This window comes from Bos taurus, chromosome X (genome assembly GCF_002263795.3).
Source record: "Bos taurus isolate L1 Dominette 01449 registration number 42190680 breed Hereford chromosome X, ARS-UCD2.0, whole genome shotgun sequence".
Classification (NCBI taxonomy): domain Eukaryota; kingdom Metazoa; phylum Chordata; class Mammalia; order Artiodactyla; family Bovidae; genus Bos; species Bos taurus.
Window position 1 is genome coordinate 123,892,486 of NC_037357.1, and position 72,089 is coordinate 123,964,574.

At 41.5% G+C, this 72,089-nt stretch overlaps 1 protein-coding gene and 1 non-coding gene across 3 annotated transcripts; one reads left to right on the forward strand and one right to left on the reverse strand.

Moving 5' to 3' along the window:
- Positions 1 to 1,697: 1,697 nt before the first annotated feature.
- Positions 1,698 to 19,836, forward strand: LOC784741 (uncharacterized). Of its 2 annotated transcripts, XM_059883575.1 has the most exons (3): positions 1,698 to 4,464; positions 12,870 to 12,938; positions 17,932 to 19,836. In XM_059883575.1, the coding sequence occupies exon 3, from the start codon at positions 17,942 to 17,944 to the stop codon at positions 18,395 to 18,397; it is 456 nt and encodes a 151-aa protein (XP_059739558.1). In that variant the 5' UTR covers positions 1,698 to 4,464; positions 12,870 to 12,938; positions 17,932 to 17,941; the 3' UTR covers positions 18,398 to 19,836.
- On the reverse strand, positions 13,960 to 14,031 carry TRNAW-CCA (transfer RNA tryptophan (anticodon CCA)). Its single transcript has one exon. It is a non-coding gene; the product is annotated as a tRNA-Trp (tRNA).
- Positions 19,837 to 72,089: the final 52,253 nt, after the last annotated feature.

Below are 72,089 nucleotides of genomic sequence, written 5' to 3' on the forward strand. Positions count from 1 at the left end.
AATCCCCTCCCACCTCCTTCCCCATACCATCCCTCTGGGTCATCCCAGTGCACCAGCCCCGAGCATCCTGTATCATGCATCGAACCTGGACTGGCGATTCATTTCACATATGATATTATACATGTTTCAATGCCATTCTCCCAAATCATCCCACCCTCGCCCTCTCCCGCAGAGTCCAAAAGACTGTTCTATATCTGTGTCTCTTTTGCTGTCTTGCATACAGGGTTATCATTACCATCTTTCTAAATTCCATATATATGTGTTAGTAGACTGTATCCTAACCAGTCAATCTTAAGGGAGATTAAGCCTGAATATTCACTGGGCATTACCATCTTTCTAAATTCCATATATATGTGTTAGTACACTGTATCCTAACCAGTCAATCTTAAGGGAGATTAAGCCTGAATATTCACTGGAAGGATTGATGCTGAAGCTGAAGCTCCAGTATTTTGGTCATCTGATGCAAACAGAAAACTTATTGGAAAAGCCCTGATGCCGGGAAGGATCGAGGGCAGGAGAAGAGGGTGTCAGAGGATGGGACGGCTGAACGGCATCACTGATGCAATGAACGTGAACTTGGGCAAACTCCAGAAGATGATGAGGGACAGGGAGGCCTGGCGTGCTGCAGTCCATGGGGTCACAAAGAGTGGGATACTACTAGGCAACTGAACAACAAACATGGTAAAGCCATGCCTGTGATCCTTAATGGCTGTAAGACCCTGGGCAGGTTCTCAACCCCAACAAATGGTAGTTTCCTGAGCTTTAAAATGGGGATAATAATATTTTGCTCCTAAGACTGTTATGAAGAAAGAAGAGCATACTGAAAGCATTGAATGCGATTCCTGGATCATCATAAGCACTAAGTAGGAGCTCTTATGGTTAGAATTATAGGTACTAAACAAGGGCTACAAACATCCAGATACCACCCAAACTAGGGTTTATACTCATTTCACAACATTACGGCGTGCCTTATAAATAGTTAAAATACTAAACAAACTGTAGACATAACTATAGCAACCCACTTAAGATGGTTCATCACTTGCCAATCTATAAGGTACTCAAAAGCTAGTCAATTCTCTTCCAGACAAACAGATGGCCTTTCCTCATCTTAATATAGGTAGAATGATTTTGTGAACCCAAGCTGATCTGGCTTAAAAATCCAAGCATTCTTTCATCTCTACATAAATTAATAATTCAAAACAACGTATTTAAAGAACCAACTTCCATTTTGCTAAAAACGAGAGTCCATTAATGGATTGTCTCTAAGCTTAGCAAGCTCTTCAGCCGTCTTTTCAGTGGGTTTTTGTTGTCTCCCTCAAATGCACACTGATGGCCAGGCCTCAGCAGCATCAGATGGAATGAGATGCAACTAGCCGACAGTCCAGGACCACCTTCTTCCTGGGCTAGACTTTAACACTGCTACAGTGGACTTTTAATCCATTAATTAACGATGAAAAAGGAAGGGATAAGAGTGCTATATTCTGACATCAATAGTTTCAAACAGCCTAATGAGACTGTTTGGAAGGCATACTAGGATGTCTTCCAAAATTGATGAGCTCAACCATTGATGGGAGTTAACTGAAGAAAACATTCAGTGCAGTTTGCTTCAACAGTTCTTTTCTGAACTGGCTATGAATACTGTAACTGAAGTTCATTTGGAGTTTTTTTATACCATGTTTACAGAGATCCTGAACCATGAAAAAGAACAGCTCCTTATCATCAACTGCTCCATCTGTTCATCTATTCATCCATCACTCTATCCATCCATTCATCCATCACCCATCCATCCATCCAGCTGCCCCATAAATACTTACTGAATGTTTTTCCTCTCATGGAGCTTACCAAAAATGATGAGATATAATATGGAGCTATTATTCTAGAAATAACAATAAATAAAATAAATGGGGGGTGAAGGAATACAGTGCAGTATATGTGTGCAAATTTAAATAGGGGAGCACGGATGGTCTCAGTAAGTAGGCAATATTTGGGCAATGCCCTGAAGGAGGTGAGGGAATAAACCATGCATATGTCTGAAAGAAGAATGTTCCATATAGAGAAACAGCATGTGCAAAGCTGAGTGCGTACTCTGTGAGATGGAGAAATACCAAGGAGGCCTAACATAGCACAATTCCACTGGTCTATGAGACCAGAAAGCCCTGGTATTTTCTCACACTGTGTTATCCTGGGTTCCCTGGAAAACAGAGCCTGAAGAAAGGTTTAAATGCTAAAGCTTTCATGGGAGGTATAATCCATGGTAGCTAAAGTGAGGAGAAAAGAGGGAGATTCAAATACAAGGTGAGGGGCTTCCCTGGTGGTCCAGTGGCTAAGACTCCACACTCCCAAAGCAGGGGGCCTGGGTTCAGTCCCTGGTCTGGGAACTAGATCCTACATGCCACAAAGAAGAGTTCACACGCCACAACTAAACATCCCACGTGCCACAACAAAGACTCCGAGCAGCCAAATAAATGAATCAATATTCAATATAAGATGATGTCCTGTGATACTGGTCACTGCTTTCCAACAAACTTTCCATCAAACTCTATGAGAGAAACAGCTGCTTCTCTCAGGTGTGTCCACCTGGTACCAAGATGAAAAGAAAGAACTGTGCCCCATTACAGCCCATCAGAGAGGGAACGCATAGGGAACTTAGCTGCTGACTCTCTGCTGTCTCCTGTCTACACTGATCAGAGTTTGTCCCACGGGCATTGACTTCCTTGCACTTCTACATATAAAATCATTAGACCTGTGCACTTTATTCTGTGTAAAGATAAATTTCTCTTGAATACTAACAAATGACAAATAGTCTGTTGCTTCAGCCTAGGTCCCAAAGAGAAGATGATGTGTGGCAGGACTAGTGAAATAAACCTTTGTTGATATACGCCACTGAAATTTTAGAGTCAATTTTTGTTGCAGCATAACCTAGCATATCCTGATTGACACAAGGATTCACTGCCCCATTAGCACATTAATGACATGAGGTTTTCAGTAAAGACACCTACTTAATGTTATTTAATCCAGTATTCTCAAACTGTTTTGATTATTGACTATTCTTTCCACAGAGCACCTTTATATAATGGAAGTAGTTTGACAAAACACCGTCTGTATAATCTTCTCCAAGGAGATTGGGCAACACACCCTACTGTGTAATAATTAAAATATTCCCAGATCTTAGCAGTTTGGGAATGAATGATGTCACATTTTTATGCCCAAACTGGACTTCCCCGGTTAGGTAGTGGAAAAGAATCCATCTGCCAGTGCTGGTACACTGGTTCAGTCCCTCCCTGTCGGTATGCCCTGGAGCAACTAAGCCGGTGCACCACAACTACTCAGCCCACGTGCCCTAGAGCCAGTGCTCCGCAAGAGAAGCCACTGCAGTGAGAAGCCCCAGTTCTCCCCAACTAGAGAAAGCCCCTGAGCAGCAACAAAAATCCAGCACAACCAAAAACTAAATAAAATTTTAAAAACACACACATTTATGCCCAAATTAGGGATTCCTAGACCAAGACCTGGAGAAGGCAATGGCAACCCAGTCCAGTACTCTTACCTGGAAAATCCCATGGACAGAGGAGCCTGGTAGGCTGCAGTCCATGGGGTCGCGAAGAGTCAGACACGACTGAGTGACTTCACTTTCACCTTTCACTTTGATGCATTGGAGAAGGAAATGGCAACCCACTTCAGTGTTCTTGCCTGGAGAATCCTAGGGATGGGGGAGCCTGATGGGCTGCTGTCTATGGGGTCTCACCGAGTCAGACACGACTGAAGCGACTTAGCAGCTGTTCTGCTGCATCCCACAGGCCAGCAAGGCCTCACTTGCCCAGTTTAACGACCAATGAAAAGGCCCTAATTCACCGACAGAGAAGAAGACATCATGCTTTACCCGATGGAGGACCCTGTCTGTCTCAAGCAAGGTCCTGGAACAACATCCCATCATGTGCAACGCAGGAGCAAGCAGGCAAGACCGACACGTTGGCAGGTTTCACTGCTGGGGGCTGAGGGAAGCCAGGATTACCAATTGTATGGGAATTGACCTCAGGTGATTCCTGTCAGGCAGATGCCCTGGAGAAGGAAATGGCTATGCTCAGCTGGAGAATGCCTGGCAGGCTTCAGTCAAAGACTGGGATATGGCTGAACATGCACGCGTGCAGTAACGCAAGCACCCACGCACACAGGCACCCACGCAGGGACGGACTCAGGCACCCGCTTACGCACGCTGGCGGCCAAGCACGCAGCCACGCACCCACACACACGCAAGCACATATGTACCCACGCACCCATGCAGGCGCTCAGGCACCCGCACATGCTCTCAGATGCCCACGCAAGCACGCACGCACACAACACACACGCACACAAGCACGCACGCATGCGCACATAAGAACCCATATTCGTGGCACCCAAGTCTACCGTTGCGTGGCAACGGCTGATCGAGGAAAGCCGTTGAGGGGCAGACTCCTCATCAGCCGTTTGGTAAGCTATAGTTAGCTGGGCCGTGAGGCAAGGATGTGGGAAGGTTTGTCCTGTGAGTAGGGTGTAGGTGGAGTAGGCCCTAGTCAGACCGGGGAGAGACAGAGAGCAAGAACACAGCCATTTTGAGTGGCTTGCTCTTCCAACTGCCACTAGAAATTCCTCGATGCCCCTGGGACGTCACAGGGCAAGTATCTTACAGGTAGTTAGAAAAACGCTTGCCCATGTTCTTCTGAGTGCTGTTTGTTGTCACATACCTATTGGTATTTTGTGGTTGCCAGGTAGGCACCTATTTCTATTTGTCTTCTATGACTTGCCATTCTCCAGCACTCACTTTAAGGTCCTGTAGCCCCAGTGCTATGTGATGGTCTCAGGAAGAGTAGGTCTGGGGAGCATAACCCTTCTCGCCCTTTTTTACTTTATCTTGAGTAATTTTCTTTTCATGTTTTATCTCCTCTGCCCAATAATCATGTAACCCCTTCTTTGGCCCAACATGTCAGAACCTCTGATGAACAGAGCACCTTCAGCCATTAGGCACTGACCCCTCCCTCTAGGGGGCCCCAGAATTCTCATCAGATCAGGCACAGGGCAGACACCAGGTTAAGAATTTGTCTTCCATCACCCCTCTATCCAGAGATCTTTCCTCTTTTGCCTCCCAGATGAAAGGGACCTTAAATCAACTCAGGTAAGGCGAGGACGGGCTTCCCTTGTGGCTCAGTGGTAAAGAATCTGCCTGCCAATGCAGGAGATGCAAGAGACACAGGTTCGATTCCTGGCTTGGAAGGTCTCCTGGAAAAGGAAATGGTAACCCACTCCAGTATTCTTGCCTGGGAAATTCCATAGGCAGAGGAGCCTGGCCGGCTACAGTCCATGGGGTCGCAGAGTCGCACACTTCTCCTCCTCCCTTCCTCCCTCATCACTTCTCACTGGATGTCTTTCTTTCCCACAAGGGCTTAGTGGGACTAAGGGTAAATCCAGCATGGCTTCTGTGGTGGTAGAGGTGATGAGGAGAGAGAGGGGAGAATAAATCTGATCCTGAAAATAGATTGAAATTTAAAATGCAACTGGAAATAAGACCTGGAGCAAAGTCACTAAATGATTGATGAATAAACTTAGTAATTAAGTCAACCTAGTTTCTTTGCATATGACTTTCCCCCTGAGAATAATCAACAGAATTCTAAGAAAAGTATTTGCCAAAGTTATGTTATATTTAGTTATCCATAATTCTGTGCAGTGCACAGAGGAAGAAAAAGAAAACCTGGTAAGATGGCCAGGTTCAAGTCTTGCCTGATAATAGAGGTGAATTTTGTGGCTGTTTTGATTATAATTTTTGAGCTAGAATCCAATGTTCTTCCCTGTAGAACTTACCAGAAAGAACTTGGCTGACAGCATGTATAGTGATGAAAGTTTTTTGTAGGCATACTTTTTAGGCAAAAAGAAAGTAGAGCTTTCACTGGTAAAGCATTGCCTTTGTGACAGTTAATGAAGTCTTTCTCTCCAAGGCAGAAGCGGGATAAACAGGCCATGGTGGATTGGGCTCTACCCCTCAAATATAAAGGGGTGGCTGATGAGTTGCTTACACAGGTGAGCAGGAATAGTGAGAATTCCTACTGTGAGCTGGTCCACCTGCTTCCAGTGAGGACTCTGTCCTCAGAGGGGATTGCCCTTAGGCAGAGTGTCATGTGGAGTCAGTGACTTCTTAGGGCAGACCTCAGTTTCCTCATTCTTGAAGATTTCTACAAAAGAAAGCTATTTCCACACCCTTGGGAGTGCTCCAGGAGATGCAAAGGGAGTGAGCCAGGGACCCTTTGTTTTGATACCTCCTACCAACTGAAGTCGCTCAGTCGCGTCCAACTCTTTGTGACCCATGGACTGTAGCCTATCAGGCTCCTCCGTCCATGGGATTTTCCAGGCAAGAGTGCTGGAGTGGATTGCCATTTCCTTCTCCAGGGGATCTTCCTGACCCAGGAATCAAACCCGGGTCTCCCGCATTGCAGGCAGATGCTTTACAGTCTTAGCCACCAGGGAAGCCCCCCTACCAACCATACCTTCATACAACTCTCATTAGTTACCCTGCCTTTGAACTCCTGTCTGGAGGCAAGCACACTGAACCCGTTCCATATACCTGACCCAGTTGAACATTTTCTCTTGTTATTATTAACTCATCAGGTTGGCATTTGTGATAAAAAGCAGGAAAGTGGGGGAAGAACTAGAGATAGCAGAAACTTACTCTTTGATTGCCTGGAATGACTACATTCCTTATATATGCATTGTTTATTTGAAAATATTTAATGAAATCTCCTAGGTAATATTTGATAACAGGTAGTACCCTTGCAAATTTTTTATTGATAGATAGTGTACATACAGAAAAGTGCATGTAACCTAAATGTAAAGCTCACTGAACTTTCAGAACTTTAAACATGCTGTAGCCAATAAATTGAAGTCGCTCAGTTGTGTCCGACTCTTTGCGACCCCATGAACTGTAGCCTACCAGGCTTCTCTGTCCATGGGATTTTCCAGGCACCAGTACTGGAGTGGGTTGCCATCCAGATCAATGAAGAGGACTTGGGATTTCCCTAGCAGTCCAGTGGTTAGGACTCTGTGTTTCTACTGCAGGGGGCATGGTTTCAATCCCTGGTCTGGGAACTAGATCCCACAAGCCACTTAGCACAAATAAGTAAATAAATCTTTACCCACAACCCCAGAAGCCCCCTCCCCCAAATACTCATTCCAGACACAGCTTCTCCCCCTTGGGGTAACCAATAGCCTGACCCCTAATAGCAGAGATTCCTTTTGCCTGCCTCTGTACTCTATATAAATTGAAACTTATAGCCTGTGCTCTTTTTTCCTGACTTCTCTCAGTCTGCATTCTGTTTGTGAGAGCCTTCCTTATTACTCTGTGTAGTGATACATTGTTTCTTCTCATTGCTGCACAGCGGTATAAATACACTAGAATGTGTTTATCCGCTTTCCTGTTGATGGACCTTTGGGTAGTTTCCAGTTCAGTGCTGTTACAAACACCCAAATTCATGTCCTTTCATCAACACACGTATGCACTGTTTTGGGATATGTACCCAGGAATTACTGGGTCATAGGGTAAGCAGGTGTTCAGCTTTAGTAGGTATTAACTGTTAGCAAACAGTTTCTTTGTGGTTGTACCAGTTTGCACTTCCACTAGCATTGAGGAGACTACTGGTTGCTCTACAGTCTCTCCTAAAATGTACTCAGATCAGTCCCCTACCTACTAAAGTTGAAAGAAAGTTACCTACTGCCTACTAAGGGATGTGGTATTTCTAGTGGCTCAAAATCCAGATTCTGGAACTAGACTTTCTGGCTTCATATTCCAGCTTTATCCTTTAATAGGTGTGTGACCTTAGACACCTTACTTAATTTTTCTGTGCCTCAGTTTTTTTCTTCTGTAAAATGAGGACAATAACTAGATCATCTACCTCATAGAGTTAAGGATTAAATGAGTTAATGCATGTAGAACACTGAGGATAGTGCCTGGCACATAGACAATACTCCATAAGTCTTAGATATTATTTTCATTCAAATGCATCAAAAAAAAAAATCAGTTGCCACCAGTGCAGTAAGAGAGTTGTGTATCTTACTGTAAAAGAAAGAGAAAGTTTCCCACATACCCAGGGAGGCAGTCAGATAAGTGCCACAAGGGGTCTCTGTATGCAGGAGCAAGATAGCATGCATGTCTCAATCTCGGGCTATGCCAGTCACAGGTAATTCTTGGGAACTTGTATGTGAAAATTAAACTAGAATGTCAGTGCTCCAAAATATTCATAGGAGAGTATGAACCATGTACGGAGAAGGCAATGGCACCCCACTCCAGTACTCTTGTTGGAGAATCCCATGGATGGAGGAGCCGGGAAGGCTGGAGTCCATGGGGTCGCTGAGGGTCGGACATGACTGAGTGACTTCCCTTTCACTTTTCACTTTCATGCATTGGAGAAGGAAATGGCAACCCTCTCCAGTGTCCCTGGAGAATCCCAGGGACGGGGGAGCCTGGTGGGCTGCCGTCTATGGGGTCACACAGAGTCGGACACGACTGAAGCGACTGCAGCAGCAGCAGCATGAACCATGTATACAATCACTATAAATGGCAGTCTGGGCTTTATTTATTTGGCCAATGAAGCCACTGACATCTCTCCTCTTTAACGTAGCAGATAACAGTTTTAGTGAATTGTTTACAAACTCTATAAACTTTTACAGTCTAGCCCTTGGCAAACTCCACTTTAGGAATTAACATAAATATGGATTTCAGTAAATAACTATAGATTCAGTAAATATTCCACGGAGGAAAGAGAAATAGTACAGAATGATGATAGGAGAGTAGGTAGGAAGTTTAAAGACACGCAAAGCTGACACTCCAGTCTCCATGAGTGAGTCATTGGCTAGAATTGGCTTTTAATGTTAAATATCAGCAAATCAGCAAATACATTTTTTGTGTCCATCTTCTAGCTTTTGTTGTTGTTGACATGAGTCGATCCATCATGTCTCTTTGTAACCCCATGGACTGTAGCCCACCAGGCTCCTCTGTCCATGGGATTCTCCAGGCAAGAATACTGGAGTGGGTTGCCATGCCCTCCTCCAGGGGATCTTCCCCACCCAGGGATGGAACCCACATATCCTACTTTAGCAGGTGGAATCTTTACCACTGAGCCACCAGGGAAGCCCATCTTCTATTACAGCTTGCACTGTGTTTAGCTGCTCAGTTGTGTCCAGCTCTTTGCGACCCCGTGGACTGTAGCCCGCCAGGCTCCTCTGTCCATGGAATTCTCCAGGCAAGAATACTGGAGTGGGTTACCACACTCTCCTCCAGGGGATCTTCTCAGCCCAGGGATTGAACCCAGGTCTCTAGCATCACATGCAGATTCTTTATCATCTGAGCCACCAGTGTAGCTTGCTGCTGGTGCTGCTAAGTCACTTCAGTTGTGTCCAACTCTGTGAGACCCCATAGACAGCAGCCCACCAGGCTCAGCCATCCGTGGGATTCCCCAGGCAGGAACACCGGAGTGGGTTGTCATTTCCTTCTCCAATGCATGAAAGTGAAATGTGAAAGTGAAGTCGCTCAGTCATGTGCGACTCTTTGCAACCCCATGGACTGCAGCCTACTAGGCTCCTCTGTCCATGGGATTTTATAGGCAAGAGTACTGGAGTGGGTTGCCAATGCCTTCTCCACCAGTGTAGCTTAGTGGGTCGCAACTCTGGCTGCCTATTAGACTCACCTGGGGGACTTCCCTAGTGGTCCAATGGTTGGGACTCTATGCTTCCACTGTAGATGGGGGTGGGGGAGTGACTAGGGTCTGTTCCCTGATCTGGGAACTAGTTTCCCACACACTACTCAGTGTGGTCAAAGAAAATAGAATTACCTGGGGAACTTTAAAAAATTCACATTCCCCCCAACAACAACAACAAAAAATGCTCAGCTTCTCACCCAGAAATGTCAATTAAGTTTGTTTGTCAGCAGGGCCCAGAATTTTTTTTTTTTTTTTCTCAAGGTCTCCAAGTGATTCTATTGGGCAGCCAGAGATGGGAAATATTTGCTCCTGAGTGTCACTGCAACAATCCTGGTGGTGCTTTCTGAATGGTTGTCTCTTGCAGTGGGGTCACAAGGGAGGATCTTGAGTAGTTTCTGTGGAATCTGTCTGGTTTAGTCAAGAAAAGCTCAAAACACTGGCTCAACGGGTTTTTATCTGGTACATTTTCTCTCCTACCTATCACCTCAGAATATTCCAATCTATGTTAAGCCTTCCTGTGGTTTCTAAAGCACAATTCTTTCTGAACTAAAGACTTCCCATTTCAAATCTCATGGGCTACGATTCAATCTAGAGCAGAACTAAACAGAATTTAAGTACCCCAATTAGTAATTGGATTGAAAAGACTCGGGAAAGTGCCCTTCATAAAAGAGTGAACTTGTGCTTTATGTGATGGTTGTTGCTATCACCTGTGGTTTCAACTGCAGAAAAAATAGGAAAAAGTCATGGAATAATCATTGTATTGGGTTGGCAAAAATGTTCATTCTGGTTTTTCCATGAAATGTCACAAGAACCCAAATGAACTTTTTGGCCAATGCAATATTTGAACGTGAATTTGAGTTTCTGGCTCAGCCACTTGTTAGCTATGAGTCGTTGCCTTCTCTGAGCAGATGTTTCATGAAAGATGGAAGTATTAGCAGATCTCAGAAGGAAATTTTATAGGTTAAGGGAGCTAATGTTAGTGGTGCTTGGCAAGGAGTGAGTCTCAAGTAAATGGCAGTTACCCTAGTGTGTTATTCGGCTAATGCTATAATGCTGCTCCATAGCAAACACCCCACCCCTAAATCTTAGTGGTTGACTAAGATACCATTGATGTTCTTACTCATGTGTCTGTGGGTCACTTATGGCAGCTCTGCTTAAGGCTGTGAATCAGACTGAGGTCTGTTCATATGTGTCTCATTTTGCAGTCAGCAGCTTCCTGGGGTATGCACTTCTCATGGCAGATGACAGAAATACACGAAGAACTTGGCAGAAATTTGCAATGCCCTTTAATATCTCAGCGCAGAACTCATTAATGATAACTTGTGCCCATTTTCCCTTAGCCCGAGGAGTCATATGGCTAATTTCAAGGTCAATGGGATGGAGAAGTATAATCTACCTCGTGAAACTATGGCACAATACAGAGAATAGAAGGAGAAATTTCAAACAAATAATACATTCTTCCACACTTCCCTTCTGCATGGTGTCAACAGAGGACAAACGAAGGGTGGGTAAGGAGGGAAGAAATAAGTAGTTGGATCCCGTAGGAACTCTACCTTGTGCCTCATTTGTAAGCGCTTGTCTGGCCTCCTTTGTAGAACTGCTCCAGCACTCGTTGCAGGCACAGAAATGCAGTTCTGTGGGCGTGGCAGCTTTCTGGATCCTCCCCCACTCCAGGTATTTGTGATGAGAGACACACTACTCAGAGACAGTCTAGAATTCACCAGAAGCCTTCTTACATTCTGCTTGCAGGAACACATCTAATTTTATTTAGGAAGATACACAGAAGCAAGAGCTGGTGAAATTCAGCAAAACAGACTATACTATATACCAGGTGTCAAAATAACCAGATCTTTGTCTAAATTCAACCCCTTCTCTTTACCCTTTCCAACAACTTTTTAATGTATGGGCGCTGCCTCTTATGATTTGCTCCAAATGACATCATCTCTTCTCCAGTATATAATAAAGTGAATTGGTCAGTTGCATCCGACTCTTTGCGACTCCAGGGAGCCTACCAGGCTCCTCCGTCCATGGGATTCTCCAGGCAAGAGTACTGGAGTGGGTTTCAATTTCCTTCTCCAGGGGATCTTCCCAGACCAGGGACTGAACCCAGGTCTCCCACATTGCAGACAGACACTAACCTCTGAGCCACCAGGGAAGACCCTAGTATATAATGGTGGTAGGCTAAGAGTCCTTCATTTCAATTCTAATATTTCATTTGTATTTCAAATCTTGGTGAATAGGCAGCCCCACCTCTATTTAACCAGAGGGTTCTGGCCAAATATGTAGTGTGGTTGTAGACAGTTACCAGATACACCCTCATAATTCACTAATTTCAGGAGGAGTATAGTGAATTAATCAAAGGTGCTTAACTGTAATAAATGAGGATCACTCAGAAAGTATCTCAAGATATCAAACTGTATGAAAGTCATCTCCCTAAAGATTTTTGTTGAAGGATATTTAGCAACAGCTGTGTGATCAGAGGATGGCAGGCAGAGCTGGGCTCTGTTACAATCTCAGAAGGGTTACACAACCACCCTTCTCCGGGTGTGGTCCCTGGACCTCCAACATCAAAATCACCAGGACTGTTTGTTAAAAATGCAGAGTCACAGGCAACCCCCAGACTTAATGAATTGGAATTTCTGGGTGCAGGACCTAAGAATTTCCACTTCTGTATACATCAAGGCTTTTGTATAACCTCAAATATAGACAAAGTTCTCATAATCTTTGATTCCCAGTATCAGTTATGGAAAATGTGAAGTTTTTCTAATGCCAACTTAATCATTCTTGCTGTTAAACGAAAAGGATCTCTTTCATTATTACTATTACTGAAGGTTTTTTTAAAAGACTAAATTTGTTGAAACTTTCAGCCAGGGTACTACTGTAATAAGATTTCTTTTGCCCCCTTTGCTTTTTTTTTTTAACATAATTTGAACATTTGTAACTATTTTTCATTAAAACTATTTCAGTAATAACCATTTTCCTCCCATTTTCTCAAATACCAATGGCCTACAAAACTTGTATAAACATTTTTAGATGAAAGATGCAAGTTAAGAGACACAATTATTGGGAAGGACAGGAGATTTTATTTGTGTGTTACATTTAACACATTTCCCCCCTAATGAATAGATGATAAACTGCCTTTTTATGGTGTTTTAGGTAAAAGGACTGTCTTCGGTGAAAGTGGTGTAACCACCTAAATAAGGATTATCTTTCATCTTCCACTTCGTAAGTATATTTTAATATTTTTAATCTGTGTGCATGGGATAATAAAAAACATCAACTGCTTCAATAAGTGAATTAAACAAAAAGACAGTTTTGAGAGCTGAGAGAAGTATAAAAAACATCAACCAAGAACAAGTCTAATGGACTCCTCCCTCCCTTTTCTACCTTCTTTCACCTCCTATTATTACATGTAAGTGTAAAGGGGTTCATCTTAACGGATTCCTGCTTCCAACTATGTGGAAAGTGAATTGGAATCATTTGGAATATTCTGAAACCTTACTGTAATCATGAACACAAAGATGTAAAAAGATGTTGAAACATCTGTTTTCCAGATCAAGAGTATCACCCAGATAGTTGGGGGGAAAAAGTCTTCCATTAGCTTGCCTTTAATCTAATTAGCAAATACATGTCATTCTAAAAGATTCTGGTAACCATTGCTCAGAGGGAGAACAATCCAGAAAAGAAACACAAAAAGGATATTTTCAGCACCATGAAATTTAAGGACTAACAGAACTATGGTAAGAAAGATAATGATAAAGCTCATGCATTTAAGACTTTTATGTGGTTGGGCTCAGAGTTTTTTTTACTTCATTTTATGACAAGTAAATAGTTGAGTAACAAGAAGAAAATAATATTACCTTCAAAGATTTTCCACAGAAAAAATATTTCCCTGTGAAAATACCAAGATCTTTCCTGACCAAGAGGATTGGAATGTCAAGGGTTCAAATGCACTCACTGAGCATTTATTTCTATTTTGAATTTCCCTAAACTGTTTGCCTCAACATATCCTCCCAACATTTTTGAGAGAGGTCAAGGGTTTAAGAGGCCCTGGGGTTTAAGCTAACAATTCTGGTTCACAAACATATCTCATGTCAAAAGTTGAGTGTGCTATAGAAAGTGAAGTTGCTCAGTCATATCCGACTCTTTGCGATCCCGTGGACTGAAGCCCACCAGGCTCCTCCGTCCATGGGATTCTCCAGGCAAGAATACTGGAGTGGGTTGCCGTTCCCTTCTCCAGGAGATCTTCCCGACCCAGGGATTGAACCCGGGTCTCCTGCATTGGAGGCAGACGCTTTACCGTCTGAGCCACCAGGGAAGTCTTGAGTGTGCCATAGCTGAACATAAAATGGCCACATCTGTTAGGCTGCCTGGTGATTTTACTTGCAGTATCCAGCACATTGGGCTATTACAGTGCTCCAGCAGTAAAAGGTATCAATGTAACCTGATTCTATTTTCTTTTATTGAGAATCAGTTTTGTGTTTGGTTCACAGCTATTCATAACTAAACTTTGAGTTTTTCCACCAGAGTCTTGATGCCTGTTTCCAAAACAAATACTGTGCCTTAAAATTGGCCTACACAGATATTTTCCTTAATTGAAGAGTGAAAGATTTTTACCCCAATTTATTCATTTTTGTTTCTGTATTGTTTTAATGTACCTGACATGTGTGATCTTATGCATATATACACCATATCTCTCCCCACAATCCTCAGGCATGTCACATCTTCAGACTTCTACTAATGTGCTTGGCATATTTTCAGGCCAAGGTGAAATCTGAATTTGCATACTCAAGACTTCCCAGAAACTCTCAGCTGCTCTGATGTCCTCACTTCTTTACCCCCACCTCTGTATCGCTCTGGGTATCATTGGGTCCATGAAGTTATCTGCATTTGATTAACTGAGTGGAAGAGGAGATAGGCCTCTGAAGGAGGATCTCAAATACATGAAGTTCATCTCTATTCTTTGTATTTCAGATGCATGATATTTGTAAATCACTTATTTCTAGTTGCACATCTGATAGAAGCTTTGCTTCCTCCGTATACACAAACCCGTTGTCACATATTATATCATGATGATAGAAATAATTGCAAAGGTAAAGTAAATGATGGCTGTGGTTACATTGTAAACAACTTAGTTAGAACAGGTGTTTGTTACGAGAGAATATGTAAGGAAAGGGTTTATTGACGTATGAGAGAGAGTTGTATCGAAATCAGGGCTATCATTCCATGTAAGAAGACCAGGTATGTATGCCCAAAGGCATAAGTGGTTTCAATCTATTCATACTGAGGATAATTTGGGGGCGTAGGAATGAAAAAGCAGGATAGATGGTGAATCATACAAGTATCTTGGTAGAAAATGTCTCAGATCATCCTTTCATTTGGTAAAATTAATAAAAATCATTACACACATAAAGATGGAATTTGTCATGTGATATGGATGAGTAAAGTGCTTAAAATGATCACAGAATGTTCTTTTCACCAGGCCATCAAGCTCTTTCCCTTGTTTTTTCACATTTTCTTTTGTGTCCTTTAGTAACTTGGTTTTGGACTGTACTTGATTTATATCCTGTTAGTATCATGTATGGAGAAGGCAATGGCACCCCAGTCCAGTACTCTTGCCTGGAGAATCCCATGGACAGAGGAGCCTGGTAGGCTTCAGTCCATGGGGTCTCGAAGGGTCAGACACGACTGAGCGACTTCACTTTCACTTTTCACTTTCATGCATTAGAGAAGGAAATGGCAACCCACTCCAGTGTTTTATCCTGGAGAATCCCAGGGATGGCGAGGCCTGGTGGGCTGCCTCTATGGGATCGCACTGAGTCAGACACAACTGAAGCGACTCAGCAGCAGTAGCATTCATTTTTGTAAAGGCCACTGCTTGAAGGACTCTGGACTTGTGTGTGCAATTGTGACTGCAATAAGTAGGGCACAATTCCTAGCATATATGATAGACTCCAGATCAAAATTTGTTGAATGAATGAAAAAAAAATAGTGGCTTTAGACTGAATTATGATGGCAAATTTGCACATGCACACACACACACTTTTTTTTTTTTTTTTTTTACAATTACGGGGATGAACCGGAATTCTTTAAGATGTAAAGCTTAGTTCTGGAAAAGGGAATGGCAACCCACTCCAATATTCTTGCCTGGAAAATGGACAATATTCTTGCCTGGAGGTTATAGTCCATGAGGTTGCAAAGAGTTGGACACAACTGAGTGAGCACCTCACTAAACTGGCGGGGGCGGTGCAGAAAAAAGATTTAAAGCTTAGTTCTAAATAGGGATGCCTCTATTGATATTTGACTATTATGCACCCCACCCCCCATAGGGTTCTCTGAATCTGAACTGGAGTACCTTTCCCTGTCCTTGCAGTGAGCTGCAGACACTTGATCTCTCCAGTGGAGATTGCCAAACTTTGCGGGCAGAAACCTGGTCTTATATCATCTTTGAAGTTCTCACTGCACCTAATTTAGGGCATACCCATAGAGAAGGTACTATTAGTACCCCCATTTTCAGATGAGGAAACTGAGGTTAAGCAACTGAAGTCATCTTAAGTTAAAGTCAGATAGTGGTGAAGACAGTGCTGGCGTCTGATCCCTGGCAGTGTGATGCCTGAGGCTCCTCTGTCTAGGGTAATGTATCAGAAAGGTAGCTGCTACCCTTTTTTTCCCCCAAAAAAGTAAGGTAAGTAGTCAACTATGAAATTAAAACTCAAAGAATAAGAGTAACAAAATAACTAAGTGTTCTAGACCTGCCAAGACATTGGAGTAACTTAGATAGAAATTATGAAACCGTATTATTTCTGTCCTGGGTATTTACTCAACAAGATCCAAGCACATAAATCCAGTTCAGGAGAGAGATTCAGGGGAATCATTTCCTTTTCCCTCTCTGTAGACACTACATCATTCAAGTGACAAGGAAGACCTAAAAGGGAACCTGTTGTGTGAAATTAGTAGTATGGATCAAACAGAGTGTGGCCAGTCCTCTGGAATTGCCTGAAACTCTCCAGTGAGAAGCAAAGGGAATTTTTCTCTAGTATGGTGATCCTCTCACAGCTGATGCCCCATCCTCTGTCTCTCTTCCTTCTGGCCAGTTTGCTTCTTGAAGCTAGGCAGAACGTCCTTAAAGAAATGGGCATCCTCTGCCTCTCTACTTTCAATTATCAGTAGTTTGGGAAGCTTTGTGGAGTCTGCAGGACATAGGCCAGTTAGGAGAGAAAGAGAGGGATGGGGGCAGTGGTGAGGGAAGAGACATACACATGGAGACAGTGAGACATGGAGAGACACAAAATGACACTGAAAGTCCTTGAGAATGTACTGACTTTAGAAAGCCTTTTAAAAACCAATCACTAATTCAATATGATGAATTACCTTAAAGTAGTTTGTAGAGTATTTCCTGAGAAGAACTGGAGGTCACTTCAAAATAAATAAATAAACCACAGCTCACGTGCTGATGTTTTAAAGAGAAAAGGCAATTGCTAAAAATGACTGTCCAATTTCCATTACTTACTACAGTCATTAGAAACAAGGAATATGTATATTGATCTGAAGTGGTTCAAACAGTATTTTCTTTGTTCAAACCAATTTAGCTGGAGGAAAAGTCAAGAGTTTGCCTTATGTGGGGGCAGTGGGGGGGGCATTGTGGAGAGAAAGAGATTCTTTACAGAAAGAACTGTTGTTTTTCTATCCTAGGGCCACTGACCTAAGAAAAATAACTGGGTTTCTATTAAAGCAAAGCAATTTTTGCCCCTGACCAAGCAATTTTTGCCCCTGATCACTATTGGTTTAACTCTAGGCCCTCGAGACTCAAAGTAGGTTTGGAATTAGCAATATCAGTACAATCTGGGCATACATTAGAAAGGTAGACTCTCTGGCCCCACCCCAGTCCTAACTGAATCATAATCTAGTTAATCATAATCATAATCATGAAACAATTCATATGCACATTGTTTGAGAAGTACTAGTCTAGACAAACATGAATGGTTATTTAAACATTTGATAGACAAAAGAGATGGTTAAATAAAGGAGGAAATACTATCTGATAAAAGCACTTTTGTCCAAAGATTTGTTGGTGTTGATAAACTTGCTCCTATCCACTTAAGCCAGGTTTGAAGTAAAAACTTAATAGGCCCATTCTGAAATGACTTTTACCAGCTCCAGCGTCCTCATGGTTGACTGAGCTCCCACAAATGGTTGTTGACTTTGTTTGTGTCCCCAGGTGAGCAGAAATGAGTGAACAAGCAGAAAAGAGCAGTTCCGTGCGAGAGAGACCTGCACGTCAAAGTTCTCCTGAGAAACCGAGCGAGAAGGAACTGAAGCAAATGAAATGGTTGGATCGGCAGTTAAAACAGTTGTCATTTCAAAATCCCGGGCCTCAGGTAGCCAACTTTAATCCTGAAGTAAGGCAGCAGATAAAGAAAGGGCAAATGGCAAAGAAGAATGAGCTTGTTCCTGAAAAACGTGAAGTCAACAAGTATGACGAAAAGGGCAGGCTCACCTTCAATAAGGCTGACCTGTGTGACTGCCTTGATGAAGACTGCCTGGGTTGCTTCTACCCGTGCCCCAAGTGTAACTCCACCAAGTGCGGGCCCACTTGCCGCTGCAACCGCCGCTGGGCCTACGACACCATAGTTGATGAGAATGGGGAGGTCATCAGCAAGATGCCATTCGACCTCTCTGAATAGGACCAGCCCTCCAGGCTGATCAATTTTCTCTGCTTTGCAGTTAAACCAGCCGCTTTCTCCTGGATGAATTTTAGGACTGGGGGAAGAAAGTTTTAAAAATAGAGTTTAGACTAGTTAGTGTTCTCTGAAGCCGGTAAAGCGTCTGCCTGTAATGCAGGAGACCTGGGTTCGATTCCTGGGTTGGGAAGATCCCCTGGAGAAGGAAATGGCAATCCACTCCAGCACTCTTGCCTGGAAAGTCCCATAGACAGAGGAGCCTGACAGGCTACAGTCCATGGGGTCGCAAAGAGTCGGACACAACTGAGCCACTTCACTTTCACTTTCTCTAACCTTCCTGCTGTGATGACTCAAATTCCTCCTCTGGTAACCAGCAACTCCATTGCTACTCTCCTCTCAGATTAAAAATCCCTCTCCTCTTTGCTGGTACCTTAGGAGATAGAGTTTTAGGATTTTTAGAATTCTGTAGCTGAGAGCTTGTCTTGACATAGAACTTATGTTTATAATAGCTAGTTACCGTTAGGATCTTACACTTTATCAATTCTAAATCAGAATTGCCATTTGGATTGACTTGGCACTACATACTCATAGTCTCATCTTTTAGTGTTACTGTTTTAACAATATTAAAATGAAATTAAAAAAAAAAAAACTTTAATAGGCCCCATGGCCCCGTGGCCCAACATATGAGCACAAAAGCAGAGATTCAATTTAAGTGATATCCAAAATGCCAACTGGAAGCAGACTTCAAAGGACAAATTTTTATCTAAATGTTTCATACAAATCATTTTAAAGCATTTTTTTGGTGGCTAAGGTTACCAGCCACACAGAACTGACCAAGGTGGTACAAAATTCCTAAGACCTAAGTTGCATTTGGTTTTGTAGGTACAGGATTTGAGACAATTCAGCTAGAGTTTCTGCTGACCTCAGTGAAGATCCCATCTCAGAAGACTGCTGTGAAACATCTGGGCCGGGTTTGGCAGCTATTGCACAAAACTGTTTTTAGGGGAAAATCTCTATGAAAATGTTCACACCCACAGCGTCATTGGGAAAGTTTCTCTTCAGTCATCTTTGATATCAAGTTTTATTCAAATGATCTGTAAGGAGAAAATTGCTTTTTCCACATTTCCATGTTTACTTCTCATGAACATTTAATTGCTTCTTCTGAAGCTTTGGATTGGGCACAAAGAGACTTTCCACTGAACACAGTTGTGCAGGCACTGGCTGAGGCTGCAGACGTAATGGGCTAAAAATAGACTGAAGGCCCCTATCTCCATCCCACCAAATGGCTATGTATGTTTACCCACTAGAAAATATTCACCTGAGACCTCAATATTTTGCCTCTGATTAACTCACCCGAAATCTCTGTGTGGCAAATTCATTAATAAAAATTATTAATTATTCATTAATAATTAATTTTAATTAATAAAAATTAATTAATTTTCCTTACTTTGATTTTTTTGTGTGTGTGAGAAAGTGTGTGTGTTTTAGACCCAAGAGAAAAAAATAAAACTTTTTCCCCCTTCCCTAAAGCAAATCCATATTTTGTTCTTTGGCCAATACCAATCACTTTCCATCAGAAATTCCTGATAGTGATATTAGGTTGGTGCAAAAGTTTTGCCTCATCCGCCATATTCCTGACCTTTTGCCAACCGCCCACCACTTCTTCAAGCATCTTGACAACGTTTTGTGGGGGGAAGGCTTCCACAACCAGCAGGAGGCAGAAAATGCTTTCCAAGAATTTAACCAAATCCTGAAGCACAGATTTTTTTAAAATTATTCATTAATTTTTTAAATTAATTTTTTAATTGAAGGATAATTGTTTTACATAATTTGTTGTTTTCTGTCAAACCTCAACATGAATCAGCCATAAGTATATGTATGTCCCCTCCCTCTTGAACCTCCCTCTCATCTCCCTCCCCATCCCACCCCTCTACGTTGGTACAGAGACCCTGTTTGAGATCCTGGAGATATACAGCAAAGTCCCTTTGGCTATCTATTTCACATATGGTAAAGTAAGTTTCCATGTTACTCTCGCCATACATCTCACCCTCTCCTGCCTTCTCCCCGTGTCCACGAGTCTGTTCTCTCTGTCTGTTTCTCCACTGCTGCCCTGCAAATAAATTCTTTGGTACCATCTTTCTAGATTCCATATATATGTGTTAGTATATGGTATTTATGTTTCTCTTTCTGACTGACTTCACTCTGTATAATAGGCTCTAGGTTCATCCACCTCATTGGAACTGACTCAGATGTGTTCCTTTTTATGGCTGAGTAATATTTCATTGTGTATATGTACCACGACTTCTTTATCCATTCATCTGTCGAAGGACATCTAGGTTGCTTCCATGTCCTAGCTGTTTTAAATAGTGCTGCAGTGAACATTAGGGTACATGTGTCTTTTTCAATTTTGGTTTCCTCAGGGTATATGCCTAGCAGTGGGATTACAGGGTTATATGGTGGTTTTATTCCTAGTTTTTTAAGGAATCTCCATACTGTCTTCCATAGTGACTGTATTAATTTACATTCCCACCAACAGTGCAAGTGTTTATCCACACCCTCTCCTGTGTGTAGACATTTTGATGATGGCCATTCTGACCGGTGTGAGGTGATACTTCATTGTAGTTTGGATTTGCATTTCTCTCATAATGAGCAATATTGAGCATCTATTCATGTCTTTCTTAGCCATCTGTGTGTCTCCTTTGGAGAAATGTCTGTTTTGATCTTTTCCCACTTTTTAATTGGGTTGTTTTCTGCTATTGAGTTGTATGAATGAGCTGCTTGTATATTTTGGAAATTAATCCTTTGTCAGTTGTTTGATTTGCTATTATTTTCTCCCGTTCTGAGGGTTGTCTTTTCACCCTTCTTATAGTTTTGTTTGCTGTGCAAAAGCTTTTAAATTAATCAGGTCCCACTTGTTTACATTCATTTTTATTTCCATTCCTCTAGGAGGTGGGTCATAGAGGATCTTGCTTTATGATATTGAGTGTTCTGCCTGTGTTTTCCTCTAAGAGTTTTATATTTCCTGGTCTTATATTTAGATCTTTAATCCATTTTGAGTTTCTCTTTGTGTATGGTGTTAAGAACTGTTCTAATTTCATTCTTTTACATGTAGCTATCCAGTTTTCCCATCACTGCTTATTGAAGAGGTTGGCTTTGCCCCATTGTATATTCTTGCCTCCTGTCTTGTTCCATTGGTCTATATTTCTGTTTGTGAAGCACAGATTTTTATGCTACAGGAATAAACAAGCTTACTTCTTGTTGGAAAAAATCTGTTGATTATAATGGTTCCTATTTTGATTCATAAAGATGTGTTTGAGGTTAGTTATAATGATTTAAAATTCGTGGTCTGAAACCGCAATTACATTTGCAGCAACCTCATACTTTGCTTGTTTTTACAGGTCATCTTAGACCAAGAGTTTAAATAAAATGGGCTATCAAAATTAGTAGTTTTTCTTTTTAATGCTCAAACTGGTCTATCTAGCTTTGCTGAATTGGTGAAGATGGGCTTCAGAAGTACAAACTGAACTTTTCATTCTAGTCAAAGAACAATCTTATGCTTCAAAGACAGGAACCCAGGGACTTCCCTGGCAGTCCAGTGGTTAAGACTCTGTGTTTCCAGCACAGGGGATGTGGGTTCAATCCCTGGTTGCAGAACTAAGGTTCTACATGCTGTGCAGCCAAAAAAAATTTTTTTTTTAGTTTAAAAAAAGATGGGAACCAAAACTTTCTCAAAGCAATTCGTCTGAACCTACCTGGAATCTTTGCAGTGCAATAGTTGTTATCACTGTCCATTTACCTGCTGAAGTGCCCTTTGCATTTGAAAAGCAAAGAGGTAACCGTGTTACCATGTTCACAAAACTACGAGAGAAAGGTTGATAAACAATTTATAACCACTTTCACAGCAAAGAACACATTTGTCTGAGCATTTGGAGGCTGCTATTTGCAGTCAGTTAACAATTCCCAAGGTGTGGTAGGTAACCCTCCAGGATGGTCCCCAGTGATCCTCTGATATTTTGTAATGCTTTTCCCTGAACTGGTGGCTGAACTTAGTGACTTGGTTCTAATGAACAGAATAAGGCCCAAGTGATGGTGACTGGAGACTTGGTCATAAAGGGCAATGTGGCCTTTCTCTTGCATCATCATGATCATCTGCTCTAGAGCAGGCCGGCTGCCCTATGTGAGCAGCCCTATGAGGAAGCCAACATGAGAAAGAATTGGCAACTCTGGCCAACAACCTCATGAGTATTTTTGGAAAGGGGTCTTCTTGCCTCATCAAGCTTTGAATGACTGTAGTCCTAGCTGACACCTCGACTGCAACCTTGTGAGAGACCTTGAGCCAGAACCACCCAGCCATGCTGCTTCCTGACTTTTCCTTCACAGAAACTGTGAGATAAGAAATGATCACTGTTTTAAGATGCTAACATCTGGGGTAATTTGCTATGCAGCAATGGCTAGCTAGCACAGAAGGGTTTTATGCTTCTTCTAGATTTATGCCTTTATTTATTCAGCAGGTATTTATTGAGAAACTACCACATGCCAGGCATTGTGTTTATGGGATTCTCCAGACAAGAGTCTTGGAGTGAGTTGCCATTCCCTTCTCAAATGCCATGTGTATGTAGAGGTTAATCATCTACTGAACATAAAAAACATATTTAAGGGGCCCCTGGTTTCTGGGCACTATATACATAGCATACAGAAAAAAATTTTACCCTTGGAAAACTGTGGTGGTTATCTTTGGAAATACCATCTACCACCTAGGGTTACTACTATACATTTGCTATTTATATATTAATGGCCCAACAAATATTTATAGACTGAATACTTTTCTGTGAATTGTGCTCACCTGTTGAAACTAGAGATGACACTACAAACCTCTGTCCCTACTGCTGCTAAGTCACTTCAGTCATGTCTGACTCTGTGCGACCTCAAAGACAGCAGCCCACCAGGCTCCCCCGTCCCCGGGATTCTCTAGGCAAGAACACTGGAGTGGGTTGCCATTTCCTTCTCCAATGCATGAAAGTGAAAAGTGAAAGTGAATTCGCTGAGTTGTGTCTGACTCTTTGCGACCCCATGGACTGCAGCCTACCAGGCTTCTCCATCCATGGGATTTTCCAGGCAAGAGTACTGGAGTGGGGTGCCATTGTCCCTACTATGTCCCCTCAAAATTTGTGTATTGAAACCTAATTCCCAAGGTGATGGTAGTAGAAGGTAGGACCTTTGAGAGGTGGTTAGGTCATTAGGTTAAAGCCCTAAGGAATGAGTCTCTTATAGAAGAGACCCAAGAGAGCTCCCTTACTTCTGTGAGGACCGTTAGGCCAGTATAATCTTTCTAGCATGCCATATAAGTGTATACATATCAAATACCAGTCTTTTCAGCAATGAAAAAGTATCTCTAACATCTTTATTAACATCCTCTGGCTATAGATTTAGATAATGACATTTGTAGTGCTTAAACTTCTCTGGAATGTGAGTTCAAATGCTAACTAACCACCTCTAAGGATTAATCTAAGGATTAATTAATCTAAGGATTAGCTTTAAGGATAAAGTTCATTCATACATGTTTACACATTTACACCACACTGTTTACACCATACAGACAATATGTGGGCATGTATTGTCTAAACCCTAAGGTTCTGAGTACAAGCTGCCCCAGTCCTTGTCTTCCAGTGCTCCAGGGGCAGGCTCTGTCCCTGGATGCTGGGTGGGTGGATCAGTTTAATTCTGATTGGGAAGCTCCCTTGTTGGCATATGAAAGTGAAAAGAAATGAAATTCGCACAGTTGTGTCCCGACTCCTTGCAATTCCATGGACCGCAGCCTGTCCTCGTCTATCCATGAAATTCTTCAGGCAAGAGTACTGGAGTGGGTTGCCATTTCTTTCTCCCAGGGATCTTCCCAAGCTGGGGATCGAACCCAGGTCTCCTGCATTGCAGGCAGATTCTTTACCACCTGAGCCACTACGTTCTCCAGTATCAGGTCTCAAGGGTGAAGTTAACATTTTTCTCTCTACCTGCCAACTTCTTTGTTTTATCTTTGTAAGTTATTCACATTTCAGGTTGGCCAGAGTTATCTATTGGGTACTTTCAAACACCCCAGCTGCAAACTGGCATGCTCCTGGCTCTTCTGAGAGGTCTTCCAAGAATCCTCTTGACAGACCTTGGAACTCTTGCCTGTTGACCTTCTCCCACTTACACCATGCTTCAAAGCAGCCTTTGACTCCACATATCCGTATCCCCAGCATCTAACACACAACCTGGTACACGGTAGGTCCTCAGTGAATGTTTGTTTAATGATGAGTCATTGATAGCACGACATGCTTTTTGAGGGGCTTTTTAGGAGTGTTGGTCAATAGCTCATTAAAAACCTGCTTGAAATGACTGAGATAAGCAACCTTAGATGACTCGCACAAACACAAAGAATTTCCTAGAAACAATGTTTCTTTTTTCTTTTACCATATGTTCCTGTTTTTGTCTTTTCCATTACTCATTGAAAATAGCAACTACACTTTGCTGTCCACCTGAAACTATCACAACATTGTTAACTGGCTATACTCCAATACAAAATAAAGTGTAATTTTAAAAAAAAAGTGGAAAAAATAGAACTAAAAAAAAGAAAGAAGCAACTATAGAATTCCATGGTGGTCCATTGGTTAAGATTCAAGAACATGTGTTCATATATAGGTGTATATATATATGTATATATGTATGTGTATATATATGGGCTTCCCTGATGGCCCAGACAGTAGACTGTGCCTTGAAAACATATTCATTTCATTTAATGCTAGTTTATCCAGAGGCTAATCTAACAAATTAATTGATTGCCTATGTTTTGAGGTCATCTTATGGCCTACTGCGAGTTCTATTAAATAAAAAAGAAACAACAAAGTCCTACTGTATAGCACAGGGAACTATATTCAATATTTACCCTGTGTTAAACCATAATGGAAAAGAATATAGAAAAGAATGTCTATATGTATATAACTGAGTCACTTTGTTGTAAAGCAGAGATTGGCACAACATTGTAGATCAACTGCACTTCAACAAAAAAATTAAATATAAAATTTAAGTAAATAACAGAGGAAAAGCTCCATGGGAGGTACTGAATAAATGTTTACTGAGTTAAGTAATTATTGTAAAATCTTTTAAAATGATGGCAATAGAGACATGTTTTTTTCAGTATTATATGTAAGTAGCTGATCATGCATAGTTCAGTGCAACCTCTAAAACCATTGGCCCACATTTTTGTCCTACCTGTGAATTTAATTTATCTGTGTTATTCATCGTTCTTAGCTAAAGCATAAATTCCTTTTTTAAGATACTAAGTTTGAGATACCAGAAGTTCCAAAATCTGACACCACTTAGTTGTGTGGCCTTGAATAAAGTGTTCTACTTCTCTGCACCTTGATTTCAGTTTCCCCTACTGTCAAATGTAGATACTGGAGTGTGAAGTCAACCGTTTATTCAGTTATACCCAGGACCTAAACTAGGATGAGGCAAGTGAACTGCTCACCTTGGGAGAAAAATTTAAGGCAGGTTGGGTGGGGTTGCCAAAAAACCTAAATAATCAAGAAAAGTAGTATTTCAATGCAGTATTTTTAAAAAATCAAAGTTAACACAAAAGATGTATTATGACCAAAATATCAGCATTTTAAAGATGAGGTCACTGTTGCTGATTTTTCCTTTGGCCTCTGACTCCAGTGTGGTTTAGCATGGCACTGTAACTGATCCGGATTTTTATTTTTCTTTCCTTCTCTTTTTTTTTTTTTTTGCCATGGTGCACAGCTCAGGGGATCTTAGTTCCCTGACCAGGGGCCAAACTTGTGCCCCCTGGAAGTGGAAGGGTAGAGTCTTAACCACTGGATCACCAGGGGAGTCCCTGAGTTTTCAATAAACATTTCATTAAACCATCATTCATCTTATTGGCCTCTTAAATTTTGCACTGGGATTGAGTCCCGGTCCTGTTACATACATTTAATGAATGCCTGCCATTTACTGAGCACTGTTCGGACATAGCAGCCCTTGGTTTCAAGGAGCTCACAACTTTATTAGGAAAAACAGGAGAGTCAGCAGAGAATAAGTAGGACAATGGGAGATGTTTTTGGACAGAGTTTAGCAATGGAAGGAATGATATCAGATGAGCCCATGTGGACTAGAAAACATAGCATTTCATCCCGAGGTGGTATGTATCACAGAGCGGTGATGAATGCAGGCTGAAGATGGAGGCCCTGGGGTCAAGCCCTACCTCTTCCAATTCTAATTGGTTGTGTAATCTTGTGCAGTGTATCCTTTTAACTTCCCTGCACTTCTGCTTCTTTCTTCATTAGTAAAAGTCAGAAGAATAATTACATCAACTTAAGAGGGTTGTGAGGGTGACTTGAGCTCAAATAGTGAGCCCTGAGAATAGAGCCAGAACTTATGAAAAATTGTTAAATGTTACTTTTAACGAGAAAACACTCATTTTGAGCAAGGAGAAGCTCTATTAGATAAAATTAAACCCAGCTCTTTTCTAGGCAAGCTGCTAAGAGTTGCGGTGATTTTTATCTTTCCCTGACTTGTCACTCTGTGTCCCAAACCACTTTCCCTTAGTTCCAGTTGAGCAGGAAAAGCTGTTTCATCTTTGGCAGTTCTTCCAAATTCAGTAGACCGTGACTGGTCATTTAGAAAGTTAATGAACAATTGATGGCTCATGTACAAATGTACAAAACCTCATCATTTTTTCTCGCAACCTTTGATATAAACAAGTGGACACCATGATGTTAACCCTTAGAATGTACATGGAGTCTCTTATTCACCATGTTTTAGAGGGAGACTGATATGAGCCCTTGGAGTGGCTAGAAGCAACCTTCCAGTACTTTACAAAACTCTTGTGAATAGGAGCACAGGGCTGAACTGGGAAGAGCACTTTTGCTTTTACTGGACTGAAGGAGTAGAAATTTTGCTTTTTCAGCTCAACAAGATTCCACCACCTTAGTTTGAATCAATTGGATATATGGAGAGGGTCTAAGAGGGTTATGGAAGAAAGGGAAGAGGAACTAAAAAGGCTCTTGATGAAAGTGAAAAAGGAGAGTGAAAAAGTTGGCTTAAAGCTCAACATTCAGAAAACGAAGATCATGGCATCTGGTCCCATCACTTCATGGGAAATAGATGGAGAAACAGTGGAAACAGTGACAGACTTTATTTATTTGGGCTCCAAAATCACTGCAGATGGTGACTGCAGCCATGAAATTATAAGATGCTTACTCCTTGGAAGGAAAGTTATGACCAACCTAGATAGCATATTCAAAAGCAGAGACATTACTTTGCCAACAAAGGTCCGTCTAATCAAGGCTATAGTTTTTCCAGTGGTCATGTATGGATGTGAGAGTTGGACTGTGAAGAAAGCTGAGCACTGAAGAATTGATGCTTTTGAACTGTGGTGTTGGAGAAGACTCTTGAGACTCCCTTGGACTGCAAGGAGATCCAACCAGTCCATTCTAAAGGAGATCAGCCCTGGGATTACTTTGGAAGGAATGATGCTAAAGCTGAAACTCCAGTACTTTGGCCACCTCATGCGAAGAGTTGACTCATTGGAAAGACTCTGATGCTGGAAGGGATTGGAAGCAGGAGGAAAATGGGAAGACAGGATGAGATGGCTGGATGGCATCACTGACTCGATGGATGTGAGTTTGAGTGAACTCCGGGAGTTGGTGATGGACAGGGAGGCCTGGCGTGCTTCAATTCATGGGGTCTCAAAGAGCTGGACACAACTGAGCGACTGAACTGAACGGAACTCAACTAAGAGGCTACCATCTCTGCTCCCCTAATTTACTCCTGTAACTCGGTCAGCTCTGATGTTGTAAAAAAGAAAGAAAGAAAGAAAAAAAAAGGCCCACTATTTATAAAGTACTCCTCAGTTTTGCAAATTGTCTCAAAATTTAAACATGGACTAAGTGATAGATGGTATTTATGAATTGTTCATTATTTTCTTAACTGTAATATTAGCACTGTGGTCATATGAGGAAAACAAAGGAAAACATTTTCCTTCCTTCTGTCCTTCCTTTGAGATGCATATTAAAGTAAAAAGGACATAATATCTGAGATTTGCTTTACAGAAAACTTGAAACCCCTCAAAAAAAGTTTGGGGGGTACCTGATCAAACAAGAATGTCAGGGCATTGGTTGTTGGGTCTGAGTAAGTCTGGAGTAGTTACTTGTAGTCTCTGCTTTTACATAATTTGGAAATTTTCCCAACAACAAAACAGGTTTTGGGAAGTTCCCTAGTAGTCCAGGGGTTAAGTCTTTGTACCTCTATTGCAGAGGTTTCAGGTTTGTTCATTGGTTGGGAAACTAAGATCCCGCAGGCCATGCAGGGAGTCCAGAAAGAAAAAAAAAAAACATGATTTTCTATTTTTAGGCACTGTTTCTCAATCTTGCCTTGGCACCCCCACCTGAGCAATAGGCTGGCATTATCCCTTCCCCAATCCTGTAAAGTGGTTTCTCTACCAGTGTGCAGGTGTGGATTGCAGGTGCAGTTGAAATAGAGACCCTCTCAGCCCTTGGAGCAGTCATAGGACCTAAGGCAGAGGGTGGGGCTCTTGGAGCAGTCAGAATTTCTGCCCTGGTAGCCTGGGGCCATAAGTAGCCTCAACCTGATAATCACTGTCTTTGAGACAAGGGGTGAAAAAACACTGACTCAAGACTGTTCCTGTTAAAAAGTAAATATTCCTTGGGAGGAGTTGACTCAGCAAGCTATCACCAACTCTTAACAAGTCAAATGCTTCAGCTATCAACTCTCCTGATCCTGACAGCTCAGTGACACCTCCCCTGGATAATGGGTGAGTTTTGGACTATGGCCAAGATTGAGTGGGATAAGACCCTGGGAAAACCAATGAGCTGGGCTCCGGAATGAAGTTGGCCTGAGGGGAAATGGGAAGGAAAGATGCTGAGCAGTTAGAGCTCGGTGGTGGTGGTATTGGGAAGAATTGTGGGCAGAGGTGTCCCAGGGAACCCCAGAAGGAAGAAGTCACATACTCTGATTCATCTCAGAACAGAGCTCCTTCTAGGCTACTTCATAGCGGTGTCATGTAATAGTTCCACATGGAGAAGTAGCTCACCAACAACTTCCCAGGTCTTTTACCCCCCCCCACCCCCAGTTTTATGTACACCTGAAATTTTACCAAGTAGTGAAAGGCCTGTGCTCAGGGGAATTTTTCAGTTCAGTCCAGTCATTCAGTTGTGTCCGACTCTTTGTGACACCATGGACTGCAGCACACCAGGCTTTCCTGTCCATCACCAACTCCTGGAGCTACTCAAACTCATGTCCATTGAGTCGGTGATGCCATCCAACCATCTCACCCACTGTTGTCCCCTTCTCCTCAAGCCTTCAATCTTTACCAGCATCAGGGTCTTTTCCAATGAATTAGTTCTTTGCATCAGGTGGCCAAAGTATTGAAGCTTCAGCTTCAGCATCAGTCCTTCCAATGAATATTCAGGACTGATTTCCTTAGGATGGACTGCTTGGATCTCCTTGCAGTCCAAGGGACCCTCAACAGTCTTATCCAAAACCACAGTTCAAAAGCATCAATTCTTTGGTGCTCAGCTTTCTTTATGTCCCATTTCTCACATCCATACATGACTACTGGAAAAACCATAGCTTTGACTAGACAGACCTTTGTTGGCAAACTAATGTCTCTGTTTTCAGGTTGCTGTGCAGGTTGGTCATAGCTTTTCTTCCAAGGAGCAAGCATCTTTTAGTTTCATGGCGGCAGTCACCATCTGCAGTGATTCTGGAGCCCCCCAAAATAAAGTCTCTCAACAGTTTCCATTGTTTCCCCATCTATTTGCCATGAAGTGATGGAACTTGATGCCATCATCTTAGTTTTCTGAATTGAGTTTTAAGCCAGCTTTTTCACTCTCCTCTTTCACTTTCAAGAAGAGGCTCTTTAGTTCTTCTTCGCTTTCTGCCATAAGGTTGGTGTCACCTGCATATCTCAGTCAAACTTCAAGTGAGTTTTTATCCTTTTGTTTTCATTTGGGTTCCCTCAGAAGTATAAACTGAAACACTATTGTTGGGGGAGTAGGGGTGGGAATCACACTAGCCCTGGACTGATTTCCTTTCCTTTGGAGATTTTTTTTTTTAATATAAGAAATGAATACACTTCCAGCTTATTTAAGGCCCAATTATTCTGGATTTTGATAACTTACAACCAAAGTTCAGTTCAGTTCAGTTCAGTCACTCAGTCCAACTCTTTGCAACCCCATGAACCACACCACACCAGGCCTCCCTGTCCATCACCAGCTCCTGGAGTCCACCCAAACCAAACTTTATCCCAACGAATTCAGAATCCTATCAAGACTGGGAAGATCTGCAGGATAAGTTCAACTCAAAGGCTACAGCAAACACTTTGAGGTGAGCCAGGGAAGCTAAGGTCTTTCCAAACCAAAGAGGCAGGAATGAAGTCAACAAAGATTCAGGGGCTGCAATGAGACGAAATGAGCCAACAGAATGTTGGGGAGAGAGCTGGAAGTCCCTTCTATACCTAGACTGTGGTGCTTAAAGGTAGAGAGCACAGAAAAGAGAAGATTAGAAGTTAGGATGGCTAAGACTTTGTGATCAATTAGGCATCAGGGGTGAGGAGAGGGAAGAGTGAGGGAAAGATGGTCCCAGGTCTGTGGCTTGGGAAACTGGATAGATGGTGCTGCTATTTTGAGCGAGGGCACTCAGGGGAGAGAGAGATTTAGAGAGACGATCAGATTTGGAGAGGTGAGTTTTGGACCCACTGGGGTTAAGGTGCTCATGGGAGATCCGAGTGGAGATATTTTTAAGCTGCTGGATGTGGACTCTACAAGGAGAGCAGGGCTAGAAATATTCATCTAGACCAGTCAGTCTATAGATGGGCTTCATGGCAAGGATATGTTGAGGACGGTGAGGAAATTGTGTGGGATGAGAAGACAACAGTTGGCTTGTTACCAGCATCTAAGCATAGGAAAAAAGGCCAAGCAACCTATGAAGAAGGAAGGGAATAAGTGGCAAGAGAAGAGGGCAGAAAAGGAGTGGGGTGGTGTATTCCAGTATCCAAGTGAAGGAGGAGTTTCAAGAGGGGTCATCAGCAATGTGAAATAACAAACAGAAATGTCCAATAAATGCTGTCAGTGCCAAGCCTGCATTTCCTCAGCTCTTACCAGTGTATGTAGCCAGGTTTCCAACTGCCATAACCAGCATCTCTTTGATTCTGGTCTTTCTCTGGTTTCTAGAACCTGCTCTGTCCATCGACTTGGAGGGCTAGAAATGCCAGGGATTAAGGCATACCACTTCCCCTCAAATAGCCATCAGCTGATGGTTGCTGGAAGCTGGTGTACAACTATTTCAGCTACCTTGCCCCTTGAGCAATGTAACTCTGAGATTCAGATTCTACACTACTTCCCAGAGTTCCCTGGAAAAGGATTCAGTTCTGGTTGCACACCACACTGACTTGTTTAATAACACACTCTGTGTTGACTTTCTTCCCTTGCCTTCTCACTTCTTCACTCCTTTACCTGTATTTCCTGGGATCTCCTTGCAAACAAACCAGTTACACTCGAATTCTTGCCTCAGGTTCTACTTTTAGGGAAACTCAGATTATCTAGAAAGATAAGGCCTGGGAACCATCTATGGGAACGGGTTTCTGATAGCTAGCTCCATTGGTGACTTGAGTGAGAAAGTTGGGAATGGAAGGAGAAAGTCTTCATTTCAGGGAGATAAATAAATAAGAGAGGAATGATGGAGAAGATACTTCAGAAGCAAAGTTATCACGACTTACCCGGTGGTCCAGTGGTTAAGACTCTGCCTTCCAATGCAGGGAGGCTTTGGTTCAATTCCTGTTTGGGTAACTCGGGTCTTAAATACTGCAGACTGTGGCCAAAAATTAAAAAAAAAAAAAAAAAAGGCAAAGTTACCAACTGAAGAGACAGAATGGTGACCTCACATTTCGGATCAATAGGATTTAATCCCTCTTGCTAATCGCACCCTAACTACTGTGAGGGCTCACATTTCTCCAACGATGCCCTGTCTTGGAGAAATGTGGTATTGCCTCTGGTGGAAGTTAATGGGCCTGCTCCCTCACCCTGATGTGGGCAGGTGACCTAGGCTAGACCATGGGACGCCCTCTCCCAAGTGTTTGAATCCTAAGTGATATAAGACTATGAAGACTAGTGAGGTCATTTATCACAGCACTCTGGTGCTAAACAGACTTTCCCAAACATTTTTGTCTCAAAAAACCTTGCAACTAATTAACTTTTGCTCCAGGTTGCCAGTGGCAGTTTGTGCGCCAAGAATCCTAATTAATAAAACAGGGCTAGAAAAAGGATTTCACAGAATGAGAATGATTTGTTTCTACTCATAATTTTTGCTTTTCTGAAAAATCTCTTTAATAATATAAAGCTTGTTTTATTGCACTTTTTGCATCTTTCTCTCCTGCACACCTCAGTTTTATTGAGCTATAATTGACCTGTAACCTTGCATGTGTTTAGGGCAGCAGTCCCCAACCTTTTTGGCACCAGGGACTGGTTTCATGGAAAAAAAATTTTCCATGGACCAGAGTCGGGGTGGGGAGATGGTTTCAGGAGGATTCAAACACATACATTTATTGTGTACTTGATTTCTATTATTATTACATCAGTTCCACCTCATACCTTCAGGCATTAGATGCTGGGGATTGGGGACCCCGGATTAAGGTGTACAATGTGATTTTGTACATGTAGATATTGTAAAATGATTACCACAGTAAGGTTAGTTAACACACCTATCACCTCACATAGTTAACTTTTGTGTGTGTATGTTTGTTTGTGGTGAGAAACATTTAAGACTTACTCTTCTAGCAACTTTCTAGTATAGAATATAGTATTGTTAACCACAGTCAGTATGCTGTATGTCTCCCTATTTCTCCTCCTGCCACCCCTCTCCTAAAAGCTCCTGGCAACCACTATTCTGCTCTCTGTTTCTCTGCAGTCAGCTTTTTTGTTAGATTCTACATGTAAGATGACACAGTATTTGTCTTTATCTGACTTATTTCACTTAGCGTAGTGCTGTCAAGGTTGTCACAAATGGCAGGATTTCCTACTCTTTTATGGCTAGTTCCTGTGGTCATGTATGGATGTGAGAGTTGGACTGTGAAGAAGGCTGAGCACCGAAGAATTGATGCTTTGGAACTGTGGTGTTGGAGAAGACTCTTGAGAGTCCCTTGGACTGCAAGGAGATCCAACCAGTCCATTCTGAAGGAGATCAGCCCTGGGATTTCTTTGGAAGGAATGATGCTAAAGCTGAAACTCCAGTACTTTGGCCACCTCATGTGAAGAGTTGACTCATTGGAAAAGACTCTGATGCTGGGAGGGATTGGGGGCAGGAGGAGAAGGGGATGCCAGAGGATGAGATGACTGGATGGCATCACTGACTCAATGGACGTGAGTCTGGATGAACTCTGGGAGTTGGTGATGGACAGGGAGGCCTGGCCTGCTGTGATTCATGGGGTCGCAAAGAGTCGGACACGACTGAGCGACTGATCTCATCTGATCGTGTATACCTGGAGAAGGCAATGGCACCCGACTCCAGTACTCTTGCCTGGAAAATTCCATGGATGGAGGAGCCTGGTGGGCTGCAGTCCATAGGGTCGCTAAGAATCGGACAAGACTGAGTGACTTCACTTTCACTTTTCACTTTCATGCATTGGAGAAGGAAATGGCAACCCACTGCAGTGTTCTTGCTTGGAGAATCCCAGGGACAGAGGAGCCTAGTGGGCTGCCGTCTATGGGGTCACAGAGTCGGACACGACTGAAGTGACTTAGCACCATTGTGTATACCACATCTTCTGTCTCCATTTATCTGTTCATGGATACTTAGGTTATTTCCATCTCTGTTTGTTGTGAATTACAATGCTGCGGTGAACATGGGGGTGAACATATATCTTCAAGATAGTGATTTAATTTCCTTTGGATATATAAATCCAGAAGTGGGATTGCTGCATCATTCAGTTCAGTCACTCAGTTGTGTCCAACTCTTTGTGACCCCATGGATTGCAGCACTCCAGGCTCTCCTGTCCATCACCAATTCCTGAAGCTTGCTCAAACTCATGTCCATTGAGTGAGTGAGGCCATCCAACCATCTCATCCTCTGTTGTCCCCTTCTCCTCCTGCCTTCGATCTTTCCCAGCATCAGGGTCTTTTCCAATGAGTCAGTTCTTTGCATCAAATGGCCAAAGTATTGGAGTTTCAGCTTCAGCATCAGTCCTTCCAATGAATATTCAGGACTGATTTCCTTTAGGATTGACTGGTTTGATCTCATAGGGTAGTTCTACTTTTAATTTTTTTGAGGAATCTGCATATTGTTTTCCATAGTGACTGAACCAATTTATATCTCTACCAACTGTGCACAAAGCTTACATTCTCTCTACATCCTTCCCAACACTGTTTTCTCATGTCTTTTTGATAATAACCATCCTGTGTGACATGATACCATATTGTGGTTTTGATTTGCATTTCCATGATGTTTAGTACATACTTTTCGTGTACCTGAGAGGCCATTTGTATATACTCTTTGGAAAAATGTCTATTCAGGGCCTTGGCCCATTTTAAAATTAGATTATTTTGGTTTTATGCTATTGAATGGCATGAGGTCTTTACATATTTTGGATATTAACCCCTTATCAGATATATGGTTTGCAAATGTTCTCTCGGTTCCTTAGGTTGCCTTTTCCTATTGTTGATTGTTTCCTCTGCTGTAGAGAAGCTTTGTAGTTCGATGTATTTAAAAAAATTTTTTATTCAATGTTTCTTTTGCTTTTGTTGCTTATGCTTTTAGTGTTTTGTTTTTGTTTTTTTTTCAATAGCTCACTCCTTTATTGTTGAATAGTATTCCTTTGTTTGGATGTATCAATTTTTTTTTTTTTTTTACTTTACAATATTGTATTGGTTTTGCCATACATCAACATGCATCCACCACGAGTGTACACATGTTCGCCATCCTGAACCCCCCCTCCCACCTCCCTCCCCATACCATCCCTCTGGGTCATCCCAGTGCACCAGCCCCAAGCTTCCTGTATCCTGCATCAAACCTGGACTGGCAATTCATTTCTTATATGATATCCAAAAAGTTATTACCAAGACCCATGTCAAGGAGATTTTCCCCTGTTTTCTTCTAGGAGTTTTATGGTTTTGAAGAGGAAAAGTTAAACTTTTACATAACTGCCTTCTCCTTCTGCTTCTGTAACTTGGCTTGCCCCTTGCAAAGTCTAGATCATGTAGGTCACGTAGTCTCAGAAAGTGGGGACTTGAAATACTAGGAACTAGAGTTTATCCTACTCACCTTTGTCTTGCTCTTTGCAATCGCTCAGCCCCTGCAAACCTGCTTAATCATGCCTGTCCAGGCCAGGCATCCCTCTCCCCATCTTGACTGCTATTCCTGAGAGTGAAACCCCTTAGTTTAAACCAGCCTATTAACAGCTAGTGTTGCCCACTACAGTCTGTCTATAAAAACTCTGTAATCCCTTTGTTTCAGGTGTTAACTCCTCTGGGCCCGCCGGCATAACAAACCTGAGTTCTCCAACTCTCCGAGCGTGGTGCTTGGTTTCTCGAGTACTGGTTTCTGCAACAGTTTCAAGTCTTATATTTAAGTCTTTAATCCATTTCAAGTTAATGTTTGTAAGTGGTATAAGATATGGGTACAGTTTCATTCTTTGGCATGTCAATGTTCAGTTTTCACAACATTTATTGAAGAACTACTCAGATTTTTTTTTTTTCCTGATAACCTGTGTTCAATGTGGAAAGTTAAGAAAGTACAGGAAAGTATTCTGAAGAAGGGTGGAAAAACACCTTATAATCCCATTGCTCAAAGGCAAATACTATTGATTTAGTTGAGATGGTACCATGTATGCAATTTAGTATACAGTTTATGGAATATGGCATACTTCTTTTTTAAAGGTTAACATAACATACATCATTTCTTTATTTCAATAACAACTTCTAAAATACAATTTTAATGAGTCAGAATGTTGTCTTATGGATATAACATACATTTCTAAAAATTTTCCACCATCATTTAATATTCTGTCTCTCTCAAAACTCTTATCATAAAAAATAATTTCCGGAGCAACTCCTTTCATAAATCTTGGCCTGGCAGTTCTGATTCTGTCTTCAGGCTTGATTCCCAGAAGTGGAGTTATTGTTTCAAAAGGAATGAACATTTTAAAAGCTCCAGAGAGATTGTGTCAGAATGTCCAGATAATAAATACCAATTTATATTTCCACCACTGATCTTCATGGGATATTTTTTTTAATGGTTAATGTGACAGAGGCCAGCTATTTCATTTCTTCTTTCTTTGATTTGGATTGATTCAGGTTCCTTCCTTCTGAATTATCTTTGTACTAATATTTTTCTCAGGGATTTATATGAACTCTTTATTAAAACTATTAACCTGTTTCATTTCTGAAAACATGTTCCTGTTTCATTGTTTACCTTTTCAGCTGATTATGATACTTTTAGCTATTCAACCATTTACATTTTATACAGTTAACCTCAGGAAACATTTTCCTTATGAAAATATCTTTGAGTTTTTCACTGTTTTAAGCTTGTAAAGCCTTCCCTCATCCCAATTTTTAATAAACATTCATTTTAGATAGTATGTCTTGAATTTTCTGTTAAGTAATATTTCCCACATGCTGTCTTTTGCCCACTTAAAACAATTAGTTCATTTTTTATTGAAGGATAATTGCTTTACAGAATTTTGCTGTTTTCTGTCAAACCTCAACATGAATCAGCCATAGGTATACATACATCCCCTCCGTTTTGAACCTCCCTCCCATCTCCCTCCCCATCCCACCCCTCTAGGTTGATACAGAGCCCCTGTTTGAGTTTCCTGAGCCATACAGCAAATCCCCGTTAGTTGTTGGTTTTTTCCCTTAAACAGGGATTAGAGTCCCCTCAAGGCCTAGACAGTAAAGAGTCCGTTTACAAAGTGGGAGAGCCAGGTTCGCTCCTGGGGAAGCATCTCCCGGAGAAGGGAATCGCCACCCACTGCAGTATTTTTGCCTGGAGAATTCCACGGACAGAGGTGCCTGGAGGGCTACAGTCCACGGGGGTCGCAAATAGTCTAAGCACGACTGAGTGGGTTCGGGACTCTTATTTCACTCGACAGTAGAGTGAACGTTCTCTGTGTCAAATGCAGCACCCATATATCATTATCTTTAGCCGTCAAGAAAAGCCTTATTCAAAAGAAATCAGACGCAAAGTGTCGAGGAGGAGAAAACATGGAGTCAGGGGCCTGGGAACAAGGGACGGGAAGCTGGCTTCATGGGAGCTGTGGCAGGGACTCAGCATTCATTTGCATAACCAGAAGGCACTGCATGCAATACAGTTTCCATTTACTATTTCAATTTATTGTAGATTTCTTTTAAATGTAGTATTTCGAAGAATGACCCTTCATCCACTTTCGTGAAAAGATCTGCAGACACTTGACCCAGACTTGCCCTTGTCATGCCTCACCCTCACTAAGTAGGAGTGAGCATTCCCTCGTCCATATGTGTACAGGCACAGTGGGGATATAGAAAGCCAACACCCTAATTTTTGGAGGTCTTGTGAGAGAAACAAGGCCAACATTGTTGTATGCAAAAACAGACCTTGAGGAGTGAATGTTCTGAGGCAGGGTTTATTCCTGGGGTTTCTATACTTAACAGTTTTCTGTGTGTTTTTCGTTTGAAATCATGAGGTTAGGTTTCCGTCTTCTCAGGGGACACTCTCAGCCATGTCCAACTATTTTGTAACCCCGTGGACTGCAGCACTTCAGGTTTCTCCGTCTATCATCCACTCTCAGAGCTTACTCATACTCATGCCCTTCGAATCAATGGTGCAATCTAACCATCTCATTTTCTGTCGTCTCTTTCCTCCTCCAAACTTTAGTCCTTCCCAGCATCACAGTCTTTTCCAGTTAGTCCATTCTTTGCATCAGGTGGCCAAAGTATTGGAGTGTCAGTGTCAGCATCACTTCCTCCAATGAATATTCAGGACTGATATCCTTTAGGGTGCACTGGTTGGATCCCTTTGCCATCCAAGGGACTCTCAAGAGTCTTCTCCAAGACCATAGTCCAAACCCTGTGACTTTGGACTGTGATTTTTTCAATGATTCGGCCTTCAGCTTTCTTTATAGTCCAACTCTCACATCGGTACATGACTACTGGAAAAACCATAGCTATGACTGGACGGACCTTTGGTGGCAAAGGAATATCTCTCCTTTTTAATATGCTGTCTTGGTTGGTCCTAGATTTTCTGCCAAGTAGCAAGCCTCTTTTAATTTCATGGCTGAGGTCACTGTCCTCTGTGATCATTGTACTTAGTTTTAATATAAGTTTAATATTATATCTGTTACAAGTTTGTCAGCAAGGAAATTACCTCGAGTGAAGAAACTTCTAAACAAACGTAAATGAGATATGAGCCTTTACATAAACTCTGTTAAGAATAATGACGCTTTAGGAATGTCTGTCTAAAATAGTCTCTCCAGATTGGTGTAGCCAACCCAATGTCCAAGGAGCTGTGGCTGCATGGGCGCAGGAGGGCCTAGAGGAGCTATGCCATGTTGAAGGTCAGGAAGGGTGGCGGTGAGGAGCTACCCCTCATCCAAGGTAAGGAGCAATGGCTGTGCTTTGCTGGAGCAGCCGTGAAGAGATACCCCACGCCCAAGGTAAGACAAACCCAAGTAAGACGGTAGGTGTTGCAAGAGGGCATCAAAGGGCAGACACACTGAAACCATACTCACAGAAAACTAGTCAATCTAATCACACTAGGACCACAGCCTTGTCTAACTCAATAAAACTAAGCCATGCCCGTGGGGCAACCCAAGATGGGCAGGTCATGGTGGAGAGATCTCACAGAATGTGGTCCACTGGAGAAGGGAATGGAAAACCACTTCAGTATTCTTGCCCTGAGAACCCCATGAACAGTATGAAAAGGCAAAATGATAGGATACTGAAAGAGAAACTTCCCAGGTCAGTAGGAGCCCAATATGCTACTGGAGATCAGTGGAGAAGTAACTCCAGAAAGAATGAAGGGATGGAGCCAAAGCAAAAAGAATACCCAGCTGTGGATGTGACTGGTGATAGAAGCAAGGTCCAATGCTGTAAAGAGCAATATTGCATAGGAACCTGGAATGTCAGGTCCATGAATCAAGGCAAATTGGAAGTGGTCAAACAAGAGGTGGCAAGAGTGAATGTTGACATTCTAGCAATCAGTGAACTGAAATGGACTGGAATGGGTGAATTTAACTCAGATAACTATTATATCTACTGCTGCGGGCAGGAATCCCTCAGAAGAAATGGAGTAGCCAACATGGTCAACAAAAGAGTCCAAAATGCAGTACTCGGATGAAATCTCAAAAACGACAGAATGATCTCTGTTCGTTTCCAAGGCAAACCATTCAATATCACAGTAATCCAAGCCTATGCCCCAACCAGTAACACTGAAGAAGCTGAGGTTGAGCGGTTCTATGAAGACCTACAAGACCTTTAAGAACTAACACCAAAAAAAGATGTCCTTTTCATTATTCAGGACTGGAATGCCAAAGTAGGAAGTCAAGAAACACCTGGAGTAACAGGCAGATTTGGCCTTGGAATACGGAATGAAGCAGGGCAAAGTCTAATAGAGTTTTGCCAAGAAAATGCACTGGTCATTACAAACACCCTCTTCCAACAACACAAGAGAAGACTCTATACATGGACATCACCAGAGGGTCAAAACCAAAATCAGATTGATTATATTCTTTGCAGCCAAAGATGGAGAAGCTCTATACAGTCAGCAAAAACAAGACCAGGAGCTGACTGTGGCTCAGACCATGAACTCCTTATTGCCAAATTCAGACTTATGTTGAAGAAAGTAGGGAAAACCACTAGACCATTCAGGTATGACCTAAATCAAATCCCTTATGATTATACAGTGGAAGTGAGAAATAGATTTAAGGGCCTAGATCTGATAGATAGAGTGCCTGATGAACTATGGAATGAGGTTCATGACATTCTACAGGAGACAGGGATCAAGACCATCCCCATGGAAAAGAAATGCAAAAAAGCAAAATGGCTGTCTGGGGAGGCCTTACAAATAGCTGTGAAAAGAAGAGAAGGTAAAAGCAAAGGAGAAAACGAAAGATATAAACATCTGAATGCAGAGTTCCAAAGAATAGCAAGAAGAGATAAGAAAGCCGTCTTCAGCATTCAATGCAGAGAAATAGAGGAAAACAACAGAATGGGAAAGACTAGGGATCTCTTCAAGAAAATCAGAGATACCAAAGGAACATTTCATGCAAAGATGGGCTCGATAAAGGACATAAATGGATGGACGTAACAGAAGCAGAAGATATTAAGAAGAGATGGCAAGAATACACAGAAGAACTGTACATAAAAGATCTTCACGACCCAGATAATCACGATGGTGTGATCAATGACCTAGAGCCAGACATCCTGGAATGTGAAGTCAAGTGGGCCTTAGAAAGCATCACTATGAACAAAGCTAGTGGAGGTGATAGAATTCCAGTTGACCTATTCCAAATCCTGAAAGATGATGCTGTGAAAGTGCTGCACTCAATATGCCAGCAAATCTGGAAAACTCAGCAGTGGCCACAGGATTGGAAAAGGTCAGTTTTCATTCCAATCCCAAAGAAAGGCAATGCCAAAGAATGCTCCAACTACCGCACAATTGCACTCACCTCACATGCTAGTAAATAATGCTCAAAATTCTCCAAGCCAGGCTTCAGCAATATGTGAACTATGAACTTCCTAATGTTCAAGCTGGCTTTAGAAAAGGCAGAGGAACCAGAGCTCAAACTGCCAACATCCACTGGATCATGGAAAAAGGAAGAGAGTTCCAGAAAAGCATCTATTTCTGCTTTATTGACCATGCCAAAGCCTTTGACTGTGTGGATCACAATAAACTGTGGAACATTCTTCAAGAGATGGGAATACCAGACCACCTGAACTGCCTCTTGAGAAATTTGTATGCAGGTCAGGAAGCAACAGTTAGAACTAGTCATGGAACAACAGACTGGTTCCAAATAGGAAAAGGAGTGCGTCAAGGTTGTATATTGTCACCCTGCTTATTTAACTTATATGCAGAGTATATCATGAGAAACCCTGGACTGGAAGAAGCACAAGCTGGAATCAAGATTGCTGAGAGAGATATCGATAACCTCAGATATGCAGGTGACACCACCCTTATGGCAGAAATGGAATAGGAACTAAAAAGCCTCTTGATGAAAGTGAAAGTGGAGAGTGAAAAAGTTGGCTTAAAGCTGAACATTCAGAAAATGAAGATCATGGCATCAGGGCCCATCACTTCATGGGAAATAGATGGGGAAACAGTGGAAACAGTGTGAGACTTTATTTTTCTGGGCTCCAAAATCACTGCAGATGGTGATTGTAGCCATGAAATTAAAAGACGTTTACTCCTTGGAAGGAAAGTTATGACCAACCTAGATAGCATATTCAAAAGCAGAGACATTACTTTGCCAACAAGGTTTTGTCTAGTCAATGCTATGGTTTTTCCTGTGGTCACGTATGGATGTGAGAGTTGGACTGTGAAGGCTGAGCACCAAAGAATTGATGCTTTTGAACTATGGTGTTGGAGAAGACTCTTGAGAGTCCCTTGGACTGCAAGGAGATCCAACCAGTCCATTCTGAAGGAGATCAGCCCTGGGATTTCTTTGGAAGGAAAGATGCTAAAGCTGAAACTCCAGTACTTTGGCCACCTCATGCGAAGAGCTGACTCATTGGAAAAGACTCTGATACTGGGAGGGATTGTGGGCAGGAGGAGAAGGGGACGGCAGAGTATGAGATGGCTGGATGGCATCACTGACTCGATGGACATGAGTCTGGGTGAACTCCAGGAGTTTTTGATGGACAGGGAGGCCTGGCGTGCTGCGATTCATTGGGTCCCAAAGAGTCGGACAGAACTGAGCGACTGATCTGAACTTCTAAGTGTTGTTTGTGCTAAACTAAGTGTTGGAAGTCTATTAACTAGATAAGTCATTTTGCAAATAACATAAGATTTTGAAACATTTACTACTGAACACTAATTTCCTCTTACAGAGAAAGTATAGAGATTTGAAATTAAAAATGAATGATGTTTTGTGCCATCCTAAATGTTCTAAGAAAACAGGTTTTAGAAATTATCACTGGTATTTATGCTCACCAATCCATAAAATGCTAATAGAAAAGTCAGTTCTTGGTAGCTTAAGGGGAGTAGGGAGTGTGTTTTTGGTAAAGAAGGTATGAGGAATGGAATTGCATTTTGTGAAGGGAAAAGGAAGTAAGCCACCTGACTTATAGGTGGCTTTTTAGGATGGAAGAACACAGTAATGGGTACAGAAAGTGATGAGGTTTGTGAAAAGTGAACCATGAGGAGAGAGTTTTGTATATGGTTACGACTAAGTCTAAAATAAAGTTAATTAAGTTTACCTTTTAAGTAAAGTAAAGTAGCGTAGCTCAGTCGTGTCCGACTCTTTGCAACCCCATGGACTGTAGCCTACCAGGCTCCTCTGTCCATGGGATTTTCCAGGCAAGAGTACTGGAGTAGGTTGCCATTTCCTTCTTTTAAGTAAAGTAAGCTGGAGCAAAAACTTGAATTTAGCTTCTGTCTCTGTTAAGAGGACACCTTTTCTTCAGATACAGAACTGCCTTTGATAAAAGATTTAAGTCTCTTTATCTCTTAAAAGGTCTGCTCTGAAATCCTTTATTTTTATTTTGGCTAAGTAAATAGCCATTGTTTCACAATGACCTATGAGCCTATCTGATTAAGTGTTCTAAACCTTTTTGATATTTGTTGACAAAACTTCCTAAATCGTTCTAATGAAGAAGATTTCTACCTAACATTGGGATGCTTTATAGGGCCCCTGAAACATCCCAAAGAGATATATTACACTAATTAGGTTCATTTTGTATCCGGAATTAGATGGCAAGTATTGTCAAGTGAGTAATAAGTTTCGGGTTATATTGTATGGTAAATGTTCAGTTCAGTTCAGTCGCTCAGTCATGTCCGACTCTTTGCGACCCCATGGACTGCAGCATGCCAGGCCTCCCTGTCCATCACCAACTCCCAGAGTTTACTCAAACTCATGTCCATTGAGTCAGTGATGTCATCCATCTCATCCTCTGCCAACCCTTTCTCCCGCCTTCAATCTTTCCCAGTATCAGGGTCTTTTCCAATGAGTCAGTTCTTTGCATCAGGTGGCCAAAGCACTGGAGCTTCACCTTCAGCATCAGTCCTTCCATGAATATTCAGGACTGATTTCCTTAGGATGGACTGGTTGGATCTCCTAGCTGTCCAAGGGACTTTCAAGAGTCTTCTCCAACACCACAGTTCAAAAGCATCCATTCTTTGGGCTTTTTAATATGCTGTCTAGGTCGGTCATGGTAAATGTTATTAATATAGTTATCCTAGAAACTGTATGGAGTTCTTAAAATTCTGATATGTTTGGGTTAAATGTTATCAGTCATAATTCTAGTTACTATCGCAAAATATTGTTATAGCACTAATCAAGTTTCGCCTCTTCAATAAGATTTATAAAAAGGACTTTTGGATAAATACCAGTTTCTGAACTGCATAAGGATTCTAATAGAAAACCTCAAGACTTCACAAAGGTTAACAAAAGACTGAATGAACTGGTGAGTATGCTTATAACTTTTATGGTCTCTATCTGAAAAATTACTAATTTGAATCTGTGTTTTCCAGGTGTAAGAAAAAAAACAACCTTCCTCTCACACTAATTCTGACAGTAATTTGGTAAAAATATATTTTAGAAAGAAATTGAAACATTTATCTTTTCTCTATATCTGAACCCTCCAGAGATTGGGAGCTCTTAGTTTCTAGTAACTTTATCGGATAAAAGTTCAGTCTGAGACTCTATAACAGTCAGCAAAGCAAAAAAGTCTATGATCAATTATGGTTACATAAGTCATCAGGCCAAGTTTACTGAGACCAGACCAATATTATAAACCATTCTTAGTTTGGTTGTATTTGGTAAAAATGACAGTGATTTTAGGGAGAAAAAGATGTTTCAATGAATGTTAAATTTCAGCTTATAATGGAGGTCTGTATCTACTAAGACTCATTTCCTGTATATTTCTTTGCTGTTAGGGTATATTAATGTAAAATTTAATTGAATTATTAAAGGACACTCTAGGGTTGTTTCTGAAGCTTATCTCAGTAATCTGTCTTTTGGATGAAGATCAGATGCCTCACACATGATGTGCAAAAAAGACTGGAAGAAGACATAATTTAAGGAACTGTCTCCAACCTGGAAGGACCTTTCTATCAGGTACTCTTCACTAGCTCATGTGCAGTGAAACTGAAGGGAAATTGACTCTTGGGTTAACTCCCACTTCCTAAGGCCCCTAAGCTGGGCTGGTCTACAGAAGGGCCTGCTGACCTCAAACGCACCTTAAAACAAAGATCAAACAGAGGAAACTATAATACATGAGGATGAGAAGAAAGCAACATCACAAGTAGACTGTTTGCCCAAGATGCTGATCTGACTTCTACAATCACTTGTAATGTTTTCTTGATTTCTTGGACCTAAGACTATCAATCACATGTTTTCTATCATGGACACGATTCTATGCTAGTTTAAAACTCAATCCAGTTGTTGGATTGTGGCCAAATACCTGTGCCTAGTACTTCTGCGTTACCTTGGTGGATTTCTGTTCCCTAGGGCTGATTGGATACCCCCTAGGGAATTTATTTTAGATGAGTGTTCAGTCTTGTTCTATCCATGATATTACTAGATGAGATCCTCTCACATGGCCAATTAATAATACCTGCTCTGATGCTGTCCATAGATTTAAGTTTTCTCTTAGGGTCATTCAAACTCAAGCAGAGTGACAAGCTAAGTCTCAATAGAAAAATTTAACCTCTCATCTATTACATGGAAAACTCTCACAATTATAGGGTGGATCTACATGGTTAATGGAAATGGTTAAATCATACTAAAAATGATCAACCTGGTAATTATGAGACAAGGCTGGGTGCATTATGAACTGTGCCTATTATTACTCTTAGAGAGAGTGATTGGTATGGAACTCAGTGGATTTGTGGCACTAATTTATGGCCTGACATCTACAGGAATGGATACAAAGGTGTAGCCTGGGATTCCCATGAATTTAAGGTCATACATGTTAACAAATTAGAGGTAACCCCAACCAATCTACAATTGGTATGATCCCAGTGGGTCAAAGATCTGTATTCTACTGGCATGACCATTTAGTAGCTTGTGTGTTGTGTGTGTGCCCCTTCAATGGGGTTGGAGGATGTAATTGACCATATGGAAGCCTTAAGAACTTTCATAAGCTTTAAATGCTAGTAACCTGGCTATGAGCCTATTGAATTCTGAGATCTCTATGATGAGAAAGGCAGTGCTACACAACTGCAAGGCCCTTGACACCTTACAGCATTTGGGGAAGATACCTGTGGTATAATTCAAAGTGAATGCTATATTTTCATACTTGATAAATACTTTAATGTAACACATTTGATGAACCACATGAAAAATCAGATTTCTGCTTTACGTGACCCATTCCCTAGTCTTGATGATTTTTAAGGAAAAAAAAAAAACTGGTTTGGTGTGGGAGGCTCATGGCTAAAATATTTACTTTTAATTCCACTAATGTTACTCACTATGCCATTTTTATTTTGCTTATTTCACAAGATTATTATTTCTTATATTATCAAGTGTATGACTGAGCCTCCAATGAAAATGACTAGACTTGAAGCAGTTGATCAAATGTATAGCTCGATAAATGATCAATGATTGTCACAGTGTACCTCTAGGTATGAAAAGATGCAATGAGAGGGAATACTTTCCTGGACCATAACTAGAAGACAGGTGTCCAGAGATCTTTGACTATTAAGACCTAGTCCAGTAATAGCACATTGAGTGTCTTATCAACAAAACCTTCTTCAGAACTGGGAATGAGCCTTCCCAGCAACATGGGACAAACTGGTCATGAAATGCCCCCCAAAGTATCGTTGGATTCATGACCACAAGGGGGCTGTGTCAACTACAAATTGGCACATACCAAGAGCACTGCCAATGACTGAACAACAAAGGCATTTGCCATCTGCATCTACAGAGACTGAACCCCATGCTGCTATACCTGTTGACCTTCAACAATCCCTGAGGGAGTTCAGGGTGGAGTGAGGCACTCTGTGCTCTAGGGAATCTGGTGCGACATGTCTTCAGATAGTTGGATGTTTTTAGGAACAGATTTTATGATCTCAATCCTTGCATCTCCTCATATCTAGAGAAGCACTAAATCCCTTCATGGTGACCTCAGATCCTCATGACTCACAGAAATCTTTTGTAAAATGAGTGCTTCATGACATAGAACTCCTTTCACCAAAACCTTATATATTGACTTTTCCCCACTGCCCCTTTGGAGCAGTCTCTGAGAGCTATCTGAGATCCTGCCTCCTGGGCTTCAGTCCTCAGTTTGCCCCAGATAAAACTTAACTCACAACTCTCAAGTTGTACATCTTTTTTTCACTGACAATAGCTACTTTAAGTCTTAAAACATGATGCTGTCAAAGTGCTGCACTCAATATGTCAGCAAATTTGGAGAACTCTGCAGTGGCCACAGGACTGGAAAAAGTCAGTTTTCATTCTAATCCCCAAGAAAGGCAATGCCAAAGAATGTTCAAAGTACTGCACCATTGCATTCATCTCACACGCTAGAAAAGTCTGCTCAAAATCCTCCAAGCCAGGTTTCAACAGTATATGATGTACAGAATACAACAATTTTCAGATGTTCAAGCTGGATTTCGAAAAGGCAGAGGAACCAGAGATCAAGTTGCCAGCATCTGTTGGATCAGAGAAAAAGCAAGAGAGTTCCAGAAAAACATCTACTTATGCTTTATTGACTGCACCAAAGCTTTTGAATGTGTGGATCACAACAAACTGTGGAAAATTCTTAAAGAGATGGGAATACCATACCGCCTTATCTGCCTCCTGAGAAATCTGTATGTAGGTCAAGAAGCAACAGTTAAAACTGGACATGGAAAAGTAGACTGGTTCCAAATCGGGAAAGGAGTACATCAAGGCTGTATATTGTCACTCTGCTTACTCAACTTCTATGCAGAGTACATCATGTAAAAAGCTGCGCTGGATGAAGTGCAAGGTGGAATCAAGATTGCCCGGAGAAATATCAAAAACCTCAGATATGCAGATGACACCACCATTATGGCAGAAAGTGAAGAACTAAAGAGCCTCTTGATGAAAGTGAAAGACGAGAGTGAAAGAGTTGGCTTAAAGCTCAGATCAGATCAGATCAGATCAGTCGCTCAGTCGTGTCCGACTCTTTGGGACCCCATGAATTGAAGCACGCCAGGCCTCCCTGTCCATCACCAACTCCCGGAGTTCACCCAGACTCATGTCCATCGAATCAGTGATGCCATCCGGGCATCTCATCCTCTGGCATCCCCTTCTACTCCTACCCCCAATCCCTCCCAGCATTAGAGTCTTTTCCAATGAGTCAACTCTTTGCATGAGGTGGCCAAAGTACTGGAGTTTCAGCTTTAGCATCATTCCTTCCAAAGAAATCCCAGGGCTGATCTCCTTCAGAATGGACTGGTTGGATCTCCTTGCAGTCCAAGGGACTCTCAAGAGTCTTCTCCAGCACCACAGTTCAAAGGTATCAATTCTTCAGCGCTCAGCCTTCTTCACAGTCCAACTCTCACATCCATACATGACCACAGGAAAAACCATAGCCTTGACTAGACGAACTTTGTTGGCGAAGTAATGTCTCTGCTTTTGAATATGCTATCTAGGTTGGTCATAACTTTCCTTCCAAGGAGTAAGCGTCTTTTAATTTCATGCCTGCAGTCACCATCTGTAGTGATTTTGGAGCCCAGAAAAATGAAGTCTGACACTGTTTCCACATCTATTTCCCATGAAGTGATGGGACCGGATGCCATGATTTTCGTTTTCTGATTGTTGAGTTTTAAGCCAACTTTTTCACTCTCCACTTTCATCAAGAGTCTTTTTAGTTCCTATTCCCTTTCTGCCATAAGGGTGGTGTCACCTGCATATCTGAGGTTATCGATATCTCTCCCGGCAATCTTGATTACAGCTTGGGCTTCTTCTAGTTCAGCGTTTCTCATGATATACTCTGCATATAAGTTAAACAAACAGGGTGACAATATACAGCCTTGACGTACTCCTTTTCCTATTTGGAACCAGTCTGTTGTTCCATGTTCAGTTCTAACTGTTGCTTCCTGACCTGCATACAAATTTCTCAAGAGGCAGTTCAGGTGGTCTGGTATTCCCATCTCTTGAAGAATGTTCCACAGTTTATTGTGATCCACACAGTCAAAGGCTTTGGCATAGTCAATAAAGCAGAAATAGATGCTTTTCTGGAACTCTCTTCCTTTTTCCATGATCCAGCAGATGTTGGAAATTTGATCTCTGGCTCCTCTGCCTTTTCTAAAGCCAGCTTGAACATCAGGAAGTGCACAGTTCACATATTGCTGAAGCCTGGCTTGGTGAATTTTGAGCATTACTTTACTAGCGTGTGAGATGAGTGCAATTGTGTGGTAGTTTGAGCATTCTTTGGCATTGCCTTTCTTTGGGATTGGAATGAAAACTGACCTTTTCCAATCCTGTGGCCACTGCTGAGTTTTCCAGATTTGCTGGCATATTGAGTGCAGCACTTTCACAGCATCATCTTTCAGGATTTGGAATAGCTCAACTGGAATTCTATCACCTCCACTAGCTTTGTTCATAGTGATGCTTTCTAAGGCCCACTTGACTTCACATTCCAGGATGACTGGCTCTAGGTCATTGATCACACCATCGTGATTATCTGGGTCGTGAAGATCTTTTTTGTATAGTTCTTCTGTGTATTCTTGCCATCTTTTCTTAATATCTTCTGCTTCTGTTACGTCCATCCATTTATGTCCTTTATCGAGCCCATCTTTGCATGAAATGTTCCTTTGGTATCTCTGATTTTCTTGAAGAGATCCCTAGTCTTTCCCATTCTGTTGTTTTCCTCTATTTCTTTGCATTGAATGCTGAAGAAGGCTTTCTTATCTCTTCTTGCTATTCTTTGGAACTCTGCATTCAGATGTTTATATCTTTCGTTTTCTCCTTTGCTTTTACCTTCTCTTCTTTTCACAGCTATTTGTAAGGCCTCCCCAGACAGCCATTTTGCTTTTTTGCATTTCTTTTCCATGGGGATGGTCTTGATCCCTGTCTCCTGTACAATGTCACGAACCTCATTCCACAGTTCATTAGGCACTCTATCTATCAGATCTAGGCCCTTAAATCTATTTCTCACTTCTACTGTATAATCATAAGGGATTTGATTTAGGTCATACCTGAATGGTCTAGTGGTTTTCCCTACTTTCTTCAACATAAGTCTGAATTTGGCAATAAGGAGTTCATGGTCTGAGCCACAGTCAGCTCCTGGTCTTGTTTTTGCTGACTGTATAGAGCTTCTCCATCTTTGGCTGCAAAGAATATAATCAATCTGATTTTGGTTTTGACCCTCTGGTGATGTCCATGTATAGAGTCTTCTCTTGTGTTGTTGGAAGAGGGTGTTTGTAATGACCAGTGCATTTTCTTGGCAAAACTCTATTAGACTTTGCCCTGCTTCATTCTGTATTCCAAGGCCAAATCTGCCTGTTACTCCAGGTGTTTCTTGACTTCCTACTTTGGCATTCCAGTCCTGAATAATGAAAAGGACATCTTTTTTTTGGTGTTAGTTCTTAAAGCTCTTGTAGGTCTTCATAGAACCGCTCAACTTCAGCTTCTTCAGTGTTACTGGTTGGGGCATAGACTTGGAGTACTGTGATACTGAATGGTTTGCCTTGGAAATGAACAGAGATCATTCTGTCGTTTTTGAGACTGCATCCAAGTACTGCATTTTGGACTCTTTTGTTGACCATGTTGGCTACTCCATTTCTTCTGAGGGATTCCTGCCTGCAGTAGTAGATATAATGGTAGAAAAAGTAGTAGTAGAAAAAGTTGGCTTAAAGCTATATAGTAGTAGAAAATGTTGGCTTAAAGCTCAACATTCAGAAAACTCAGATCATGACATCCAGTGCCATCACTTCATGGCAAATAGATGCGGAAACAATGGAAACAGTTGAGAGATTTTATTTTCCTGGGCTCCAAAATCACTGCAGATGGTGACTGCAGCCATGAAATTAAAAAATGCTTGCTCTTTGGAAGAAAAGCTATGACCAAACTAGATAGCATATTAAAAAGCAGAGAGATTACTTTGCCAACACACGTCCATCTAGTCAAAGCTATGGTTTTTCTAGTAATCATGTATGGATGTGAGAGTTGGACTATAAAGAAAGCTGAGTGCCAAAGCTGAGGTTTTTGAACTGTTGTGTTGGAGAAGACTGTGAGAGTCCCTTGGACAGCAAGGAGAGCCAACCAGCCCATCCTAAAGGAAATCAGTCCTGAATATTCATTGGAAGGACTGATGCTGAAGCTCCAATACTTTGGCCACTAGATGCAAAGAACCGACTCATTGGAAAAGACCCTGATGCTGGGAAAAACTGAAGGTGGGAGGAGAGGGGACAACATAGGATGAGATGGTTGGATGGCATCACCAAACTCGATGGACATGAGTTTGAGTAAGCTCCAGGAGTTGGTGATGGACAGGAAGGCCTGCCGTTCTGTGTCCCTTGGGTCACAACGAGTTGGACACGTCTGAGTGACTGAACTGAATTGAATTTCATAGTCTAATGTGATGGACAGGGAAGGCTGGTGTGCTGCAGTCCATGGGGTCGCAAAGAGTCACTGAAGTGAACTGAACTGAATGAGTACGAGGAATATTCCAGCTATTTTGGGGAAGGGTGGGGATTTCCAGAAATTGGGCCACTGCTCACTTTTTGTCTTTCTGGTGGGCCTTGGAACTCTCATGGTGCCTGTGGGTATGTAATTGACCATGATGATGTGTTACAACAAGCTTATACTGAGGCTCAAAGTCGACTGGAAGTCAACTTATCCACCATCTTGCACCTAGTTGGTTTTTAATCAGTTTATGTCATGTTCTCGGGCTCTGTCATTCTTTTAAAGGTTGTGCCCTGCCCCCTACCCTCCTGTTTCAAAATCAGTTCTCAAACCTTTTTCTCAATCTTCAGTTCTTACCTGGGGATTGGAGATAAGGTGGTGGGGGTGACCGTAAAGAGAAGCTTTCAGCATCTTCTAGATTTATTGGAAAACTAGGAATTCTTCCTCCTCCCAGGAAACCCTTTCTTAAAGTCCTCCCTTTCCCTCCTCCCCCACCCTTTCTCCCACAACTTCCCCTGCAGCAATTCAGGCTACAATTGTCAGAGTACAATAAGGCTGAAGCCCAAGAAGGGTCATGCAAAGGCTGTGCTAGATGCATACAATTAGAATATCTACATGGGAGGCAGAGTCAGGGAATGTGAATGTATAAAAAAAATCTCCAGGTAATTCTTATTTGCAAGCTATAGTGGAAGACATTGTACCACATCATAAAAAGTTGGCAGCAAAGTAGAAAGTCAATTAAATATTTAGTTTAATGAAAATAATTATTGGAAATATGATTACTAAATTGAATGCAAAATCCAAAGCCAAATCTTAAAAAAGAACATTTATATAATAAATTGACTTCCCTGGTGGCTCAGAGGGTAAGGAGTCTGCCTGCAATGCACAGACCTGGGTTTGATCCCTGGTTTGGGAAGATCTCCTGGAGAAGGAAATGGCAACTGACTCCAGTATTCTTGCCTGGAATCCCATGGATGGAGAAGTTTTATGACCCTAGGCTACATTAGTAAATATGAGAATTTTTGGATGTAAAAGCAAAACAAGACAGCCAAAAATAAAGCCTATTAATTCTTGAATGGGTGATATAAAAAAAATTACTCATTTGCTCTTCATTTTGACAACTGAAGAAGCATAGTTTAAGGGTTACATGTAATGAACTTAAAGGCAGTCACTACTAGAATTAAGAACCACCTTTCAAATTATCACCAAAGAAAAGAAAACAATGCAAGTGAGAAGAAAATGTAGAAAATATAGCAAATGAGCCAAAAAGAGAGTATGACATAGATTCCAGAAATAGGAACAAATGCATCAATTCTTATGCTAATTGTAAATGCTTTACACTCTGTAATAAAGTCTTGCTCAGACTAGGCTAAAAACAAAATGATTATGTGCTGCTTATAAAAGACAACCTGAAATGTAATTACACACGGTTAAAATTAAAAGGGTTAATAAAGACATTAATTCAAAAGTGGGCAAAAGAAAGTAAACAAGTGGGACCTGATTAAACTTAAAAGCTGTGACCAACCTGCACAGCATATTAAAAAGCAGAGACATTACTTAGCCAACAAAGGTCCATCTAGTCAGTGCTATGGTTTTTCCAGTGGTCATGTATGGATGTGAGAGTTGGACTATAAAGAAAGCTGAGTGGCAAAGAACTGATGCTTTTGAACCGTGGTGTTGGAGAAGACTCTGGAATGTTCCTTGGACAGCAAGGAGATCCAACCAATCAATCCTAAAGGAAATCAGTCCTGAATATTTATTGGAAGGACTGATGCTGAAGCTGAAACTCCAATATTTTGGCCACCTGATGCAAAGAACCGACTCATTGGAAAAGACCCTGATCCTGGGAAAGAATGAAGGCAGGAGGAGAAGGGGACAACAGAGGATGAGATGGTTGGATGGCATCACCAACTCAATGGATGAGTTTGAGTAAACTCTGGGAGTTGGTGATGGGCAAGGAGGCCTACTGTGTTGCAGTCCATGGGGTCGCAAAGAGTCAGACACGGCTGAGCAACTGAACATAACTGATGCAGAGAGTAAGACGTTGAATCAGGTAAGCATTCTGGAGATTATTTAACCTTAAACAGTCATCCATCACACAAGGAAAAGACATTTGAGGAGGTGAACTTTCTAGTACACCATTCAGATTACTAGGAATGATGCAACTCAACATTTTGACAACACTATATTTTAATAAAAGTAAAGAAATTCTTGGCTTCTGCATCTAGTAATGGTATATTAATGGTAATTAACAGATCATAGTCAATATAGCTAAAGTTATAAGATACAAGCTTTAAAATAACTATGATTACTCTTTTCATGTAGTTTAAGAATGAGACAAGAAATTTAGGCAAAGGACTTTAAAAAATATTAACTAAAAAACTGAGTAAGAGGGAAGCACTTCTGAAAGGGTGAAGAGAATGCCTAAGAAAATGTGGAGGACCAACACATACACTGATTAAAAAAAAATGTCAAGTTTTTCTGAACTCTGGAAATTAACCAAAGTTTTAGAACAATCATGAAAAATGTTTTTTCCAAGAAAAGTGGCTCAATCTCCTTAAGATCAGCAAGCTTAGTGGTATTTTAACTTGTCCATCCCTTTCTTCCCTGTTCTTTGATAACCTTGAAAACCAACAGCCTTGACCTACTGCAGCTGTGAAAACCAGCAAACAAACCACCACAGGATGGGCAGAATAGGTTTGGAGTTCTACAAATGCCATATTCTCAAGTGTTACTATTTGAGCTGACAGCTCCCTTCAAAGCCCCATTCTCAGGGTCTGTCTTTATTTGGCCTGGTGTAGACTTCACTCTGGGTGAGCAGCCCAATGCCTAGGGCATGTGTCCAAAACAAATGGGGGCTGGACTTCCCTGGTGGTCCAGGGGCTAAGACTCCACACTCTCAATGCAGGGGGCCAATCCCCAGTGGGGGAACTAGACCTCACATGAGGAAATTAAGATCCAAGATTTCAAGTGCCACAACTAAGTCCTGGCACAGCCAAATAAATAAATATTAAAAAAGTTATTTAAAAAATGTAGGCTCCAGAGTTCTGTGTTTGAATCTCAGTTCTTCCACCTCTCGGCTGTGGCTCTGGACAACTCACTGACCCTCTGTATGCCCCCACACTCTCATCTGTGAAATGGGATTGTGCGGGAGTGTAAATGAGTTTGCAAAGGACTTACAATAGTGACTAGCCTTAGTAAGTCCTCAGTACACCTGAGTGACAGTTACACGGGACCTTACTCTTTGAATTCTAGTTCCACTTCAAGTAACCTAACAAAAGAAAAGCACAAGGAGGGAGTCTGCATGTGCTCCACATGTGGTACACATCCTGCTGGGTCGATTTGGGGGTTCATGCTGGTAGTAAGTCCAAGAGGTTGACAGACTCTTCAAACATCTCACTGAAGGTCACCAAATGTAAAAAAACACCGATAAGGATGCTAACAAATTCACTTCGACTTTCTACATCCCACAATATTGTGAAAAGACGTGTGTAAACTCCATTTTCATTACCCAGTGGTTTGTGGTGAAGATTGAAGTGGACTCAAGTAGCAAAAGCACTAAGAGGCTCTGAGAATTCTAACATTCCCTCTCTCTTCACTTTCTGGATGTGGATTTGGGTTTCTTTTCTCAAGTGACCTGGGTGGTGAATAGATTGTCCCAAGAGCATGAGGCAATTCTGTTCATGGTGTTCCCTGCTGCTCTTTTTCTAGGAAATCCACTTGTGTTCTAAGAAGATGACTGCATTCACCTCTGCCCTCAAGCACGTCATTGAAAAGCTGAGCTAAGGCCAAAGCGTCTCCAAAACAGTTTTATAGAGATTCAGATGCATAAAAGACTCAGAAAGTACCGAAGAGTCTTAGAAACAATCGATGGACATGCTGCCCATCTAATGGAATTTACTCCATGTGCAGGCATATTTACAGCACAACAATACCTCACCTGACTTCTTAGGCAATGAGGAAACTTACATTCCATAATTTCTGAAAAATTGGAGCTAGATCCTTTGGGTGCCCAAATCTTTCATTTTAACCCTTTTATTTAAAAAACAAAGAAATGTTTCTGAAGTGTGATCTACACTGGCTGCTTTCTTTAAAAGAATATGGAAATTTATTTCATCAAGGGGGACATCATCTCCAGCCTCTCACTACTAAGACTCAGCTTGAGCACATCTCCTTCCATTTGGGGCAGCTCCACTTAAATCCTCCTGTGTCCCAGATGGAGATGCCACCAAGCACACAGTCCCTTAGAGAACCAGCCTCCACAGCACCATCTCTCAGGCCCCGCTCCATTTAGCCCTGGAGTCCCGTAGATTTTATCATGTGACTGTTTCTCCATTTCTATCTGTCCTCCAATGGCCCCCATTTCCGGAGCTCACCACCCCCTCTACCTGGACTACTGGCAAAGCCACTTCTCCCCTCTGCAGTAACTGATGGTCCATGTGATATATCTGCTCCTGTCACATTGTCTGAAAGTCTTTCCATGGCTTCCAGTTGCCTTAAGGATAAAGCCCAAGCTTGAGAAGAGAGCATATCACACCCTTGGTGACACAGACTCCGAGTCTCAAACGTTTCCTCTGCTTCTGCTGCTAAGTCACTGCAGTTGTGTCCAACTCTGTGAGGCCCCATAGACGGCAGCCCACCAGGCTCCTCTGTCCCTGGGATTCTCCAGGCAAGAATACTGGAATGGGTTGCCAGGTCCTTCTCCAATGCATGCATGCATTCTAAGTCGTTTTAGTCGTGGCCAACTCTGTGCGACCCTATGGACAGCAGCCTACCAGGCTCCTCTATCCGTGGGATTCTCTAGGCAAGAATACTGGAGTGGGTTGCCATTTCCTTCTCCAACTTTTCCTCTAACCTTTATGTCTGTTGATGCTCTGAAATATAGCGCTTCTTAAATTCTTGCATACTGGAGCCTTCAGGCCTTGCTCCTCCTGTTTCCTGGACCTGGAATACCATTCCTCCACCTCTTGGCCTCCTCTCCCTTTAGGATACAGCTGAGGCTCATGTCCCTTCTTTTAGAAAGTCTTCCTCCTTCCCTGCCCATGCTTGCTGGTTGAGATGGACACTCCTCCTTAGAGGTCCCATGGTGCCCTGTGCCTATGAAGAGGTCAAAGACCATGCTTAATTTAACTGTATCACAGAGAAGAACAAGAATAGATAAGAAGGTCTTCTTAAATGAACAATGCAAAGTAGTAGAGGAAAACAAGAGAATTTAAAGACTAGACATCTCTTCAAGAAAATTGGAGATATCAAGGGAATATTTCACGCAAGAATGGGCACTATAAAGGAAAAAAACGGTAAGGAACTAACAAAAGCAGAAGAGATTAACAAGAGCTGGCAAGAATACACAGAAGAATTGTACAAAAAGGGTCTTAACCATCCAGATAACCAAAATGGTGTGGTCCCTCACCTAAGAGCCAGATATCTTGGAGTGTGAAATCACATAGGCCTTAGGAAGCATTCCTATGAATAAAGCTAATGGAGGTGATGGAATTCCAGCTGAGCTAGTGAAAATCCTAAAAGGTGATGCTGTTAAAGTTCTGCACTCAATATGTCAGCAAATTTGGAAAGCTCAGCAGTGGCCACAGGACCAGAAAAGGTCAGTTTTCATTCCAGTTGCAAAGAAGGGCAATGCCAAAGAATGTTCAAACTCCTGTATAATTCGGCTTATTTCACATGCTAGTAAGGTTATGCTCAAGATCCTTCAAGCTAGGCTTCAGCAGTATTTGAACTGAGAATTCCAGATATACAAGCTGGATTCAGAAAAGGCAGAAGAACCAGAGATCAAATTGCCAACATCCGTTGGATCATAGAGAAAGCAAGGGAATTCTAGAAAAACATCTGCTTCATTGACTATGCTAAAGCCTTTAACTGTGTGGATCACAAGAACCTGGAAAATTCTTGAAGACGTGGGAATACCAAGACCACCTTACCTGTCTCCTGAGGAACCAGGTCAAGAAGCAACAATGAGAACTGTACATGGAACAATGTACATGTTTGAAGGGCTGTGGCTGCTGAGGAGCTGCCTTCTGAACCCTCACAAGTACTTGTTGTAGCTCTTCTGAAAACAAAACAAAAAAAAAGGAAGCGCCTAAACATACTGATTTCACAAAGAGGGAAAGTATGAACCAAAAGATGTTTTACAAGCTAGGGGTGGGGATGGAATGGGAGGGCTTTTGGGTGGTGTTGGGCTGCACCCCGCAGGCCTATAATCCCTAAATGTACCCAGCTTCAAGACCAAAGAAACAGCCCGGAGTGCATGATGGAGACATCATGGTTTAATGGATGGGGGAGCCTACCTAATTGAAGCAAGGTCCTGGGGGAACACCCCACCGTGTGCGGTGATGGGAGGCAGGTCATGGTGGCAGGCTTCACTCCTCAGGAGAGGGGGAGGGTGCCCATTAAAGCCAAAATTGACATCAGGTGGGCTCATTAGTTACCAGGGAAACCAGGAGGGGGGTCCTCTCCTCATAACCCTTTTGATAAGAATAATCACCAGCTGGGGTCTGGGGAAAGTACTAGGAAGGTGAGTCGTGTGAGTAGGGTGCAGGTGCAGCAGGCACTGCTCGGGCAGGGGAGGGATAGACATTAGGACCACAGGCATCTTGGGGGGCCCAAACATACCTTCCTCTCCAACACACCCCATATGACCTAGACAATCTTGGCCAGCCCCTCCTCTGTCATATTGCTGGGGTCAGGTTTGTACAGGGGACACTTCCACCAGATACCACAAATACAATGCAGACTGGCCACCCCGGCTGGTCACAAACCCAGAGTCACCCCCCTGGGAGGAGTGGGCCCTGGCTCTAAGAGAAACATTTCACTGGCTTAGTCTCAGCTGTCATAGCACAGGTCTGCACCCCCATGTTATGCTGAGTGCCATTACAGGTGAACCCGTTAGGTCTTCCAAATATGAGCCAGTTAATGCCATTATTTCCAGTAGTCATGTACAGATGTGAGAGTTGGAGTATAAAGAAAGCTGAGCGCCAAAGAAGTGATGCTTTTGAACTGTGGTGTTGGAGAAGACTCTGGAGAGTGCCTTGGACAGCAAGGAGATCCAACCAGTCCATCCTAAAGGAAATCAGTCCTGAATATTCATTGGAAGGACTGATGCTGAAGCTGAAACTCCAATGCTTTGGCACCTGATGCAAAAAACTGACTCATTGGAAAAGACTCTGATGCTAGGAAATATCAAAGACAGGAGGAGAAGGGGATGGCAGAGGATGAGGTGGTTGGATGGCATCACCAACTCAACGGACATGAGTTTGAGCAAGCTCTGGGAGTTGGTGATGGACAGGGAGGCCTGGTGTGCTGTAGTCCATGGGGTCGCAAAGAGTCGGACATGACTGAGTTACTGAACTGAACTGAAGTAAAATAGTCTATTTTAAATACATTAAAATTAAATATGTTATTTAAATAATACAAATGTATTATTAAAATTAACTTCATTTTTCTATTTATTTTTTAATATGTGGTAACTAGAAAATTTAAAATCATGTATGTGGCTTGCATAATATTTCTGCTGGATAGCACTGCCCTAGAGATAAGAATTAAGAATGTATACTCAAGTTGACATAATCTTTAGTTTTAACACTTGCCCCAGGTCACTACTAGGAAAACACTCAGCGAACCAAAACAAACCTCACAGCTTTCATTAGGAACTCATAGGCCTTAGATGGCTGAAGAAATTATTTTGGAACAGGATCAATCTGGCTAAACCTCACCTTTTCCCCCTATGATTTTAAGAACTCTGCTAGTGCCCTGATTTCACACAGAAATTCCTATTTATAGGTTCCTAAGAATGGAGGAGAGTCAGGCTGAAGGGGTTAGAAAAAGGTAGTAGCTTTTGCTTTACTCTATGGTCTTACTGGGAATCCACTCCAGCACTCTTGCCTGGAAAATCCCATGGACGGAGGAGCCTGATAGGCTAGAGTCCATGGGGTCGCAAAGAGTCGGACACGACTGAACGACTGTAGCTCAAGGGGAAATGGTCTTACTGCTCCTGGCTGTTGTAAGGAGCTTTCTTCTGGTTAACGCTAGGTGGCAGCAGTACCATAAGATGGCAAGATGAGAAGCCCATCTAGGACAGTATAAAAAAAAAGAAGTCTCAAATCTCCAAACTTTGACCATGACCTCTTGTCAGCCATGGCTCAGTGCCTAGAAGTCTGGCCACTGAGCAGATAAAGTAGAGACACAAAAGTCATGCAGTACTGAAGTCCCACTAGAGCTTGGCAGGAAACTGCTATTTCTTCCTTTCCACATGAAGCAAAATACGGTTCTTTCCTACTCCCAGATGACTGGGTCACCTGGTTCAGCACAGTACAGTCTTGTTCCCAACTACACCAGGTTCCCAGCTTGTCGTGGAGGAATCTGAGGGGTGCTGTCACATTTCTCCTGCTGCCTGCCATAGGCAGAGTCAAAAGAGCACTCTGACAAGTCTCCACTTCACTCTGCTTTCAGCTGCTTTGTTGCTGGAGGATGTATTAATCAAGGTCTCACTTTATCCTGATTTTGTTTCATTTGATTGCAATGTGAACTTTTAACACTGTGAATAACTGAACTCCTCCCCTACCCTGCCCTGGCTCTGCCTTAAAAAAAATGACTGGAGGCCAAATAAAGATATTTCTAAACACCAAAACTCTGGGACTTCCCTGGTGGTCCAGTAGCTAAGACTCTGTGCTCCCAATGCAGGGGGCTTAGGTTCCATCCCTGGTCAGGGAACTAGATCCCACATGCTGCAACTAAGGCCCAGCACAGCCAAATAAATAAGTATTTTTAAAATCTTTTGAACTGTGGTGTTCAAGAAGACTCTTGAGAGTCTCTTGGACTGCAAGAAAATCAACCCTGAATATTGACTGGAAGGACTAATGCTGAAGCTGAAGTTCCAATACTTTGGCCACCTGATGTGAAGAGCCGACTCACTGGAAAAGACCCTTATGCTGGGAAAGACTGAAGGCAGAAGAAGGGGACGACAGAGGATGAGATGGCTAGATGGCATCACCGACTCGATGGACATGAGTTTGAGTGAACTCAGGGAGTTGGTGATGGACAGGGAGGCCTGGCGTGCTGCGATTCATGGGGTCACAAAGAGTCAGACACGACTGAGTGACTGAACTGAACTGAACTGATAGACAAATGATCACTTGAATATGATGCTAGAATAAAAATACTTTTAGATCCGTTAAAGTGAAAGTTGCTCAGTCATGTTCAACTTTTTGTGACCCCGTGGACTATACACTCCATGGAATTCTCCAGGCCAGAATACTGGAGTGGGTAGCCTTTCCCATCCGCAGGGGATATTTCTGACCCAGGAGTTGAACTGGGGTCTCCAGCATTGCAGGCGGATTCTTTACCAACTGAGCTATCAGAAAAACCCCACTTTTAAATAGGCGAGCTATAAAAAGACTTGACTTTCAGAGTTTACCTGTTCAAGAAACTACTCCAGGATGTGTTTCATCAAAAGGAGGGATGAAACCATGAAGAAGATGTAGGATTCAGAAATAAGAAATCCAACACAGGCCAGAGGAGGTGAAGAAGGGTCCTGAGGGCAGCCCTCAGGGCCCAGGGAACAAATAGTAAAGATTGGAAGGATGCCTCCGAGAGAAAATGGAACTGGTGCACTATTTAACATGTCAAACCACATTGAAAAGATTTTGAAAGTTTCTTAGAGAGCTTAGAGATGAACTGATGAGAGACACATTCCAGATGTACAAGCTGGATTTAGAAAAGGCAGAGAGGAACGAGAGATCACATTGCTAACATCACAGAAAAAGCAAGGGAATTGCAGAGAAACGTCTACTTCTGCTTCATTGACAACAAAAAAGCTTTTGACTGTGTGGATCACAACAAACTATGGAAAATTCTTCAAGAGATGAATATAACAGACCACCTTACCTGCTTCCTGAGAAACCTGTATGCAGGCCAAGAAGCAATAGTTAGAACTGGACATGGAACAACAGACTGGTTCAAAATTGGGAAAGGAGTACAACAGTGGTGTATATTGTCACTCTGCTTATTTAACTTCTATACAGAATACATCATGCGAAATGCCAGGCTAGATGATTCACAAGCTGGATTCAAGATTGCCAGGAGAAATATGAGCAACCTCAGATATGGAGATAATACCGCTCTAATGGCAGAAAGTGAAGAGGAACTAAAGAGCCTCTTGATGAAGGTGAAAGAGGAGACTGAAAAAGTTGGCTTCAAACTCAACCTTAAAAAAACAAAGATCATGGCATCTGGTCCCTTCACTTCGTGGCAAATAAATGGGGGAAAAGTGGAACAGTGACAGATTTTTTATTTCTTGGGCTCCCAAAAAGTCACTACGGATGATGACCACAGCCATGAAATTAAAAGAGGCTTGCCCCTTGGAACGAAAGCTATGACAAACCTAGACACCCAGACAGTATTAAAAAGCAAAGGCATCACTTTGGCAACAAAGGTCCATACAGTCAAAGCTATGGTTTTTCCAGGAGTCATGTACAGATGTGAGAGTTGAACCATAAAGAGGGCTGAGTGCATAAGAATTGATTATTTTGAACTGTGGTGCTGGAGAAGACTCTTGAGAGTCCCTTGGACTGCAAGACCAAACAAGTCAATCCTAAAGGAAATCAACTCTGAATATGCATTGGAAGGACTGATGCTGAATCTCCAGTACTTTCGCCACTCCATGCGAAGAGCCAACTCACTGAAAAAGACCCTGATGCTGGGAAAGATTGGAAGACAGAGGAGAAGGGGACGACAGAGGATAAGATGGTTGGATGGTATCACCGACTCAATGTTCATGAACTGAACAAACTCTGGGAGATAACGAAGGATGGGGAAGCCTGGAGTGCTGCAGTCCATGGGGTCACAGAGGGTCAGACATGACTTAGTGATGGAACAACAACAACAACAATATTTTAAAAGCAACCAAAAAAACAGGTGATTAGTAACTTAGGAAAAAACAAAGTTTCAATATAGAAAGTAATCATATCTACTGTCTACTATGAACAATATTTACATAGTTGAAATAATATAAACACTGCATATTAATTTAACCAAATACATGCTATAAATATATTGGGGGTGGAGGGAAGAAAAAGTATATGTTTAAGGAATTGTTTCAGGTAGCTAAATCCTATTCTTCCATAGTAGCTAACCAAGAGATAATTCTAAAATTGAAAACGTAAGAAATAGATGTAATAACATTCTATACAGGGATATAGAAAGAATTCCCAGAAGTAGGTAAAAGATTTGAAAGTAGTGGCCTTTGAGAAGCAGAAAGAGGAGATTGAGAGGAAGGGGCAGGTGACTGTAGTCTTTCAGTTTAACTAGTCATGCTATCACATTTTTGAGAACAACATATTTATAATAAAAATTAAATAAAAAAACAAATGCTACATTATCTGCTTTGACAGGATTTTGGATTAATCAGTTGTGTGCAGCTGTCAAAACTCAATGAATGCATACTTTAAGATTTACATATTTCATTGTATATATATTTTACATCAAAAGAAAAACTGATAAACAAAGCCTAAAATTCTAATGACATGCATAAGGACATCTGTAATTTACTTCAAAATCCTTCCCCCAAAAAAGATGGATCAATAAATGGACAGAAGGATGGATAAATACATAATAAAACAAGTACAGTAAAATGTTGACAGTAGATCCTAAGAGGTAGGTATATAGAGGTTTACTGTAAAATTCTTTCCATTTTGCTGTGTGTTTGAAAAAAAAATAATAAAAGTTTGGAACAAATAAAAACAAATTGAGGGGAGGAGCTAAGATGGCAGAGGAGTAGGACGGGGAGAACACTTTCTCCCTCACAAATTCATCAAAAGAACATTTAAACACCGAGTAAATTCCACAAAACAACTTCTGAATGCTGGCAGAGGACATCAGGCACCCAGAAAAGCACCCAAGTCTTCGAAAGGAGGTAGGAAAAAATATAAAAGACAAAAAAAGAGAGACAAAAGAGGGAGGGACGGATTTCCGTCCCGGGAAGGGAGGCTTAAAAAGAGAGAAGTTTCCAAACACCAGGAAACCTTCTCACTGCCGAATCTGTGCCGAGCCTTGGAAGCACAGAGGGCAACGTAACAGGGAGGAAAAATAAATAAACAATTAAAACCCGCAGATTACGAGCCCTACGGTAACTCCCCCAGTGGAGAAGCAGCGCAGACACCTGCACACACCACTAGCAATTGGGGGCTGGGCAGGGAGGTGTGGCGTGCGCTGCATCACTTAGAGTAAGGATCTGGCCTGCATACCCCGAGCACTATCTGAGCAAAATAATTTGGGTTAGCAAACCAGACTGTGGGATATCTACCACGCGAAAAGCCAGCTCTAACCTAAGACACCGCCAGGCCCACGCACGGAACAAAGGACTGAACAGAGATAGCTGGCTACAGACCATCCCCCTCCAGTGACAGGCAGCCAGAGCCGGAAGGGGGCATTCGCAGCCCCAGAGAGACATTATCTATAAAACTGTAAGCAGGCTTCTTTGCTAACTAAAACTTCTTGGGGGTCTGGATGGTCAACATCCGCCTGAGAAGGTGCGCCTGTTGTACACCTAGATAACTGAGCGGTGGGGAGGCGATAAGTCGCAGCAATCGCGCTCGCCAAACACCTCATCACCTTGAGCTGCTCGGACCTGGGAAGGGCACAAAACGCAGGCCCAACCAAGTCTGCGCCTCTGAGGACTACCCGAGTGCCTGAACCTGAGAGGCTTGGACCTGGGAGGTGCAAGCAGCCCAGGGCCAGACACAGATGGTTCCCGGCGGAGCAGCCTAGAGCCTGAGCAGTGTGGGCAGGGAAGCTACACGTGCTGTGAGCGGGGGCAGACCCAGTGTGGCTGAGGCACTGCGAGCACACGCCAGTGTTATTTGATTACAGTGTCCCTCCTTCTCCACATCGTGACTGAACAAGCCAGCCAAAAAAAAAAAAAAAAAAAGTGTCCTCCACCGTCCCCTTTGTGTCAGGGTGGAAACCAGACACTGAAGAGACCAACAAACAGAAGAATCTATAACAGAGGGAACCACCTTGGAAGCTACAGGCAATAGATTAAAACCCTGTGGTTAATACCGACTACATAGGAAGGGGCCTATAGATCTTGAGAAATATAAGTCGAATCAAGGAACTAGCTGAAAATGAACTGAACCCACAATACCCACAACAAAACTAGAGAAAGTCCTAGATATATTTTAACTATTTTTACGATCATTCTTTCTTTCTTTTTTTAAAATTTTTTAAACAATTTTAAGTCCTCTATTATTCCTTTAATTTTCACTTTTATAACCTACTATTACTTAGCCAAAAAAAGACCCTATTTTTTTAAAAGCAAACTTCATATATATATATTTTTTTAAATAATTTTTTTGATTTTTTTTTTTGCTTCTTTTCTTTAACATTGCATTTTTGAAATTCCAAACTCTACTCTAGATTTTTAATTTTAGCTTTTTGGTATTTGTTATCAATTTTGTACCTATATTTTTTTATATAATTTTTGTGACTTTTTTTCCTTCTCTCTCTTTCTTTCTCTTCTTTTATATAACATTGTACATCTGAAATTCGAAACTCTACTCTAGGTTTTTAATTTATGCTATTTGCTATTTGTTATCAATTTTGTACCTATACTTTCTTTATAATTTTTGCGACTTTGTTTGTTTTTGTTTGTTTTTTTCTCTCTTTATTTTCCTTCTTCTTTTCTTTAACATTGTATTTTTGAAATTCCAAACTCTAGATTTTTAATTTCTGCTTTTATGTATTTGTTACCAATTTTGTACCTTTAAGAACCCAATCTTCAGTACTCATTTATCACTAGGGAGCGAGATTACTAGCTTGACTGCTCTCTCTGCCTTTGGACTCTCCTTTTTCTCCACCAGGTTGCCTGTGTCTCCTCCCTAACCCCTCTCTACTCTACCCAACTCTGTGAATTTCTGTGTGTTCCAGACGGTGGAGAACACTTAGGGAACTGATTACTGGCTGGATCTGTCTCCCTCCTTTTCATTCCCCCCTTTTATCCTCCTGGCCACCTCTGTCTCCTTCCTCCTTCTTCCCTTCTCTGTATAACTCCATGAACATCTCTGAGCGGTCCAGTTGTGGAGTGCACATGAGGACGTGATTACTGGCTAGCCCACTCTCTCCTCTATTGATTCCACCTCATCTCATTCGGGTCACCTCTAACTCCCTCCTCCCTCTTCTCTTCTCCTTGTAACGCTGTGAAACTCTCTGGGTGACCCTCACGGTGGAGAAACTTTTCATCTTTAACGTAGATGTTTTATCAATGGTGCTGTATAGAAGGAGAAGTTTTGAAATGACTGAAAAATAGGACCGATAACTGGAAGCAGGAGGCTTAAGTCCAAACCCTGACTCCAGGGAACATTAATTGACAGGAGCTCATCAAATGCCTCCACACCTACACTGAAACCAAGTACCACACAAGGGCCAACAAGTTCCAGGGCAAGACATACCAAGCAAATTCTCCCAGCAACAAAGGAACACAGCCCTGAGCTCCAAGATACAGGCTGCCCAAAGTCACCCCAAAACCATAGACATCTCATAACTCATTACTGGACACTTCATTGCACTCCAGAGAGGACAAATACAGCCCCATCCACCAGAACACCGACACAAGCTTCCCTAACCAAGAAACCTTGACAAGCCACCTGTACAAACCCACACAGAGTGAGGAAACGCCACAATAAAGAGAACTCCACAAACTGCCAGAATACAGAAAGGACACCCCAATCTCAGCAATTTAAACAAGATGAAGAGACAGAGGAATACCCAGCAGATAAAGGAACAGGATAAATGCCCACCAAACCAAACAAAAGAGGAAGAGATAGGGAATCTACCTGATAAAGAATTCCAAATAATGATAGTGAAATTGATCCAAAATCTTGAAATCAAAATGGAATCACAGATAAATAGCCTGGAGACAAGGATTGAGAAGATGCAAGAAAGGTTTAACAAGGACCTAGAAGAAATAAAAAAGAGTCAATATATAATGAATAATGCAATAAATGAAATTAAAAACACTCTGGAGGCAACAAATAGTAGAATAAAAGAGGCAGAAGATAGGATTAGTGAATTAGAAGATAGAATGGTAGAAATAAATGAATCAGAGAGGAAAAAAGAAAAACGAATTAAAAGAAATGAGGACAATCTCAGAGACCTTCAGGACAATATTAAACACTACAACATTCGAATCATAGGGGTCCCAGAAGAAGAAGACAAAAAGAAAAACCATGAGAAAATACTTGAGGAGATAATAGTTGAAAACTTCATTAAAATGGGGAAGGAAATAATCACTCAAGTCCAAGAAACCCAGAGAGTCCCAAACAGGATAAACCCAAGGCGAAACACCCCAAGACACATATTAATCAAATTAACAAAGATCAAACACAAAGAACAAATATTAAAAGCAGCAAGGGAAAAACAGCAATTAACACACAAGGGAATTCCCATAAGGGTAACAGCTGATCTTTCAATAGAAACTCTTCAAGCCAGGAGGGAATGGGAAGACATACTTAAAATGATGAAAGAAAATAACCTACACCCCAGATTATTGTACCCAGCAAGGATCTCATTCAAATATGAAGGAGAAATCAAAAGCTTTACAGACAAGCAAAAGCTGAGAGAATTCAGCACCACCAAACCAGCTCTCCAACAAATACTAAAGGATATTCTCTAGATAGGAAACACAAAAACGGTGTATAAATTCGAACCCAAAACAATAAAGTAAATGACAACGGGATCATACTTATCAGTAATTACCTTAAACGTAAATGGGTTGAATGCCCCAACCAAAAGACAAAGACTGGCTGAATGGATACAAAAACAAGACCCCTACATATGTTGTCTACAAGAGACCCACCTCAAAACAGGAGACACATACAGACTGAAAGTGAAGGGCTGGAAAAAGATTTTTCATGCAAATAGGGACCAAAAGAAAGCAGGAGTAGCAATACTCATATCAGATAAAATACACTTTAAAACAAAGGCTGTGAAAAGAGACAAAGATGGTCACTACATAATGATCAAAGGATCAATCTAAGAAGAAGATATAACAATTATAAATATATATGCACCCAACACGGGAGTGCCGCAATATGTAAGACAAATGCTAACAAGTATGAAAGGAGAAATTAACAATAACAAAATAATAGTGGGAGACTTTAATACCCCAATCACACCTATGGATAGATAAACTAAACAGAAAATTAACAAGGAAGCACAAACTTTAAATGATACAATAGACCAGTTTGACCTAATTGATATCTGTAGGACATTCCATCCCAAAACAATGAATTTCACCTTTTTCTCAAGCACACATGGAACCTTCTCCAGGATAGATCACATCCTGGGCCATAAATCTAGGCTTGGTAAATTCAAAAAAATAGAAATCATTCCAAGCATCTTCTCTGACCACAATGCAGTAACATTAGATCTCAATTACAGAAGAAAAACTATTAAAAATACCAACATATGGAGGCTGAACAACACGCTGCTGAATAACCAACAAATCACAGCAGAAATCAAAAAAGAAATCAAAATTTGCATAGAAACGAAAGAAAATGAAAACACAACAACCCAAAACGTGTGAGACACTGTAAAAGCAGTCCTAAGGGGAAAGTTCATAGCAATACAGGCATACCTCAAGAAACAAGAAAAAAGTCAAATAAATAACCTAACCCTACACCTAAAGCAACTAGAAAAGGAAGAAATGAAGAACCCCAGGGTTAGTAGAAGGAAAGAAATCTTAAAAATTAGGGCCGAAATAAATGCAAAAGAAACAAGAGACCGTAGCAAAAATCAACAAAGCCAAAAGCTGGTTCTTTGAAAGGATAAATAAAATTGACAAACCATTAGCCAGACTCATCAAGAAACAAAGGGAGAAAAATCAAATCAATAAAATTAGAAATGAAAATGGAGAGATCACAACAGACAACACAGAAATACAAAGGATCGTAAGAGACTACTATCAACAATTATATGCCAATAAAATGGACAACGTGGAAGAAATGGACAAATTCTTAGAAAAGTACAACTTTCCAAAACTGGACCAGGAAGAAATAGAAAATCTTAACAGACCCATCACAAGCACATAAATTGAAAACGTAATCAAAAATCTTCCAGCAAACAAAAGCCCAGGTCCAGACGGCTTCACAGCTGAATTCTACCAAAAATTGAGAGAAGAGCTAACACCTATCCTGCTCAAACTCTTCCAGAAAATTGCAGAGGAAGGTAAACTTCCAAACTCATTCTATGAGGCCACCATCACCCTAATACCAAAACCTGACAAAGATCCCACAAAAAAAGAAAACTACAGACCAATATCACTGATGAACATAGATGCAAAAATCCTTAACAAAATTCTAGCAATCAGAATCCAACAACACATTAAAAAGACCATACACCATGACCAAGTGGGCTTTATCCCAGGGATGCAAGGATTCTTCAATATCCGCAAATCAATCAATGTAATACACCACATTAACAAATGGAAAAATAAAAACCATATGATTATCTCAATAGATGCAGAGAAAGCCTTTGACAAAATTCAACATCCATTTATGATAAAAACTCTCCAGAAAGCAGGAATAGAAGGAACATACCTCAACATAATAAAAGCTATATATGACAAACACACAGCAAACATTATCCTCAATGGTGAAAAATTGAAAGCATTTCCTCTAAAGTCAGGAACAAGACAAGGGTGCCCACTTTCACCATTACTATTCAACATAGTTTTGGAAGTTTTGGCCACAGCAATCAGAGCAGAAAAAGAAATAAAAGGAATCCAAATTGGAAAAGAAGAAGGAAAACTCTCACTGTTTGCAGATGTCATGATCCTCTACATAGAAAACCCTAAAGACTCCACCAGAAAATTCCTAGAACTAATCAATGATTATAGTAAAGCTGCAGGATATAAAATCAACACATAGAAATCCCTTGCATTCTTATACACTAATAATGAGAAAATAGAAAGAGAAATTAAGGAAACAATTCCATTCACCATTGCAACGGAAAGAATAAAATACTTAGGAATATATCTACTGAAAGAAACTAAAGACCTATATATAGAAAACTATAAAACACTGGTGAAAGAAATCAAAAAGGACACTAATAGATGGAGAAATATACCATGTTCATGGATTGGAAGAATCAATATAGTGAAAATGAGTATACTACCCAAAGGAATTTATAGATTCAATGCAATCCTTATCAAGCTACCAATGGTATTCTTCACAGAGCTAGAACAAATAATTTCACAATTTGTATGGAAATATAAAAAACCTCGAATAGCCAAAGCTATCTTGAGAAAGAAGAATGGAACTGGAGGAATCAACCTGCCTGACTTCAGGCTCTACTACAAAGCCACAGTCATCAAGACAGTATGATACTGGCACAAAGACAGAAATATAGATCAATGGAACAAAATAGAAAGCCCAGAGATAAATCCACGCACATATGGACACCTTATCTTTGACAAAGGAGGCAAGAATATACAATGGATTAAAGACAATCTCTTTAACAAGTGGTGCTTTGAAAACTGGTCAACCACTTGTAAAAGAATGAAACTAGACCACTTTCTAATACCATACACAAAAATAAACTCAACATGGCTTAAAGATCTAAACGTAAGACCAGGAACTAGAAAACTCCTAGAGGAGAACATAGGCAAAACATTCTCTGACATACATCACAGCAGAATCCTCTATGACCCACCTCCCAGAATATTGGAAATAATAGCAAAAATAAACAAATGGGACCTAATTAAACTTAAAAGCTTCTGCACAACAAAGGAAACTATTAGCAAGGTGAAAAGACAGCCTTCAGAATGGGAGAAAATATAGCAAAGGAAGCAACTGACAAACAACTAATCTCAAAAACATACAAGCAACTCCTACAGCTCAACTCCAGAAAAATAAATGACCCAATCAAAAAATGGGCCAAGGAACTAAATAGACATTTTTCCAAAGAAGACATACAAATGGCTAACAAACACATGAAAAGATGTTCAACATCACTCATTATCAGAGAAATGCAAATCAAAACCACAATGAGGTACCATTTCACGCCAGTCAGAATGGCTGCGGTCCAAAACTCTACAAGCAATAAATGCTGGAGAGGGTGTGGAGAAAAGGGAACCCTCTTACACTGTTGGTGGGAATGCAAACTAGTACAGCCACTATGGAGAACAGTGTGGAGATTCCTTAAAAAACTGGAAATAGGACTGCCTTATGATCCAGCAATCCCACTGCTGGGCATACACACTGAGGAAACCAGAAGGGAAAGAGACACGTGTACCCCAATGTTCATCGCAGCACTGTTTATAATAGCCAGGACATGGAAGCAACCTAGATGTCCATCAGCAGATGAATGGATAAGAAAGCTGTGGTACATATACACAATGGAGTATTACTCAGCCATTAAAAAGAATACATTTGAATCAGTTCTAGTTAGGTCGGTGAAACTGGAGCCTATTATACAGAGTGAAGTAAGCCAGAAAGAAAAACACCAATACAGTATACAAATGCATATATATGGAATTTAGAAAGATGGTAACAGTAACCCTGTATACAAGACAGCAAAAGAGACACTGATGTGTAGAACAGTCTTATGGAGTCTGTGGGAGAGGGAGAGGGTGGGATGATTTTGGAGAATGACATTGAAACATGTATAATATCAGGTATGAAACGAGTCGCCAGTCCAGGTTCGATGCACGATACTGGATGCTTAGGGCTGGTGCACTGGGACGACCCAGAGGGATGGTATGGGGAGGGAGGAGGGAGGAGGGTTCAGGATGGGGAGCACGTGTACGTGTTGCAGATTCATTTGAATATTTGGCAAAACCAATACAATATTGTAAAGTTTAAAAATAAAATAAAACTAAAAATTAAAACAAAACAAAACAAAACAAATTGAGCACTAAAATTCAAGAGAGAATGTTCTGTCTGGTGTACCAGCTAGGTAAACTTTAATTTTAAAATGCCACTTGCTTTTCAGAAGCATCCTGTAGCCATCTGACCCACAGATGACTGGTCAAATCAAAGAGGGCTGTGACACGTGAAGATGAGGGCAGAATGATATTTCTTGTTGGCACTTTTACCAGTTTCTCTACAGGATACGTATGTTGTGCAACAATGAATTTTTAATCCATCTTAGCAAGATTTGTCCTCTGGTTATAAATATCCCTATTGTCACATGCTCACCTATTTCTTAGCTCCAATTGAATTGTAAAATCATCCAAGCTATAGTTTATAACCTCCAGGATCACACACCCAGTGGTTCATCAATATCAGTTTTACTCTAATATACCACAGAGAAAAAGTAGCTCCCTGGAATAACAGATTAAGGAACAAATAAGCCAGAATGTCTGGGGAAAAGAGTCATACAATTTTCATTACAATGACTCTTAGGGCTTGGATCCAGTCTCGTTGTGGAGAAACTAAGTGTAAGAGAGATTAAGTGACATATCCAGAGTGATATGGCTATTTAGTGTGATTATCTTTGGGTATTTGCTTCTTTATGTCCATTTAAACTATTAAATAAGTCTGTGGAATATGACACACATATACTTGAATAAACAGCCACCCTTCCCCCAAAGAGGCACTTGATTAAAAAAAAAAAAAAAGAACAAAACTATGGGACAGGACTTAAGAGATGGTTACTGAGCCAAACTTGGGTTTGCTTGCCTGACTTGCAGCAAAATCAATCTACTGACATGGGGTTGGGTGAAGGAAAGGACAGTGTTTATTGCAGGGCCAAGCAAGGAGAATGGGTAGCGCATGCTCAAAAGACCTGAACCCCCTGATGGCTTTCAGGGAGGGGTTTGTAAAGGCATCATTATTAGGTTTGAAGGTTGTAGGGTGCATGATCAGCCTGTAGACATTCTTCGAATTGGTTGTGGTGAGGTCACTGGGTGGTATA

Bases quoted from the DNA above. Each gene is read 5' to 3' on its own strand.
- LOC784741 (XM_059883575.1), top strand. From the start codon at position 17,942: ATGAGTGAACAAGCAGAAAAGAGCAGTTCCGTGCGAGAGAGACCTGCA.